General features: G+C 42.2%; 5 protein-coding genes across 5 annotated transcripts; 3 read left to right on the forward strand and 2 right to left on the reverse strand.

Annotated features, from left to right (window-relative positions):
- Positions 1-10,846: 10,846 nt before the first annotated feature.
- On the forward strand, positions 10,847-11,788 carry LOC109257216 (olfactory receptor 10K1). Its single transcript, XM_019433178.2, has one exon. It carries the CDS (start codon positions 10,847-10,849, stop codon positions 11,786-11,788), a length of 942 nt encoding a protein of 313 aa, XP_019288723.2.
- Positions 11,789-18,275: 6,487 nt separating this feature from the next.
- LOC109257186 (olfactory receptor 10R2-like) lies at positions 18,276-19,216 on the forward strand. The gene is given in 2 exon segments (XM_053909504.1): positions 18,276-18,444; positions 18,447-19,216. Coding segments are annotated over 2 exon segments (939 nt in total).
- A 956-nt stretch (positions 19,217-20,172) lies between these two features.
- On the forward strand, positions 20,173-43,816 carry LOC109257187 (olfactory receptor 10R2-like). Its single transcript, XM_053909515.1, is given in 10 exon segments — positions 20,173-20,295; positions 22,073-22,270; positions 36,432-36,521; positions 37,439-37,488; positions 37,490-37,526; positions 37,529-37,913; positions 37,916-38,371; positions 39,547-39,645; positions 40,243-40,344; positions 43,623-43,816. Coding segments are annotated over 10 exon segments (1,734 nt in total).
- A 4,549-nt stretch (positions 43,817-48,365) lies between these two features.
- On the reverse strand, positions 48,366-49,913 carry LOC109257215 (olfactory receptor 6Y1). Its single transcript, XM_019433176.2, has one exon. It carries the CDS (start codon positions 49,911-49,913, stop codon positions 48,936-48,938), a length of 978 nt encoding a protein of 325 aa, XP_019288721.2. The 3' UTR covers positions 48,366-48,935.
- A 9,234-nt stretch (positions 49,914-59,147) lies between these two features.
- Positions 59,148-60,101, reverse strand: LOC109257227 (olfactory receptor 6P1). The gene has a single exon (XM_019433192.2). It carries the CDS (start codon positions 60,099-60,101, stop codon positions 59,148-59,150), a length of 954 nt encoding a protein of 317 aa, XP_019288737.2.
- Between the last annotated feature and the right edge of the window lie 11,988 nt (positions 60,102-72,089).

Genomic DNA, 72,089 nt, shown 5'->3' on the forward strand with positions numbered 1-72,089 from the left:
ATCAAAAATGTGCTATTCCAAAATTAGATAATGTTGATGGTTGCAAAACTCTGATTATATGGACAACTACTGAGCTGTGTACTTTAAAGCTGTAAATAAAATGATTTGCAAATTATAGTTCTTTTTTATATTATTTAAAAATTTTTTTATTGTTTTTTAATTTATTTTTTGAGAGAGAGACAGAGAGAAAACTGGGGGGTGGGGGCAGAGACAGAGAGGGAGACACAGAATCCAAAGCAGGCTCCAGTCTCTGAGCTAGTAGCACAGAGCCCGATGCGGGCCTCGAACTCACGAACTGTGAGATCATGACCTGAGCTGAAGTCAGAGGCTTAACCGATTGAGCCACCCAGGCGCCCCTACAAATTACATTTCATTAAAACTAGTATAACAAAGGCATAATCAATGAAATTAAAAGGTAAACCACAGGAGCGCCTGGGTGGCTCAGTCGGTTAGGCGGCTGACTTCGACTCAGGTCATGATCTCACGGTCCGTGAGTTTGAGCCCCGTGTCAGGCTCTGTGCTGACAGCTCAGAGCCTGGAGCCTGTTTCGGATTCTGTGTCTCCCTCTCTCTGACCCTCCCCGTTCATGCTCTGTCTCTCTCTGTCTCAAAAATAAATAAACATTAAAAAAAAAAATTAAAAAAGGTAGACCACATAGTAAGAGAACATATTTGCAAAATTTATATCTAATAATAGACTCTAATCCAGAATACAAACGTATCTCTTACAGAAGAAAAAATAGAAAGGCAGACCAATTAATGAAAATTCAGTCAAAGCTTTGAACACGTACTTGGTTCACAAGAAATTACAAATAGCCAGAAGCACATGAAAAACTGCCCAGCACACTTAATCTTCAAGTACATGCATAATCAAGGTACCGTGAAATGTCACTACCCTTGTGGGCTGTTGAAAAGATGAACAGTAGAAGAAGCAGACAGGATGTGAGGGCGCTGGAGCCCTCCTGCGTTGCTGGTAGAAATTAGTCACCATATAGCCTTTCTGGAAAACAGTTTGACACTTTATAAATGGTTATATTTACCTCTACCAGCTGGCACAGACATCCCCCTCGTAGATACTTACCAAAGATAAATGAACATAAATGTCTGCATAATGAATTGGAGACTCATTTCATAAGAGTTTTACTCTGATTAGCCTCAAACTGGAAATAAGCCAAATGTCCTCCAACAGTTCAAGAAATGAATAAATTGTGGCGTATTTGTAAATGGAATGCTGTTAAGCAATAAACAGAAAACGGATAAATGCAACAAAATAAGTGAGTCTCAAAAACCTTACGCTCAGTGAAAGATAGAAGACACAAAAATGAACATACTATTTGATTTCATTTTTATGAAATTATGGAAAAGATCAAACCATATCAATAAAAACAAGTTTAGTGTTTTTGTACAGGCGTGGGTTGAGTGGAATTGACCACAAACAGATGGGAAGGAACTTTTGGGGGTTGTAGAAATGTTTTATATCTTGATGGGGTGGTTATTGCTTGGGTATATGCATTTTTCAAAACTCACCAAACTGTACATTTAAATTGGAAACATTTTATGGCATATAAAGGAATCTCTGTAAGGTTAGTTTTCAATGGCAGAAAATATTTTAATAAAAATTTAAAAAACTAGTTGGAACCCTTTTAATTCAAAGTAGAAATGTAATTTGTGAACCACGTAGTCTTACAAATCCATAAAGACCAAAAGCAAAAGAAAAATAAGAAAGTGTTATAAGTAGAAAAATTCCAAAAGTTGAAGGAATACCTGATAAATTTTTGTAAAATGTTTTACCCCTACTAAGATGTAATCAAAGGAATGTAAAAAGAGGCAAATAACATTTTTATCTTTCATCTTGACTAGAACTGAAAGGTTAAAAAAAGCATTATATATATATATATATATATATATATATATATATATATATGTGTGTGTATGTATGTATGTCATGGAGAAATTGACTTGTCCACAGATAATTAGTGAAAATATACATTTATAACATTATTATAAAGCTCCCACATCTGTTGCAAAGATTGATGTCAGATCATACATAGCTGTTTTCTGAGAGCAAATCCACTTGAGGTATTTAAAGTAATGAAAGATTTGATAGAGGACTTAGAGATATATATCTGTTGAAGGCCAAGAGAGGGAATGTCAGGAGGGTTGTTCTTGACTTTCAGCATTTAAAAGGATTATAGGGAGGCCCCACCTATGGTTTTGGCTGATGCAGCCCTAGAGAGTGATTCTCAGGAAATCCAAATGCCAAGGGCAAAAGCCCGTACCTACCATCTGCTGGCATAACATGTTCCCAGAAAACACTGCCTTTCCTTCTCTTCCATTATCTATGCAGCTCTAAATATGTCTCAAATTCTCCTGGCAAGTGAAGGGACTCAAGGCAGTCTCCCCCTTCCCTTCACTCCCCCAGAATGTACCATTTTGGCATGTGAGTTATTTTGAGCTGAAGGCACTTGAGACCTTGTGGGCTCAAAAGAAACTTTTGTCCTTCCTCAACCACACAGAAGAATCTAAACTGGTGGTGATTCCCCCAAATAAAGGTTATTAACAGATAAATTTGATCTGAGTGACCCATCTACCTAGTAGGGCAAACATGTAATTATCAAACATCTGCTCTTTTTATTTCCTTCTGAAGTGCATTCCTTTTTTCTGAAATCCCAGACCCCTACCCCTTCTCCTTAGTTGGGAATGACATTATAGACCTCATTTTGCCTAACTGTCTTTGGAATTTCCATGTCTTTGGGGATTCTCCATATGTACACCTATTAATTTTAATTGATTTTCTGCCGTTAATCTATCTCACGTCAATTCTTTAGTCCAGTTAGAAGGACCTTTGAGGGTATAGGAATTCTTGCTCCTTGACACAAAGAATCTGGACAGACTCCAGGAATTTGAGGATTTCTGTCCTTCTAGAAGAGTACAGTAAAGAGAGCCTTAGAATTATAAGTATGATATGAAGTATCAACAAAATATAACCAGCCCAATTTTTCCTTTTGGATATTCAACATCCATACATAACCTTCTTTTCTTGTTTCCATTTCCAAACAGTAGTAACTAATATGTTGCAAATATACCTCACACAGTATGTCCACATTCATCTTCAAAAAAAGGAGACACGGTGCCACGGGTTAAGTATTCCCTGATGGCCTTGTTTTAAATATTGAATTATGATGTTTATCACCAGCAGCACACCTTATATATACTAGTCTATTAAGAAAAGGGGGAGTATGGTTAACATATACAGATATATACATCATTAGGCAAGAAAGAAAATAAAACACAGCTATTGCAACCCTCATTTCTGGAATTTATCACAAGACTGTCATAGTTATTTATGATTTTTTTCTTTCACCTATTGAATAGTCTTTTGAACTTAGCCAACACCTCAACATTTCCAAACAATCTAGCCCTTGTGACTTTGCCTAATTTAAGTTGTTTCAATCAAAATTTGTATATGAAGTAATAAAAGATGCCCTATCTTCTCTCCTAGATTCCAGACACACTCTTCCCTGACCTAGTAGTGTTCCTTAAAAAACAGTAGCCATAAAGGAAGACAGCGAGCGAGGAAGAAAGGAAGAAAGAAACAAACCACAAAACAATCGGAAGACAATGAACAAAATGGCAAGAGTAAGTCCTTCACTAGTCCCTTTAAATGTCAATGGAGTAAATTCTCCAAATAAGAGACAGAATGACTGAATAAATAAAAACACAAGATCCAACAATGTCTTGCCTACAAATGACTCGCTTTAGCTTTTTAGGACACGTATAGGCTAAAAGTGAGGGATGGAAAAAAGATATTCCATGAAAATGGTAAACAGAAAAAGAAAAGGGGTGGCTCTCTTCATATCAGACAAGATACACTGAAGTCAAAGCTGCTACAAGAGACAAAAAGGTCGTTAATAATGATAAAAGTGCCAATTTAATAGGAAGATATAATAATTATGGATATATATGCATCCTACATCAAAGCACCTAAATATGTAAAACAAATAATGACAGCTCTGAAGGGAGAAACAGATAGCAATCCAATACTAGGAGGAGATTTCAAAGTGTCACCTTCCATAAAAGGATCATTCAGACAGAAAGTTGGTCAAGAAACCGAAGAATGGATCAACAGTATAGAACAAATGGCTCTAACAGACATACACAGAACTCCCCATCCAATTGCAGAAGAATGCACTGCCTTTTCAAGTGCACACAGGACATCCTCCAGGATAGATCACATGCTAGGACACAAAATGAGTCTCAACAAATTCAGAATCAACATCATTCCAAGTAACTTTTCTGACCACAATGGAATGAAATCAGAAATCACTGACAGCAAGAACATGCGAAAATTCACAAATAGATGGAAACTAAACGAGCACACTCTTGATAATCACTGGGGCAAAGAGGAATTTAAAAGAGCATTTAAAGAATATCTTGAGACAAACAAAAAATGAAAATACAACATAGTAGGGTGTACAGGATGCAGCATAAGTAGAATTAAGAGGAAAGTTTGTAGCCATAAATGCCTAAAGAAGTACAGATCTCAAATAAACAAACTGACACTATACTTTTAGGAAGAAGAAAAAAGAGAACAAACTAAGCCCAAAGTTAACAGGAGTGAAATAATAATTCTTAGAGAAGAAACACACCAAAAGGATACTAGAAAGCCAGTATAAAAGAATGATCAACCAAACCAAGTCTACTCTTTTTGAAAACAAAAATAAAAACAAAATTGACAAAACTTTCACCAGACTAATTGAGGTAAAAGACAGAAGACTCAAATAAATGAAATAAAAAATGAAAGAAGAGACATGTACAACGTATGCCTGAGAATCAGAAAGGATCATAGGGGGCTATTATGAACAATCGTACTGCTACAAATTGGATAAATTCCTAAAAACATATAATCCACCAAAATTGTATCAAGAAGAAACAGAAAGCTTGACAAGCCCAATTACAAATAAGGAAATTGATCTGTCATCAAAAATTTCCCAGCAAGGAAAAGCCCAGACCAGATAGTATCACGGGTACTTTCTACCAAACGTGTGACGAAAGATTAACACCAATCCTTTTAATCTCTTCCAAAAAATAGAAGAGGGAACAATTTCAAACTCTTTTCATGAGGGTAATATTACCCTGACGCCAAAGGCAAAGACAGCACAGAAATATCATGGGCCAGTATCTCTGATAAACACAGATGCAGAAGTCCTCAGCAAGATCCTGGGAAACTGAATACAAGGACCATTAAAATTATTACACATTATGATCAAGTGAGACTTACTCTTGAAATGCAGAAAGTTCAAAGTGCACCAATCAATCAGTGTGATAGACCACACTAACAAAAGGAGAGAAAAAACATGATCAAAACAAAAATGCGGAGAAAGCATTTGGCAAAGTACAACATCCATTCATGATTAAAACTCTTAACAAATTGGGTAGAGTAGGAATTTACTAGGACACCATAAAGGCCGTATATGAAAAGCCCACAGCTAAATTATATTATCAATGGATGAATAGGTGAAGAAAACATATGTGTGTGTATATATATACAGATATATATATATATATATATATATGAAGAAAAAATATATATTGTGTATGCTAATCACAAGTGTTCTCACCACACACAGGTTGTAACTATGTGACGTGACTGATATGTTAAGGGGCTTTATTGTGATAACCATTTCACAATGTATACGTATATCAAGGCATCATATTGTATATCTTAAATACGTACAATTTTTTGTGAAGTTGGAAAGTTTCCAAATCAAAAGTGAAAATAGATTAAAAATGTTTTAAAGAGAGAAAAAATACCTATTGTTTCTGTCGTGGGGGAAACAAATGACAGGTAACCTCTGGAACGGATAAGCCTAAACACTGAGGAGTGTATCTTTCAAAAAATCTACATATTCATTGAAATATGTAGCTATGTTCCTCTGCTAAAGGATACTCGCAAAAATCATCTATCTGTAACTTACAGGTAGATAAGCTAAGTTTAAATTCTTAGATTGAGGACACATGTTCTGAAAAATAAAATCGATTCTGTGGCAAGCATAAGGAAATCGGACCAATTGCCCTAGCTAGAGGAATAAACCCCTTTCTGCCTCTAGATCGTTTGTAGACCAAAGCAGACTGAAGCGGCCAAGGACAAGTCTCAATTTCCGTCTCGAGTTTCCTGGTACAGGTAATACTCCTGGGAGAAATCATGGCTCTAAACTACAAAGCCCAACCTTATGGGTGTCGGTCAGGGTGCAAAGGAAGGAACTCTTTCCGTCTCCTCTCACACGGATTCCCAGACTCACTCGTGCTGGCTGCTGGCCCAGGGGCACAGTACGTTGTTTGGGAGTTCGGAGGAGACTCACAACTCCATCCAGGGTGGTCACACTGTTGGTGCTGCTGGTGAGGCTCCAGGAAGCCACTTCTTTGTTCTACCAGGACACCTCCTTTGAGTGGTGGGGTACAGAGAGGGAGCCTGCTTGCCAGTATGATTCACTAAATAATCACCGTTTTCTTACTGACGTGAGAGGTCACTTCTGTCAAAGCCCGAGTTTCAAATATGCACACATTAATTCCTGAGCGGTCCTCTCTGTGTCTCTGTATTATTGGTTTCTTCCTGTTCCCACAGCACGCTCTTTTTATTTCTAAGGCAGCTTACTCCTGGGAAGGGTGAGCCTCCATATTACCCGTCGTTTCTCAACAGTGTCTTATTCTTCCATGGTAAACCTTAGAACTTTGATGGTCAGTCTACCTTCACAATTCGCGCTGGGAGTTTGTCTGGAACTATACTCACTTTGGATTCACTTGGTGGAAAGTGACAACTTTGTTTAGTCACGCCAGTATAAAAACATTTGTAGACAACAGTTTAATGATAGAACTCAAGTACGCTGAAGATACATGCCAAAAACTTAGGTTTTGGCAGAATATCTCAACGTCTCTAATTAGAATATCTATGGACAAGACCCCGAGAAGATGAATTTGTAATTAAGTCCTATTTTGACTCTTATAAACACTGAAGTTGAGAAGCAACTTTATATACTGTTATTCCCGACATAAGATACTCTTTTCCCTGACAGAAATTCAATGAAACCTTTCCACATGGTCCCTGCAATACATGTTTTATTATGGTGGTTTCTCCTTCACAATCTATCACAGATGGACTGAACTTCCGATGAAGACACGGGCTAATTTTGCTCATGGCTCCTTCTCCCCAGGTTCCTCAGCAAAGGGTACCTTTAAGAAATTGGTGACATTAGTTTTCCCAAACAGGCTTGATGTTCTAATTAACCCCAAGACGATGTCTCCAGTAGTAGATACAGCCTCAGGAGTCTAACGATCACAGTACATGTTGCTAATAACCACACTGCCTGCTGGTCACCAGAATGTCTACAGAGAGTGACTTTGGCTGGAGACTGATGGGTGAAAGAGGCTTCCTATATTGATGCAGATAAGAGCTTCTACTTAGGGCAGGTTCACTCTCTCTGCTTTCCTTTCTTCAGATTCTAATCTTTGGCTTAAGATCTAGTTGTCAAGGGTTCCCACATACCGAACAGCTCCTTCTGTCTGAATTGAAAGGAAGAGGGCAATGTAGGTACTTACTGAACAGTGGGGATGTTGACGTAGTCTGGGGCTTTGTGGTGCACGAACCTGAGTGATGAGTGGTGCTTGTGAACATCAACCCCACCCCTGACAAAGGAGATCAAGTGATGGCAGCTCCTGTAAGTGGCAGGCTTGAGAAGGAGAATCAGGGGCTACTTTTAACTCCAAGTCCTAAGAGTGATTCAGTATGATCCATAAAGTTCTCTGAATTTTCTTAATGACCAGATTGGGTCAGTCTTGTTCCTAGCTAGATTTTCTTTTCCTTTCTTTTCGATTGGATGGCTCATGGATTAAAAGAAACAGATACTGAGCCTCCACTTGTCTCTCTGCCGTGTACTCATGGATGACTGTTGTTGGCTATATTGGAAATCTGATGCTTACACTCCGTTTTAATAGGGCAAGTTCAGGTTTTTCATGTGTATCTAAGAAGATAAAATCTTACTTCTTTACTATCTGATGCTGCCTCCATAGTTTCTCTGTTTATTGATTGGGGCTTTTCCTAAAATAAATATTTGAATGTCTCAAAAGTTTTGCATCCAAACTTTATGTAGAATTGTCCTCTTTTTTGAGGTACCCAGTACCCTCATGTGTCGAGTCACTATTTAAATCCAGGTTACCTAATATCCCAAGGAGGCATCTAAGGAGTTAGAAAGATAAGGTGTGCGAGTGTCATATCCTAGAATCATAACCTGAATTCCATCCATAAGTTCTAGAATATAAGGGCACTTTAGGGATCACCATTGAGAGAATCTTGGATTCCTTGAGTGGAAAGGACTCTTAGGGGTCGGTACTCCACTCTCACCTTAAGTCAAAAGTCCTTCTGCAAGACACTGTTCAAGGAATTTCTGCTTAAATACTTTTCCATGCATCCTGACAGTTCATTACAGTGATTGCTTACTCTAGTCCCTTTAATTTTAAAGAGACCAAATATCCAAATGACGTGCCTTGCCCAAAGTTACACAAAGCTAGACCTAACATATAGGTCTTCTCACATCAAATGGAAGGATCTTTTACCTTAATTTTATAGCGTGCTGGTATTGGGCTGGAAAACCTTTTTAAAATTTTTCTGCTCTTATATCTTTCCATCCATAGTATAGATCTAACTCACTGTGGTGGTCTCTGATGTTTTCTTGGGCGGACGAGCACTGCTTTCTCAGATGGACTGTGCCTCTGGGTCCCCAGACACCACAAAAAGGGCATATATACTGATCACACAACTCACTTAGATGGTTATATTCATAGTATATAAGAAAAGTCCATTTGACTGAAATCAGCTGTTCTCATGGGTCTGAGTGACGAATAACCCAAAATATTATTTTGGTGTTGGGTAGATACCAAAAATTATCTCGCTATTTGTAATTAAGTAGATTATTTGGTATTGGGTACTGGGTATTTGGTATTGAATATTTTGGTATTGGGTACTCTTTCACAATCAAGGAAATTCAAGCCTCCAGAATTCTACATATCATATGAGCAGAGTGAGGGTATAGTGGGAATTCAGCATGGATTAGGTGAAAGAAGGTCCAGAAAGATCTTTGAAAGGGGCTGAGACAAGGATAACTAATGAGCATAAATTCAGATTTGCCTCAGTGTCTTGAAATAGATGGAAATCCATTTGTCCTGGTGAGGGTGTCATGTACAGATATAGTCTCATTGTTTTGTTTTTCTTAGTATAGTAAACATACAGCTATTACATACATATGTATATAGTGGGGATAGACGGGGTATATACATATTTCATATTTTAAACAGAAATATCCTTATAATTGCAGAATTAAAAATTCCCATTATTTGTTAAAGAAATTTAAAACCAGCATATGTGAGTATCCTAATACTAACTTCAAATGAATGAATGATTATATCTATTGAAGTTTAGAACCAGTTTCTGTCATGTAAGAAAGAACAAAAATGTATTATCTCTAAATTCTAGGCATAGATACAATGAGTTTCAGACATTTCCCATCACTTACCTTAAAATCTAAGAATCTAAGCTTTGCTCTTGGCTAGAAGAACATAAAAACAAACAATTCTGTTGGCAGATGGAAATAATTCCTCAACATAAAAAGACCTAATAGTATATAAATACACTGAAAGCTGTGTAAATAAAGATTGGATGCAATCTAAATAAAGGCTAGGTGATTTTGCTTCCTGAGAACACTTTCTTCACTCACGAGGCTTAGAAAGTTGGGAAATACACCCAATAAACAATGATCTGATATAAGCGATAAAAATGACTTTGGAAATGCTCCTTTCTAGTAGTTTGCAGACTATGTTTAGTAGCCAAATATTCAAAAGGAATCTTGTTGACAATAATATATAGAAGACATAAAGCCTGTGAGTTATGACGGGACACGGGAACCTGGAAAACAGACCAATTGTTGCATTCTTCTTCATGCTCTGTGACAAGCTCTGCGCCCTTTTGGGGAGAACTTTCTTCTCTGAGTTTCTCTGAGGCATGGAAAATGGGAAAAGGGAGGTGAGCTGCAAATGCCACAAAGGTAGTGAATCTCTTTTCACCACCCTGGTGACTCTTCTCTTCCTAGGAAAGGAGACCTTCTTTAAAGCAGTGTTGTCTTCTGTTCCCCCCTTGGCTCAGGGTTCCAGTGTGGAGCCTCCAGTAATGTCCATAATCGCTGGCTTGTCAGTCTGTCCGAGGTAACGCTAAAGGTGTTTCTTTCCTTATTGTTTGGGGTACTGCCATAAGATTGTTGTAATGAATAATCGACACGGATATATGCAGTGCTTACCACATATCCTAGCATATAATAAGTCATCAACAAACACAATTCCCCTCACACGTTTGCTGGACGTCATCTAATTCTTCCTCTCCCTTCCTATGGTTGGATAAACTGAGGTTCGTACGCTGTGTCCCAACGCCACTCATTCCTTCATTCCACATTCCAAGTTCAGATGGCTGAAGTTAAACTTAGTTTTTCCTTTTGGAGAGCTAGTTTCCTTGGGCTTGGAGTGGGCAAGAGAAACACAATAATCCCTAAGGAAGATGCAAAAGGAAACAGATAGTTCCTTAATCCTTGGCTAGATAGATAACATGGTCTTAGTCTTAGAGAATGCCTCCTAGTTGGCCGTCAGTTCGTTGGTTGTATATTTTGCCTTAATCCTTTTCTTAGCACAGCTTTCCAAGGAGGAATGAAGTTCTTGCTGCCTGCAGACTTTGTGCTGAACTTCCCATACATTTCCCGGATCCTGGCCTCTGTCTCTGTCCATGACTCTCCTTTCTGCAGGTGCTGTCCATGGAGCGGGGCAACGGGACCGTGGTGACAGAGTTCGTCTTCCTCGGCTTCTCTTCTCTGGCCGGGCTGCAGCGGCTGCTCTTTGTTGCCTTCCTGCCCCTCTACCTGTTCACTCTGGGCACCAATGCCATCATCGTTTCCACCATCGTGCTAGACAGAGCCCTTCACGCCCCCATGTACTTCTTCCTCGCTGTCCTCTCCTGCTCTGAGACCTGCTACACCTTCGTCATCGTACCCAAGATGCTGGTTGACCTCCTGGCCCAGAAGAAGACCATCTCCTTCCTGGGCTGTGCCATCCAGATGTTCACCTTCCTCTTCCTCGGCTGCTCTCACTCCTTCCTGCTGGCGGCCATGGGGTATGACCGCTACGTGGCCATCTGTAACCCTCTGCGCTACACGGAGCTCATGGGACACGGGGTGTGTGTGGGACTCGTGGCTGCTGCCTGTGCCTGTGGCTTTACTATTGCACAGATTATCACCTCCATGGTATTCCACCTGCCCTTCCGCACCTCCAACCAGCTCCGTCACTACTTTTGTGACATCGCCCCTGTCCTCACGGTGGCATCGCACCACTCACGCCTCAGCCAGTTGGTCATATTCATGATTGGTGTGTTTGTCTTGGTCGTTCCCCTGCTACTTATCCTGATCTCCTACATTCGTATCATTTCCGCCATTCTGAAGATCCCATCCTCCACCGGCAGGTACAAGGCTTTCTCCACCTGTGCCTCTCATCTCATCGTGGTAACTGTTCATTATGGTTGTGCCTCTTTCATCTACTTAAGGCCCAAGTCCAGCTACTCCTCAAGTCAAGACACCCTCATATCTGTGTCCTACACCATCCTGACTCCGCTGTTCAATCCAATGATTTACAGTCTGAGAAATCAGGAGTTCAAGTCAGCCCTTCGAAGGGTAATGGGCCATACTTCATATCCTATTAACTAAACTATTTCATTAAAATTAAATTTTAGCTGTTCAGTGAATTGTATGCCTTTTGTGCAACTTTTATTTTATAAATGGGATGCCTAGAATCATTTCATACTTTACAGTTCTAGTCATTTTATCCATCAGCTTGTAATAAGTTTGTATTCACATTTTAATTATTTTTGAGGAATTTTTCATTTGTTGGTTCTCTAATATTTTCCATCGTGCTTTTGTTTCAAGGAAATTTTTCATTTTACAGTCAAAGTTTTGGTTACTTGTTACTCTGAGAATCTGTCATTATCTTTAAGCTTAGTTTCCAAGTTTTTCATTCAGTGATAGGTATTGTTTCTAAGCATTTAGCTTTTTGCATTTTACTGACATATCCACAAGATTTTTTAGCATTACGTAAGTTGAAGATTAAAACGGGGTTTTCCCTGTTTCTTAAAGAAGTATTTATTGAATTGTTATCGTATGTTAGCTGAGATCACCTCACGTTTGAACGTTTGTTGAAATTCTGTGAAAGATACAGGTAGAGTGTCTTTTCTGAGGGAAAACGCCATAGTAATATTCCTTGTCAGAAAATTGACCTCTAAGACCATTTTTATTTTGAGCGGGTCACATCTGGAATTCAGTTTTCTACAAAACTATTCATCTCAGCTAGGCTTTGAAAATTATAAAATTTGTGCACAAATGTTCTGACTTTTGAAAATATCTTCGAAATGGTTATTTTCTGTGTCATTTTATACTATGTATATTTGGGTTTAATTTTTTTTCTGGTTCATATAGTAGTTTGTAAGTTTTGTCTATTGTTTTCAAAGAGCTAATGTATGTGTGAATAAATGGATGAATTCTAGGGTTGTTTCTCCCCCCATATCGTTATTTGAAATTTTATTCGTATTATTATTCCTTTGAATTTTCCTGTAAATTGTTGTTTTATTTCTAACTTTCCAATCCTTTCTGTGTACTTTTATTTTTTGATTTATTTTTTATATATAATTAGGCTGTGAAATTTCGTCTTATCACTGCTTTAAACTTAACCCATGTAGGGGCGCCTGGGTGGCTCAGTCGGTTAAATATCTGACTTCAGCTCAGGTCATGATCTTGTGGTCTGTGAGTTCAAGTCCCACATTGGGCTCTGTGCTGACAGCTCAGAGCCCGAAGTCTGCTTTGGATTCTGTGTCCCTCGACCCCCACCCCCCGCCCCTCCCCTGCTTGTGCTCTGTCTCTCTCACTCTCTCTCGAAAATAAGTAAGTAAAATGTTAAAAAAAACATTTAAAGTTAACCCATGTATTCTACTAAACAGTATGTAGTTGGTATTATTTATGGGACCTTATTTCCTTTTGCTTTGTATTTCCCTTTTGACCAATAATTATTTAATAGATTTTTAAATTCTCAGATGGAAGAGCCTTTTAACTTTGTTTTCCATTAATAGTGTATTATGCTGGGATGAAGGAATATTGTTTGTATTCTTACCACTTTATGACCTTCGTTCAAGGTTTTATTGTGGCTTAATACACAGCCAATGTACCTTCTTACTTCACGTGCCTTGAAATGAACATGTGTACTTTTTTATTAGAACATGAAGTACAATAAATGCTCTTCAGATGTACTTCGCTAATTTGCTGCTTAGGCCTTCTAAATTCTTAGCTATATTTTTCTTCCTGACCTGTTTGAGCAGAGAGGTATATGAAAGTTACCCATTATTAGCGTGTGTCCTTGTAAATATTGTATAGTTTCTTTCTTATGAAGTTTGCATCAGTGTTTTTTGGAGAGGACATAAATTCACATCTATTACAATTTCACTGTGAATTGTACTTGCTGGCATTAAAAGTATTTTTGTTTTGTTTTATTACTGTCTTTCGTTGTTAATTTAATACTCCCGGCCTGAACCTTAAATTGTCAAATCTGGAGATACCTCTCTTGCTTGTTTGGTTTGTGAGTGCTGTACATAATTTCCCAACTCTGTATTTTTAGTCTTTCTGAATCACTTTCGTCAGTCTCTCACATGTGCCTTATTTCCAGCCCAAGTGTTTGGACTCACTGGCAGAGGGAATAAATATGCAATCTGAAATTAGGAGGAAGTTTTACCAAAGGAGACGTCTTAACAAAAACCTACCTACACCAGGGCACTACCACATTCTTCTCCGTAATCCAAATTTAACTTATTTATTTATTGAACAAATACTGATCACCTTCACATTGTATTCTAGGAACACGTATGTTTAACAGGTGTCTGAAACACTTATGTTACCTCTTCCATTCCAATATTGTCCTTAATTTGTATCTCTCTTCAACTCTTACAGATGTCAGAAATGAAAATGTAAAATTTACATTTTTATTCCACCTAAGAATGAACATTTAGAGTCATTATAGAAGGAACCTCCATGGAGGCCATTCCATTGATGTTTGTTTTAACAAATGGCTCCCGGAAAACTTCCAGCTTTCAATAAGTCCCCTGAGAATTTCTAAGAGGAAACTGACTAATCCCTACGGGGTATTAGAAAAGACCTTCTCTTTGGCCAACAAACTTTCATAGTGTATTACTATAGTTGCTAATGGGGGAAATTATGGACAAGCATCGGGCACAACATGGTAATTAGCTCCCTGTGGAGGAGAGGATCTTAATTACCACCAAGGCATTGAGGCCAACGTAGAAAGAAAAGACCATCGGTGATACTCATTGAGGCATTAGCTAAACTACCCACAGAGAAGAGACAAAGGTTATATTTTTCTGTGGAGTCAGGTAGAGAGTCTTCTCATGTTGGTCCAGAGAGTTTATGGAAAATGGAAGAAGACCTCTGGCACATTATGACAGAGAAGATAGTTTTGGCAAATTTCACCTAGAAACCTTTATAGACATTTCAAGGAAGTGTCTGAGAATGAAGACACCAGGATGTCACTGGGAAAGAGCCCTCTGACTTGAGGGATTGTAAAATTTTTATCTTTATTTAGAGACCTTGACTTCCTTATTGAAAAGAGCAGTGACACGCTAGTCATTTCTTATATGTAAATATTTAAATCGTAGCATTGTCCCGTGAATCTTTGACCGAGTTTCCCCCATCATCAGTAGTAGGAAATGTGATCAAATGACAGAAAGGATAAGTGGATAGTGGAAACTGAGGATAAAGGTGAAGGTCAACAGGGAAACAATTCATTAATGGACTATTCAATGTATTTATTCGTCAGGCACTTATGTCTCATTTAAATATTGGGTTAAGTTTCAAGGATACAGAAGGAATAAGGCATGGTCCTTATCCCTGAGGGTTTCAAATCTACTGGAGACAAAATCAAGATGAAATAGTTTGGATATAACAGGCTGAGTATTTTGATAAAGACACAGGAAACAAGCTTGAAATATACTAAATGTTAAATATAGTAGAAACAGCAAACTCTCCCTATACATATTAGAGGAAGTTCAGTGACTTGAAAAAATATGAACGATGGGAGGGCCACAGATGAAAGTGAGAGAATATTGGAAGCTGAGATTTCCTTCTTTCTCTCTCTCTCTCCTTCCCTCCCTCTTTGTTTCTATGTCTTGCACACCCACTGTCTCAGCATAAAGTCTTGAAACGCAAACGTGTATATAGAAAACTCTAAGTATGTCAGTTAATTCCTGTGTGATGGAGATTTAGAAAAGGAGGCTGTAAATGGAATTAAGAGTGGAGAATTAGCTGTCTTTTTAACCCGCTCAAGGAACTGGCTTCACCCACACTGATGAAGTCCTTGAACAAAGTAATGAAAAATCAATTCACCTTTTCCACTTGTTAAGAATACAATTGAATTACCCACTTTTTCTTTGTATTTATTCCCACCACCCACACTCCTTATCTCCCCAATGCTCTTCTCTGAATTCATAGCATCCTTCTTTCCAAGCTCAGGGCGCTGTCTTTTATTTATCAAATATTGTATGCTGCATCACCAACCAGGATAAAGAGAAATGAAGTTTTTTATAGTGAATTCATTTTCAAATTTCAGTTCAGGCATAGGTTCCAAGGATGACTCTGAAAAAGCAGATGATGTCTTGTGAGTGCTACAGGGGAGGGTCTTGGCATGGTCACCCAGTAATGTGGCCTTTCGTTCCTTTCAGAACCCCAACCGTCTTCGGCTAACTAGTCACTGCTCTTCCTGGGGATGGTCCCATAAAAGAGAAAGCACTAAAGAATGGAGCCAGGACATTGGAAAAGTGGAGTTGACATTTCACTTTTGACTGGACTTTGTTCCAGTGAAAGCTCCTGATTTTAGTCCCATTTCAAATTTTTGCTACTGTGTCTAAGCAAAAGAGCAAACCATGATGGAAATTTTAGTATTTGAAAAGATCTTCAAGACTAAGTGTTATTTAAATGAAAATCAAAACATTTAGCTAATTGAGATAATGGGAAAAATCACTTGATAAACCAAAAAGCAACAATTTTTAATGGCTCTTTTGTCTCTGCATTTAGAGAATGGCTTCAGAGACATTTTTCATCCCAAAATGTTGACGCAAAAAGGTTAATAATATATGTTAAATTAATATTAAGGGAACAAGTTTGGAAGACACCTGAAATCAAACCTCCTGGGCATTCTGAAATAATTCAGAAGAAAACCTGGGATCATGACTATTTATTTTTTCAGTAAGCTCTCAAGCCCCTGCTGTAAAGTAGACATTGCCGTATGTGTAGAGAAGCAAGTTCTGGTCTCTGGTAAGTTGCAGTTTGTGAAATCAAAGATGACCTCATAATGCTGGTGATAATCAGGTTCTAGGGATAGCTGAAGGGACAAAGAGAAAGTGATAATAAAGCACGACGAGGAAGTTGTAGGGAGAAGTCAATGTGTACATGTTACTTTAACTGAGAATTTCATACAATTAAAAGAAGAAGAAAACAATCCCCACAAACATAAAGCATGGACGATTTCCAGACTTAAAAGGTAGATTGAAAAATGACCTGATTGTTCAAAGTTCCTCAATGCTGGAGTGCATGTGGGGGAATACGGTGGCAGTTACGCGTGGAAAGTTACATTTGGGAAAAGTATGAGAGACAGAACATGATTGTCTTAACTTCATAGATAATTGAGGGTCATCTAATTTTGGTAAGAGGTTAGGATTTGTCCTGTATGAAGACAACTCTGGGGCCACAGTGGAGGATGGCTTAGAGCGGAACAAGATAAAATCCAGAGGGTCGGTTTATCACGTTCTTGGAGCAGTCCAGACAGGTGGTAAGTTCCTAAAGAAAGGAAGAAATGGATCCTAGAAGTCTTGCAGAACAAAAATAGATTGGATGTGGCCGAGGAGAAAAGTTACGTGTTTCAACATGTCTCACAAATCCACAGCGGATGCGATTAGCAGGATTTTGAAACTCATTATTGAGATACAGGATCCAGGTGAAGGACCAGATCTGGGAGAGAGAGGGGAAAGGGCAAGAATATTTTAATGAAAATGTATGTAATCTAGCACCGGTGACAACTAGTTATCAGAAGCCTCGGGGGAAGTATCTAAGCCTCCCTACTAGGAATTCAGGGACATCCGGGGAACGTTGGTCTGTTGAGTCTCCAAGTCTCCCGCTCCAGGTGTAGCAGGGTAAGATGTGCAACCAAATGTGCTGCCAGTGAACGTTGAAGCAAAACTAAATTCTTCCAGCTGCGTATTTTCTGCCAGGGAAATCGGCCCCTACTGTCCTCCAAGAGTGTGTGGAGGAATCAGAAAGCTATTTCTGAGACGGCAACAGTGGTTCTACACCAAATTAACCTAACAATTTTTTTTTTTAATGTTTATGTTTGAAGGAGGGAGAGACAGAGTCACAGAATCGGAAGCAGGCTCCAGGCTCCGAGCCGTCCGCGTAGAGCCTGACGCAGGGCTCGAACCCACGAACTGTTAGACCACGACCTGAGACGAAGTAGGCCGCTTAACCAACTGAGCCACCTAGGTGCCCCCCAATCAAATTAACTTTTAATGAATAACTGCATGGAAAGGGAGTAAGAGGCTACTCATGAAGAGGAACTGTATTCTTCAGAGGCCAACCACACAAAGACAGGCAAGAGTGATTCCTCAGCCGAGGAATGTGTTAGAGGCAGGTGAGAGGTGGACCCTCAGACATTGGTACCATTGCTGGTGGAATCCATGGATTAGTAATATGGATGAAATGACGACCACTTGAAGTCATAACTAGCGTAAAGTTTCTTTGGAATATTAGATTACCAAAAAATCAAGTGGAAACTACATAAGTCTGCAAGAGCAGAGTCGGGGGCGGGGGGCTGTAGGATAGGATTTATTGGAGCAAATGTCTGTGCCTTCATGTGGACACTTGTCCCCAGATTCACTGCCAAAATCACTGGCAGAAAAACAGCACTGTGGGTGCATATCTATTTAGGATAATTTTTGGTTGACTTATAATCCTTTTTTGCTCTTTCTTGCCAGTTGTTTCCCATTCGCCCCAGACTGGTGCTGGTTACGGTATGAAGGGTAAGTCTCCCTGGTTCCTCCATCCCAAGGGTCTCTGGACCTGATTACACTGGCTGTGGCATCTGCTGTCCATGGCCAATTCCTCCCGGGTCACCGAATTCCTGCTGCTGGGTTTCTCCAGCCTTGGCGAATTTCAGCCTGTCCTGTTTGTCCTCTTTCTTGGCCTCTATTTGATCATCCCGAGTGGGAACTGCACCCTCTTCTCCATCATCCGGCTGGACTGCAGCCTCCACACCCCATGTCCTTTTTCTTCTGTGTCCTTTCAACCTCGGAGGTCTTCTACACCATTGTTACTCTGCCCAGGATGCTTATCAACCTGCTCTCTGTCCTCAGGACACTCTCCTTCGTGGGCTGTGCCACCCAGATGTTCTTCTTCCTTGGCTTTGCTGTCACCAACTGCCTGCCTCTGGGAGTTATGGGTTATGACCGCTATGCCGCCATCGGCCAGCCTTTGTGCTACCCGGTTCTCGTGAACTGGAGGGTATGTGCCCAGCGGGCAGGAATCTGTACTGTTAGTGGCTTCCTAGTATCTCTGGTGGGAACAACTTTGGTCCTCAGCCTCCCTCTCTGTGGCTCCAACAAGGTCAACTACTACTTTTGCGACATCTGACCAGTCATCCGACTTGCCTGTGCTGAAACGTACACTAATGAGCTGGTCTTCTTCATCTGTGGCGCCTTGGTGCTAGTTGTACCCTTGCTCTTCTTCCACACCTCTTACGGCTTCGTTGTCCACACCATCCTGAAGATCCCGTCGGCTGACGGCAAGCGGAAAGCCCTCCCCACCTGTGCCTCCCGCCTCACTGTGGTCATCGTCCGCCATGGCTGTGCCTCCTCTGTCTACCTGCGGCCCTCAGCCAAATACTCATCAGGCAAAGACAGACTAGTGACAGCGACCTACACCATCGTCACCCCACTGTTGAACCCTACGGTGTACAGCCTTAGGAATAGAGGTGTGCAGCTGGCCATTCGGGAAATGATCGCAAAGACGGGGTTTTCTCTTAAGACTTTATAATTGGAATGTTTTATACGGTAAGCCCACACTTGGGCCAAACGTGCCACTGAGTCATAAAGTTTCTAGTAATATTCGCCTATATAAGTGTGTGGTTTTGGCCGAGTTGTTTGACGTTGCAGGGCCTATCTGTTCTCTTATGTAAAGCAGGCATGGTAATCTATGCCTCTCAAGGTGGTTGGAAAGATTACTGGAGACAGCACAGTGTGTGTCGCTGGAGGTTAAGTCTCCTCCTCCTGTTCTTTCTTCCAATTTACAGTTCTCAAAGGCTCCTGCAAACCTTTACCTCTTCTCTCTTTGGCTTGTTTGCCCCAGAGCTCTGATTATACTCTTTGTTTAAGGTTACGTCTAGCTTAAAACAAGGTGCTTGGGTTTGAAGGCGGCTTAGATGTGGGGGTGTGACATGATGGGGAAATCATTTACTGTACTAGGAATTATAATGTTTCAGCCTGACACTGGTTAAGTCGCGACTCTAAGAAGGTTGTGATTATTGGGGCGCCCGGGCGGCTCAGTCGCTTGAGCTTCCGACTCTGGCTCAGGTCATGATCTCACAGTTTGTGAGTTCGAGCCTCGCATCGGGCTCTGTGCTGACAGCTCAGAGCCTGGAGCCCGCTTCCAATTCTGTGTCTCCCCCTCTCTCTGCCCCTCCCCTGCTCATGCTCTCTCTCTGTCTCAAAAATAAATAAAAACCTAAAAAAAAAAGAAAGTTATGATTGTTTTCTGAATCTAAATTTTAAAATATGGAAAATAAAGATAATTTTCCTCTTCTACTTCACAGGTTTTTTGACCACCCCTTGGAACCATTTCTTATTTAACATAGAAGTGCTATGTAAATCCGTGGAAAAAACAGTCAACCATCCAGTTCCATGAAGAAGTTGGAGGAGAGGGGTCTACGTGGCCTTGCACGCTGAATCCATTAAGGAGAGGAAGCTACCCAGTGTCAAAGTTGTCATCAGACTATGTACTTCAAGAGAATGACTTGGGTAGCCATCGTGTCCCACGTCTCACCTGTTCAGAGGTCCTTCCTCAGTACCTCCTGGGGAACCCAGTACCTCCTGGGGAACCAAGCCTGCACTGACTGGGTACCTGTTGTTTCCGCATTGTTGTAGTGGATACTCACCTTTCTATGATTTTCACGTTCTCTGTCTCTCGTGTCATACCCCGAGTCCAATCTTGGCTCCCAGATGTTGGAGGTAGTTACAATCGGGCCATTTCCCACTGCCCACCTGAATTTCAGACACCGTGCCTCCTTGGGTGCAGACTTCTGGACACACGGCAGCTTACCAGTATTCTCTTTAAAGCATACCGAATGAAAGCGACGTTCATAGTTCACGTGTGACTGCATTTTCAGGTGAAATGTAACTGTGTTCTCTCTTGTTAAGTTTACTTAGACTTTCGAATTAGAGTGTATAATCATCAATAATTCTATTTCAAAATTACTATCTCTCTCCCTGGTTTTGTCTCCCATTTTTCAGGTTTTGGATTAAGTCTTGTATTATTTTCATTCTTACTAGTTAAATAACCAAGGCCTTTAAAGCACAACATATCCCTAAGTATGGGATGGTCCGTCTCTGTTATTTCATTCCATTCTTTTTTCTTTTCTTCCTAACACATTTGCAACTGTCAATGATTGACCAAATATTAGTTATAAGTGGAATATTTGCTAATTTATTACAGATATGTCCTGGCTAATATTTAAATAATTTCTGTTATTTATTTTTAGCTTTTGTGTGTGTTATGTGAGACCATGTGACTGGTGTTAAGTTCAATGTTTACAATTCATTGTGTTTAGTATTATTTTTTTCTGAATTATTCCCTATGAAGTATTTTTATTTAGGTTGAAATAGCACGCAGAGTATGGGTGTTATCTTAATTTTGTAATTAAACCCTTTTAGTATGCAAAATCATTATTTGCTCTGTGTGTATATGATTTGTCATGGTTTCATTGGGCTGATTTCAAATACTTCCCTATTCTATTTCTAGCGATACTGACTTGGGGATCTTGTTACGGAATCTGTTTTTTGTTTTCATTTTAAATTCACAAAACTTTTGTGAGAGACAGAGTGCAAGCAGGGGATAGGGAGGGAGAATCTTAAGTAGGCCTCACACCCAGCACAGAGCCTGACATGGGGCTTGATCTCACGACCCTGGGATCACGACCTCAACTGAAATCAAGAGTCAGATGCTCCACCTACCAAGCCACCCAGACACCCCTGGAATCTGTGTGTTTCGAATGCTAAGTAAACCTTTTGGAATCCAACGTATATATTCTACTCCAGAACCCACTAAAGTGGTAAACACGAAAGCACTCGTCAAGAAGCAAACAGGAGAGAATAATATACACGAGGGGTAAAAAAGTGACAGAGGCCAAAGAAAAAGCGGTTCTAAGCAGAAAGGTGGTGGGAAACCTGCAGAAGGTGGGAAACCATCGAAGAGCAACCACGTGACAGCACAGACCTGTGTGCGGACTCTCTCCTCGCAATCAGGCCTCCCTGGTGCTGCGGGAAAGAGCAAGATTGGTTCATGTCCCAGGAAGGAGAGCGGCTTCTCAGTCGATGCAGCTCAGAGGATCTGCAGGAAGGACCGGTTTCTTTCCTTGGTCCATATCATCACCAGCTGATACTTCAGTGAACACAATGAAAACAAAGTACTTGAAAAATGAAAGGGAAAACATCCGAGTGTCCCGTTCTGTCTCCCGAAAGGTGTGTCCACTGATGGGATGTCTCAGTGATATCACGTTCTGGAACAGTTGCCCAACCTGTCGCATTTCATACCCGTCTCAACAAAGAGCTCAGGGACTAGACTGCAGACGCTTCACCTGAGAGTGTTGGCCTCTAGTCCTTTCTGTTCCGTGCCAAGTTCAGACGGGAAGGTTTCCCTTCCGGAGCAGGGACACCAGGCCTCACTCGAGGAGCTCCACTTGAAGCCACGGTGAGCGTGAGCCTGAGTGCGATCACAGCACAGGGTGTCGCCGGCCTCTCCCCCCTCAACTCCCAGAAGGTGACAGCTATCCTAAACAAGTCCCTTAAGAAACGGGACGATTTCTTTCCACCCAAGGTGACTGGATGTTATCACTTAGCTAAAAATAAATGAGTGACTCTGCTCTACCTGGCTCTCCTGCTGGGCACCCCCCCCAGTCTTAGTTTCACCCTCGCACGGAGAGCTTCTAGAAGCTTTTTGGGTGCCACAGCCCAGAGTAGATTTAACATCCAAGGCTTGCCAGACATTTGAAGAAGGCTTGAACGTGAAACACAGAGGTCAAAACAGAAGAGCAAAACATTTTCAGAGGAAATCTAAAAGTGCATAGGACCAAAAAATATTAACACTGACACCTCTATATAAAACACATTGCATTCATGAAAGGTCGGTGTATCATGTTCACTTTTTACAGAAACAAAACTCACTAACAGAAAAAACATACAAATCGCGATTGGCATATCAACGCATTTTCAGAGTGAACCTACACAGGTCAAAAATAGACCATCGCAAACATCTGGTTGCTCTGCCTTCTCCATGAGAAACACCTCCTGTGGCTTCTCCTCCCAGCTTCAGGGTTTGCCTGGCTTCACACTTTATAAGGATAGAATTTAGAGGATGCGGTCTCTACAGTTCTTTTCATCCTTTCTCTAGTTTTCCCTCTTTCATACCTGCTTTTCCGGTTATGGCCCCATCCGTCACGCTCATTCACGCGTATGCCCTTTCAAGGTTAGGCCTCATTTATGAAGTGGTTTTTAATTCATTTCTAGCTGCTTCCTAATCTGTCCTTTTGCTTTCCGAGACTTCTCTTCCTCCGGTCACCCGTAATGGAATTCTTTTAAATGCCGATCTTGACTATTATTTTCCACATTCTATTACTTCTTTAATTCTTTCCAGCGTATTCTGAAATATTGGGTGTAAGTCTCCATCCGTTCTGTGGACGTCCAGGCTCTTGCAAGGCGAGTTCCCCAAGAAGCACACTGGGAAAGGGTGCGGCCATGTACGATGCTTATTAGTAAACGCATGGGATTAACACCTGTGGGATGGGACTCTTGGGCTGAGGAAGAGGTCAGGCTGGAGGGACTCCCAGTGACAGCGTCCGCCATCCCTGGGAGTGTGTATGTGTGTGTGAACTCTGTGGTACAATGGCCATGCAAGGAGGGGGGGCTGCATTGGGCCAAGATGGCCAGGACTTTATGAACCCACATCAGTCAGGGTTTGGCTGTGCGTTGCTGCAGGAGACGTTGTTACTTAGGGTGAGGTGTCTAATCTGCTGATGAAATGCCGGGAGAGGCACACAGCTGAAGTCCGCCCACCCACAGCACGGCCCTCACCCGGTGCACCAAGCCTTTGTGGAGGAGAATCTGCATCCGGGTCATCCCTACAAGCCTTTCTGTGGAGGAGAATCTGCATCCGGGTCATCCCTACAAGCTTTTCTGTGGAGGAGAATCTGCATCCGGGTCATCTCTACAAGCCTTTCTATGGAGGAGAATCTGCATCCGGGTCATCCCTACAAGCCTTTCTATGGAGGAGAATCTGCATCCGGGTCATCCCTACAAGCCTTTCTGTGGAGGAGAATCTGCATCCGGGTCATCCCTACAAGCCTTTCTGTGGAGGAGAATCTGCATCCGGGTTGTCACTACACAGGCACTCCGCTAATTCCTCCAGGGATGTTGTTCTGCTGGGTTTTTCTGTGTGATCTTTGAGTTCATTGGTGTGAGACTGGTTTACCTGCCCTCCCAGAGGGGAGGCTGGGCCACCATTATCCTCCTAGTCTTGTAACAAGAGCTCCTTCTGTGCTGCCATCGCAAAGGATCCAACTGAGAACACAGCAATAAGCTTTCCTTGTTTGGTATCATGTTTTCACGTTGGCCAGTTGGTTTTTAGGTTCTTACCATTGGTGGCTGTTTTTTGTTCTTGTTCTCACGATACTAGGACTACCAGAAACAAACAAACAAACAAAAAACAACAACAAAAAAAACCCCACAATCATTCTTTTCCTCTGCTGTTTCAAAAATTTTGATGCTGTATTTTGAGTTTCTTGAGTATATTTTGTGGGTTGAGTTTTTTAAAATGTGGTCATGGGAGTTTTAACGTCCTTTTGCATTCACTTTTCCCTTAACTTACTTTTAAATTGAGGAATAATTTACATAAATAAAATGCAAATATTTTAAGTGTAAGTTATTTATGAGTTTTTGCAAATACATCCACCCACTTAACCACCAGAGCAACCAAGAAATACGACAGATCTGTCACCCTAAACGTTATTCCATGCCGTTTTCCAGCTGGCTTCCTGCCCTGAGACAGCAGAGTAGTGATTTTGTTTTTTCCAGCTTTATTAAGCTGTGTTGACATGCAGCATTGTGTAAGGTAAAGGTATATAATGCAATGATATATACGTGTATATTGAGAAATGCTTACCACCGTCAGATTAGCTAACACCTCCATCACCTCACAAATTACTTTTATTTTTGTGGTGAAAACATTTAAGATCAACTCTCTCAGTGACTTTCAAGTACATAATACAGCGGTGTTAATTAAGGCCATCAAGCTGTACCTTGGACCCTAGAACTTACCCATAACTGCAGGGGTGCGTCCTTTGACCAACAACTCCCTCCTCCCCACCCTCCTGCCCCTGGCTACCACCCTCCTACTCTCTGGCTCTGTTACCTCAGCTTTTTGGGATTCCACATACAAGTGAGGCCATATGGGGCTTATCTTTGTCTGACTTTATTTAGTGTAATGTCCTCAAAGTTCATCCACATTGTTGTAAATGGCAGGATCTCCTTTGTCATTGCTGAAAAAAACTCTCATGGCATTCATTGCTGTTTAGAATTCTCTGGTAAGAATATGCCAAAATAGGCTTATCCATTTATCTGTTGGTAGACATTTAGGTTGTTGCCTCTTCTTGCTATTATGAATAAACCTGCCATGGACATATTTTGTCAAAGTCTTTGGTGGATATTTGCTTTTGTTCCTCTCTCTTATGTCTGGGTAGATACATATTTAATTTTATAAGATGTTGCCCAGTGTTTTTCCAAGTGGGTGTGGCACGTGGTACTCCTACCAGTTGCTTCACATTCTTTCCAACTTTTGGTATTGACAGGCGTTTTGTTTTGCTCTTGTTTTGTTTTTCTAAATATAGGTAGTTTTAGTGGGGCAAGTACTATCTCATTTAGTTTTATTTTGTATCGCCTTGATATCTAATTATGCTGAATGCTTTTTTTTTTTTTCATTTCCTGATTGGCTATTTAGATATCTTTTTAGTACATTGTTCTAGTCTTCTATGTTGATAAGACTGGTTTTTAAATTATTGAGTTCCAGGAGTTATTGACAGACACTGGGTTAAAGGTTTTTTTTTGTAAGATACATGTATTGTGAATATTCTCCACAAGTCTGTAGCCAGCATTTCTATTTTCTCAGTAATGTTTTTAATGCGAGTGAGCTTTTTCATTTTGCTTAAATTTACTCATAAATTTATTCTTTCATTTTTAGTGCTTCTTGGGCCTTGTCTAAAAAACATTTTCCTAAACCAAGGTTGGGGAAAACTCCTCTTGCATTTGCTGGTAGCAAGTTTCTACCATGAGCTTTTATACATGGTGTCGGGTTCGTTTATGTTCCATCTCTTAACCAAAGATATTGAGACATAATTTATGTATAATAAAAGACACCCACTTTAAGTGTATGGTTTTAGGTGTTTTGACAAATATATATACCATGTAACCACCGCCATGATCCATAGGAAGCATTCTGTCACCCCAACATTGTCCCTCGTGCCCCCTCCTGGTCAGTCTCCTAGACACCACCGCATTCACTGATACTAGAATTTCATATGAATGGAATCACATAGTGCGTACTTTTTTGCTTTTTTGGTCTCTTCTATGAAGCACATTTTTTGAAATGTAGCCACACTGTGTGTGACCTAGGAGTTCATTGTTTCTGTTCCTTTGTGTAAATACACTGCAGAGTGTCTGTGCAGGCACCCGATCATGGTGCCCTTCTCAATTTTCACACATTTCCGTAACATATGGGATGTTTTTATTCTGTGGAACAAATATCTAGGCGTGGAATTGCCGAGTCATGTAGCACATATAAATTAGCTTTCTAAAAGATTGCCCAACAATTAGGCAAAGAAGTTTGCCGTCCGACTTTCTCCACAGCAATGTGTGGGAGGTACCAGCTGTCCGTCACACTCAACACAATGGATCGGTCTTAATTTCATCCATCGGGTAGATCCGTAATGGAACTGGCTGTGGCTGAATTTGAATTTCCTTCACGACTAAAGATGCCGAATATCTTTTTGTGTGTCCATCGGCTATTTCTGTGTTTTCTTTAGTTGAGCCTTTTTCTAACATCTTGTACTCATTTCCGAACTGGAATGCGTCTGCCTTTCCAATTTTTGGATTGGATTCCTTGTCTCCTCATTGAATTGTGTGAGTTCTTTCTATTTTCCACGTACTTTGTTCGGTCACATATGTATTATCAAAATATTTCAGTCATGTTGAGGTTTACTTTTCTTTTTTTTTTAATTAAAAAAATTTTTTAGTGTTTATTTATTTCTGAGACAGAGAGAGACAGAGCATGAGTGGGGGAGGGGCAGAGAGAGGGAGACACAGAATCCAAAGCAGGCTCCAGGCTCTGAGCTGTCAGCACAGAGCCCGACGCGGGGCTTGAACTCACCAACCCTGAGATCATGACCTGAGCCGAAATCGGTCACTCAACCTACTGAGCCACCCAGGTACCCCTACTTTTCATTTTTTTTTACCAGGGTCTTTTGAATAACAGAGTTTTGTTTTGATAAAGTCTAATTTATTGATTTTGAATTTTATAGCTCATATGTTTTGAGTCTTATTTAAGAAATGTTTGCAAAACCCAATTTCACTAAGAGTTTTTCCAATGTGATTTTTATTTATAAGTTTTATAATATCAGCTCTTCCAGGCAGGGTATGATTCATTTCCAGTTAAATGTTTATATGGTAAGAGAAGACAGCAAGATTCTTTCTCTACCCAAATGCATCATTGTTGGAAAGATTATTGAACTGAATTCCTGGCAGTCTTGCAGAATATTAATTGCCTACACAAACGTGGATCCATTTCTGGACACTCTATTTGGATCTGTTTGCCTACACTTATCTATTAATACCAAACTGTCTTTTTAGAGGTAGCTTTGGAATCAGTGCAATTCCCTCTGGATCCTGCCCTCCAGGTTTCTCAGGGAAGCCATCCATGGGAAGGGCTACACCTCTGAACCTGCTGGGGAGCCACCGTTGGTGGCACTGCAGAAGCCACTCATGTGAAGTGCCTCGCTATGGAAATTTCTGGGAGAATTGCTGGTGGGGACAGTGCAGCTGAAATGGTGGGAGGGAATACCACTGGGCGTCCCTTGCACTGCAGGCCTCCAAGCGAAAGAGAGCACAGCAGAACCAGGGACAGGGTCCCCATCTAGTGCTGCTGTCCCCTCAGCGTCTTCTACTGACAAAACTTAGTGTCACATTGGCTGACAAGGGAGAAGTGTTCCAGGATCACAATGAGAGCAATTAGAGGAAGTTTTAGAGCTGAAACACAATTCCATCCATAATTTTCACAGCCCACTAGAGTTAATGTTGTGGCTACACTTGAAATGGAGAAGCTTTGGAATTACTTGGATCCATTTATCCCCACCCCATCCCTGATGCTAGTCTATTACTTCTGTGTGCATTAAAAACTCATAGGAAAATGTAGTAATTTTTGCTTTATTCATAAGTATTCTAAAGACATTAAGAAGAAAAAAATCATCTTTTGTGTTTACTCAAATATTTATAATTGTAATATTGATTTCTTTTTGATGATAGATCTTTAATATCTATATTTGTTCATATTATCCTTTAGGAAGTTTTGGAGGGTGAATAGATGATTACTTACAGCAGTAACTGACGAGTTTCCTATTGGCCTAATCCTTCTGGGTTGTGTGATGAGAGCCAGATGTTGACGTACACACACGAAGGTCTGTACTGCATAGGAATAACCCTGAAATTAGGAATCTGGGAGCTTATTTGGAGTGGAACATTTCTTACCCTCCCCACCTAACAGAGGGAGAAGAACATTTGTTCCCTTGTTATTTGCAGTCCTTTGGAAGATGAACACCCGGTTCCAAGGTCTTAGGTTTCCTCCACTTTTGAATGGAAACACTTACTTCCGAGAAGGTCAATCTGTCACTAATTATTTAGCATATTCTAGATTTCAAGCCTTGTCCTTCAAGCTAGGTGCCAGGTTTATTTACTGAGGGAAAATTCACATATGTACTTTCTAACACCCCGCTACTCAAGTTTCTGTCTTGTACAATTTCCCTTTAGCTTGAAAACCTTCCTTCTGTATTTAAGCTAGCCCAACCCAAGCCTATTGGGACAAATTCTCTTAGTTTCCCATTATGTAAACATGTCTTTATTTTACCTCCAATCCTAAAGAGTATTTTCAGTGGAAATATAATCCCAAACTAGCAGTTTTATTAGTTTTTTTCTCTTACCATTTTTACGTTTCTGTTCCACTGTTTTCTGGCCCTAATTTTTTTTGGGTGGGAGGAGGGATCGACTTTCAAGATATGCTTCCCCCGCTCTCCGCTGCCACAGTTTGGCTCTGATGCACCAAGGTATGGATTTCTTCATATTTATCCTGCTTGAGATTTGTTGGGATTCTTGAATCTGTAAATTCGTGTCTTGAAAAATATTTGTGGAATTTCTGGCCTTTATTTTTTTCAAATAATTTTTCTGCCTTATTCTCTAGCTCATTCTTTTCTAGAGTGCCAATTACACATGAGTCAGACTGATCTGTGTGGTTCCCCATATGCTTGGGGTTCTGTGTGTCTGTTTTCATTGTTTTCTTGTCTTGTTCACACTGAGTCATTTTTTTTTTTTTCATTTATTTTGAGAGAGAGTATGAGCAGGGGAGCAGAGAGAGAGAAGGAGACAGAGAATGCCAAGCAGGTTCTGTGATGTCAGTGAGGAGCCTAACCTGGGGCTTGAACTCAAGAACTGTGAGATCATGACCGGAGCCAAAGTTGGACGCTTAACCAACTGAGCCCCCCAGGCGCCCCCATCAAGTCACACTTTAAATCCAAAATTACTTTCCATATACAAGACCAGAAAAATATGGCCATTCTTGAGAAAGAAAACAATCAATATAGACCTACTGAGATGTAACTCAATGTTGAAATTAGTAGGCCAGGATGTTAAATCAGCTATGATAACTATGTCCAGTAACGTACATAAAATGTTCTTGTGATGTTGAGCATCCAACAAGTCTCAGAGGAGAAACAGAAACTACAAAAAAAGACCCCCCCCCAAAAAAAGGTAGAACAGAAAATACATTATCTGAAAAAAACTAAAAAAAACTTCAAAGGATGAAACTAACATCAGAATGGAGGTAACAGAGGAAGGAAGCAGTGAACATTACTACTGAGCGATAGAAATAACTCTGTGATTGGATGCTTGCATGGCTCAGTCGGTTAAGTGTCTGACTCTTGATTTCAGCTCAGGTCATGATCTCACAGTCCTTGCGTTCAAGCCCCGCGTCAGCTCTGTGCTGACAGCTCAGAGCCTGGAGCCTGCTTCAGTTTCTGTGTCTCTCTTTCTGCCTCTTCCCCGCTCATGCTCTGTCTCTCTCCCTTTCAAAAACAAATAAATATTAATTTTTTTATGAAGTGTGACCTGATGAATATTATGTTGTAGAGACTCGGCTAAAATAGTTTGACAGTTGCTGATGTTTTTAGTTTTAGGAGGCAAGTAACTTGGTTGGACTAAAACTCAACACTTGTTCTCTGGGGTGGTGGTTCAAATCTCTGTTTAAATCTTTCAGACTCTGGGCTGCTTTGAGTCTTTCCCACATATATGGACTTCAGGGATCAGCTAGACATTTGGGCAGAACATATATGTGGAAGGAAGCTCTCTCTCTGGTTCTCCCATTTCCAGGATTTTGTCTTCACCTCCCAGCATTCTGGTTACCCCAAACGCTATCCCCTGGTTCTTTGTGCTAGGAAACCTGTTGGTTTCCTTTTTGAGTCTTAATCTTTTCACAAACAGTGCTGACTGTGGCCTTCATTAAAACTGAAAACTTACCCTGTGTACTTACCTACTTCCAAGTGTTGACTACACTCTAGATCTGCCTGCTGTTATCCTATCTTTAGTGCCTTCAGGTAGTTGCCCTTTGTGTTTTTTCCAGATTTTGTAGTAATTGTCTTCAGGAGAGTTGATCGTGTAGGGACTTACTCAGTGAGACCAGAAGCAGAATTGCTGCTTGCCTTTACTTTTAAGAAAGTTTGAACCTCATAATAGAAATGAAATATTTGTATGTAATAAAATTATTCCCTAATTACTACTTAATCAGTGATTCAGTTGGAAATTAATGCAGGAAATGGGAAATTATGTAAGTATTGTTAGAAGAAAATTTAATTAAAAAACTATAAATGATCGGAATGTTTGAAAAGGTCAAGAGTCTGTCACTGGCATCATTGATTCAAGGACACAGGACAATAGCTGAAATCTGTAGCCAAGGAAATGTTGCTGCTGTCACTATTTAACTGCTTTCTCTGAGTACAACACTTGGGAGCAGAAACTGAATCTAATTCCTACAATATACTCAGATTCTTACTATTTTGCTTCCCTGTACAAGCAATATTAAAGAAAGATGACCTCAGTTTTGCCTCCCGTTTTCAGTATAATGAGGAAAACCCCAGGGAGGGTGAAGTTGAAGTAGAGAAAAAAGGAGAGCTAGGAAAACAGACTGAGTTCTGATGACTTCACGGTCTGATGACATCATGGCCTGTGACTCACAGTTTGCCTGAGCTAATCTCCTGATGCGCTGATGTATGTTCAGATATGGGTGTGATGGATGGTTCTTCTTTTTTATGTAGTGAATCCAATTTAAATTGGATTTTAGTTTTCACTTTTTTCAGTACAACAAAACAATTTATCTAGGAACCATTTCAAGAGTTCCTGTTGAGACAAACCCTACCCCCTCCATTCCTCAGCATAGGGATGGTTAAAAAGGTCCATAAAGTCTATCACACAGTGTCCCACCTTCTCTTCTATAGAGGAAGAACATTGATTAAATTCCATATATAGCTGTGTAGACTGAATCTCTCAGTCTTTTGAATTGCATCACTAAAAATGGAGGTTTAAGACTTTTGTGTCCATTTTTATCCTGTTATTTGGAAAAAGCCAGCTCATGGAGTAAGAAATCTAGCACAAAGGGGCACCTGGGTGGCTCAGTCAGTTAAGCATCTGACTCTTGATTTGACTTGGGTCAAGATGTCACGGTTTGTGAGTTTGAGCCCAATATCAGGCTCTGTGCTGCTTGGGATTCTTTCTCTCCCTCTCTCTACGCCCTTCCCCAGCTCTCTCTGCCCCTCCCTAGCTCTCTCTCTCTCTCAAAATAAATTAAACATTAATTTTTTTTAAAAAAATCTAGCACAAGGAGTAAAGCTAGGTCAAGTGAAAGAGAGAACAGGAAAAAGATTTATTCAATCAAAATGCATTCACTCAACAAATACTTATTGAATGTCTATTGTGTATCAGGCAATATCTTAGATATGGAGTTTAAACATTTAGTAGACCAGAGGGAAAGATCCCCACAGGGTTGGAAAAGAGAGATATAATCACAGACATTATATTGTCTATTTAATAGACAATGATCATAAATTGTGGGACGCGCTAAAGAGAAGTAAATTATGTCTAAAGATATTTCTCTGAGGTTGGCCTCTGAGTCAAGACTCAGAATAACCCATAATGCAAGTTCCTGAATTGAGCCATATCTGATCAGGTTTGTCATGAACTTCCCCATTGTTTAAGCTAACAGATTCCCTTTCCTTATGCTAAATCATGTTCTATTTCTTTCTCTTGAAAGCCAAAGGCACTAACATAACACAGTCTTCTTTTTATAGTGTAATTTGAAAGATTTTTTTCTTTTTTCTTTCTATTTTTATTTCTATGATTTATGTGCATAGCCTGTTTTGTGTATTGGTCTGGATTCTCCAGAGGAACAGAATCAGTAGAATATCCATATATCTTATGTAGATAGATCATCTAGATGCATCAAATAGATGAATACGTAGGTATTTATTATAAGGATTTGGCTGATGCAATTATGGAGGCTGAGAATTCCCAAGATCTTCAGTCAGCAGATTGGAAAGCCAAGAGAACCAATGGTATAATTCCAGTACAAGTCTGAACATCTGAGAACCAGGAAAGCCAGTGGTGTAAATTCCAGTCCATGTGCAGATGCTAAGGCTGGAGACTAATGTCCTAGCTCTATGGTAGCCGGGCTCAGAGAAAGAAACCTCTTCTACTCAGCCTTTTTGTTCAATTCAGACGTTCACCTGACTAGACGAGGCCCACCCACGTAGGGGAGTGCAATCTGTTTTTCTCAGTCTACTGATTCAAATGTTATTCTCATCCAGAAAAAACTCACAGACCCACCCAGAATAATATACAACTAAATATCTGGGTACCACGTGGCCCAGTCAAATTTACATAGAAAAAAGTAACCATCATATCTTGTTAGTTTTTATATTACATAGTAATTTTAAAGTTTAACAGCTTTGGGGAACCTGAATGGCTCAGCCAGTTAGGCATCCCACTTCAGCTCAGGTCATGCCCTCATTATTCATGAGTTCAAGCCCCACATCAACATCAGGCTCTGTGCTGATGGCTCAGAGCCTGGAGCCTGCTTTGTATTCTGTGTCTCTTCTCTCTCTGCCCCTCCCCCGCTCATGCGTGTTCACGTGCTCTCTCTCTCAAATAAATAAACATTAAAAAAGTAAACATTAAAAAAAAGTTTAACAGCTTTTTCTAACAGCTGCTTTTATTATATAAAACACAGATGTCTTTCTTAGTTCAAAACTGTTTACAACTTTATGTATTAGAAATTCTCATTTTACTTTTTCTTCTTTGAGATCCCATATTTTAAAAAGATTTTAAATCGTACCTTTGTTACACTTAGTATCTTTTTCTTCACTTAGTATCTTTTTCTTTTTAGTATCTTCACTTAGTATCTTTTCTTCACTTAGTATCTTTTCTTTTTCTTCACTTAGTATCTTTTTCTTCACTTAGTATCTTTTCCCTTTACTTTAATACAAGGCAAGGTGCAGAGAGAGAAGCAACAGAAATGCAGATTCTTGAGAGCTTTCGTCTCACAGAATCCTAAAGAAGGTAAATATAAAAATTAGAAGTGATTTCTTACAGCAGTTGCTGGAAAATGTAACTGAAACCTATGCTTCCTATGTTCACATTGTTCAAACTTGGGATTGGTGCCTGATAACAGTGTTTCCATGGCCACGAAAGCCACCATTGTAGTCGCGAGGATCTAGAGCCTTGGAGATGAAGTCAGTGGGGGTGATACACAGCATTTGCAAACAAAACTTTCCTCAAGACGAAGTGTCTCCATTTGAATTTAGTTTATAATCTTTTCTGTGAATGTGCAATTAGCCTGTCCAGGGCTATGGCTTTGATTGCATGCATGGACCATACTGAAATATTTGAGATGGAGTATGTTTCCTCTACGTTTACTGGAAACCCGAGTTTAAACTCTAAAAAAAAAATAACAGCTAATTTTAACTTCCTGAAAAAGTATCTTCCAGTGCCTGAGGGAGGGACTAAATCCATAACTGTGTCCAAAAGTGACCCCAGAAATGTGACTAACTGTGGTATTTTTCAGATTTCTTCCTGCTTGGAAACCTTGGAGGTCTTTGAACAGGTGTTGTGCCGCAGCGAGGCCCCCGTCCCTGTGCAGAAACGTTTATTCAGGAAGAGGCGCTGAGCGGACCAGATGTCCCAGGAACCCCGGGATTCAGCAGCTCTTGCCAGGGGCTCATGTGCACATTTGACAATTACGGGAAGCAGCAGTAGCTGTTGTCAGATCTCAGCTGGTAGCCTCTGAAAATGATCTAACTGGAAAGACGAGGAGTCTGAGTCAGGAATGAGCTCACTTAGGAATTTCTGCTGCTCTGCAGGCTGGGACCTGCCAATAGGAACATCTCTGCCCAGGGCCACTCCCCAACCTGCAGCAACACTCCCTGTCAAGTGCACTCAGTGCTCTCAGACATCCCTGTGTGACTCAGTCATGATTCATGAGGGAAGGTACAGACGGTGGGATTTTTATATTATGTCACTGAAGAGGAAGAATAATGATTCCCAAGGAACTTGTCTGTCTTGGGTCAGGCTATCAGAGAATCGCAGGGAAGATGGGGTGCCTGGGTGGGCTTAGTCCGTTAAGCGTCGACTCTTGATTTCTGGTCATTCGGCTCAGGTCGCGATCTCACCGTTGGTGAGTTCAAGCCCCACGTTGGGCTCTGTGCTGATGGTGTGGACCCTGCTTGGATTCTCTGTCTCCCTTTCTCTCTGCCTCTCTCTCTCTCTCTCTCAAAATAAATAAATACATTTTTTAAAAAACAGAGAGAATTACAGGGAAGAATGAAGACCATTGGGCTCCCCAAGCCCTGGAAGGTATTACCCACAGGTTTTGGTCCTATTCCCTACCCTTGGGGCTGACACTGATTGGAGACCTTGTCATCTCCAGGAAGCTAGGAAAAGTGTGGTGTCACATATGTGACCTGCGTGTAAACACCCCACCCCTTCCCTCAGTCCTCAAATCTACTCCTCACTGCTGCTCGCGGAGGTCTCAGTTCTGCCAGCTAAGACACCACGCCGTGCTCCCACACCCTCTCCTTGGTGCAGAAACATAATTTGAGAGGTTCAGAGGAACCTTGACTGACAGAGAGAGCTTTGTTTCTTCTTTTGCAATGCCAGAACAAGACTTGATTTGTCCTGGGGATGTCCAAGGAAGGGGCTTCTCCCTCACGTGAAAGACCCCGGAAGAGACAGCCCTGTGTTGCCTCCTACCATATGGGTTTTCACACGCACATCTCTGTCCTTCACCTGCCACGGTTTTCAGCTCCTAATGAGCTACGAGGCAACCTGGGACTAATTGCCAACTAATTGCCAACGTCAGGGTTTGTTTCCTGTTCTCTTTTTATCCAACTGGCCCTGTGAGATTTGAGTCCACGGGGTTGCCTGCATCCTCTTTCCTCATTGTAAGGATTGGAACCGTGCCAAAAATAAAGTTGTAATAATGGCTCCCCGGAGCTTGGGAAAGTATAAATATAAACCAGCATGTCGGAACCACAGCTAATGAGAGACAAAAGAAAAGTTCTTCTATGATGCTTCAGGGGATACTTCCCAGAATTCTCAGTAGAGGAAGTAGGAGTACACAGTTTGGCGCATGGAGATGTCCGTAGAAAGGAAGAGAATAAAGCCATTTCAGGATAGAAACGATTATAGCAACATTAATTTTTTTAGTCTCCTTTGATGAGATTTCTGGGTGTCACTGGATTCTACTCACTGTGTGCTCAGGGAGCAAAGGGAAATAACCCCCGTTGGGTTACTTTACGTGGGGAATCAAGTGAAGATTGTGTTTGGGTCCAGTAAATAGACAAGTGCCAGGCACCAACGATAATTTTAGAAAAGTCCTAATGATCCCATGAGCTTCAGTCTGTCTGTCTCGTTAGTGAGGGTTACAAAGAGCATGTGAGGAGAGTAAGGGACGCACATGTATGGTAGCTGGGAAAAATGGAGGACAGTATAGGGCTTTGGGGAGAGAAAATAAAATAGGGCATCACTCAACATTTAGTTCATTCAGCTTCCATTCTCAAATGTCTCATGAAACTATTCTCTAGCGACAGTGGTATACCAGAAAAGTCTCATGGGTGACCAAAGAGTGAAAGAAGCAAGTGTCTGAGATGTCTTTCCTTACAGACCTTCTGCTGTCTTTAGACCTCGCCACCCAAACGTTGTGTGGACAAAGCATCTAAGCCTCAGAGATGGGAACTGAGGAGGTAAATGAATTACGTTCCTCAGGGAAGACCCTGGTGGTGACCTTTTGTTAGCCATCAAGTGATGCATAAAGGGTTTTGAAGAGCCAGAATCATAGGTGGAAAAATCTATGGAAAAAAAATCTATGGAAAAAAAAGCAGACACTTGCACTTCCAGTGCTCTCGTGAAAGCGAGGGAACCCGACACGAATGCACTCAGAGCTGACGTGGATGAAGACACGATCCCCCAGAGGTGTGGGATCAGCAGTCAGCCGGGCTCTGGAATTGAGCTACATTAGCTAAAGAATTTCGTTTTGCAATCTATTCTGTGCTTTTATTGTTTTCAATTATTTGGTTGGTCTGGATGTTTCTTTATTACTTTATTAAATTCATACTTGCTTTCAGTTGAATGGAGGGGAAAGGATCTGTCCATCCTTTAGCAAGGAGAAATTACAGGAGCTGAACCCCTCGAGGACAGGTGTGCCCAACGCAGAGGTGAGCTCTGTTGGAAATCCAAGGAAAACGTGCAGAAATATAATGGTTCAGATCGAGGAGAGGTCTGATGGGTTGGATGGATTTCTGTTTGAAGCTTAAAATTACTTATAGGAGAACTCTAAATCAGTTTGCTCTTCCTGGCAAAGTGGTAAGCAGGGGGTAAGACCAATGCCCCGCGTGACCGTAAGAACCTGAAATGGTCTTAGAGCTATTTCAGTGCACAAAGCCTCCTTCCTTCACCCCTCTCTCCAGCGGGTCAAACAGGTTGCGGGATTCGGTCCAAAGATACACTAATGTCAACGCATTATTATCATCACTAAAAATATGCACAAATAGGAGTTGGGTTTGAATGTTGGCTCAGTAGTTTTTTTTTTTTTTAAATAAAACAGGGTAAAAAACACACAAAACAGGTGGAGATACACTTAAAGCACATCCAAAAGGAAACTTAAGAAGGGCTAGGAACCATTTCCTGAAGATTAAACAACATATGTAGCAGAGGCTGGCATTTACTAACAGTTTACAATGTGCATGTGCTGCGCAAAGTGCTTTCACTTCCATAAGAGCCCTGGGAGAGAGGGGCCGTTAACATCTTTACGTTACAGATGGGAAGACAGGCACAGACGAAAAATGACAGAGTTGGGATTGTCACACAGGAACTCTTCAGACGCCTCCGTTTGAACTAGGCAGTGTGAAAACATTACCTAGACTTAAGCACTATAAGAGATGCCAAAATGTCCCTGGAAACAGGTGTAATTCTACATTTTTTGAAATAGTTCTATAAACTGACATGATCGTTTGGGCATTTCCTGCCTGCCTTCGCCTTCCTCCTTCTGTTTGTGGTTACTCCATCATAGTGGGACAAGCCGCCCGCCTCTTTCAGAGTAGACAATCTGCTTCTTCATTCCTGTTCTCTGTAGGTCAATCTTGGGGACCAAGTCAACCAAGCTAATTTCTCCTCCGTCACAGAGGTTGCTGCTGGGCTTCTCCAACCTCGGAGAAATCCAAAGCTCATCCTCTTTGCTGTATTTCTGTGCCTGTATCTGATCATTCTCAGTGGGAACATCACCATTGTCACTGTCGTATGCCTGGCTCGCGGCCTCCACGTACCTATGTGCTTCTTCCTGGGGATCCTTCCCATCTCTGAGACATGCTACACTCTGGTCATCCTGCCCAAGATGCTCATAAATCTGTTGTCCCTGCTCAGAGCAACCTCATTTGTCGACTGTGCCACTCGGATGCTTTCCTTCTTTGGTTTTGCTGTTACTAATTGCATGCGGCTGGGGGTCATGGGTTATGCCCGCTATGCTGCCATCAGTCATCCACGTCGGTACCCTATCCTCATGAGCTGGCAGATATGCAGACAGCCGGCAGCCACTTGTGCTGTGATTGGCTTTTGTTCTCACTGATAGGCTCCCTCTTAGTCTTTGAACTCCCTTTCTGTGGCCTCAATAAGATCAACCACTGCTTCTGCGACATCTTGTCAGTTATCCAACTTGCATGTACTGAAACCTACATCCATGAACTGATCGTCTTCATCGGTGGGGTTCCAACATTCATGATCCCCCTGACTTTCTTCTGCATCTCTTATGGCTTCATTGTCCACACCATCCTGAAGATCCCATCCACTGACGGCAAGCGGAAAGCCCTCCCCACCTGTGCCTCCCACCTCACTGTGGTCATTGTCCACCATGGCCGTGCCTCCTCTGTCTACCTGCGGCCCTCAGCCAAGTTCTCATCCAGCAAAGACAGGCTTGTGACAGTGGCCTACACAGTTGTGACTCCGCTGTTGAACCCCGTGGTGTATAGCCTCAGAAACAAGGCTGTCGAGATGGCCGTTTGGAAAGTGATTGGCAGAAGAGAATTTTATCCTAAAGCTTTGATTTTTAAAAAAAAAATTTTTTTTTTACATTTATTTATTTTTGAGACACAGAGAGAGACGGAGCACAAGTCAGGGAGGAGCAGAGAGAGAGAGGGAGACACAGAATCCGAAGCAGGCCCCAGGCCCTGAGCCTTCAGCAAAGAGCCCGACGTGGGGCTCGAACTCACAAACTGTGAGATCATGACGTGAGCCCAAGTCAGACACTGAACCGACTGAGCCACCCAGGCGCCCCGATCCTAAAGCGTTGTGATGACAACACTTCATGTCTGTGCAACCACCATTTCTGAGGACACGGCTATAATTATAAAGCTGATGGCACTGTCATCTTCCATTTACACAGCATGGTGTAACCTCACGGTACAAGCTTCCCCAGGGTATTATTTTGGTAGGCATTGTGGAGTACAGCCATAAACCTGGGCTGATTGTTAGTCAGATACAAGCCTCAAATACTTTTTTTTTAAGTCTTATTTATTTATTTTGAGGGAGACAGAGTGCGAGTGGGGGAGAGGCCAAAAGAGAGGGAGAGAGAGAACCCCAAGCAGGCCCCGTGCCCAGCATGGAACCTGCTTGGGGTTGCATCCCACAAACTATGCAATCGTGCACGAACCTGAGCCAGAATCAAGAGTTGGACACTCAACCGGCTGAGCCCCCCAAGCACCCCTCAAACACTCTCACACTTGCACAAGTAAGTATTGTGTTTTTTCAGAATATTTAATTGGGACTGATTTTATTCCATTCCAGGAAAGATAGGTAACTTGGGTTAGGAGGTTCGACCATCAGAGCTTCTCAGTGATTTAAGAAAATCTCAGTAGGACCCTTCACAAAAATCGTGGGTGAAGAGGATACATGTAACGGAGAAGCATTACTACAGCCATGAGCCACCGGTGTTGGAAAGGATCCAAGGCTGTCGCTTCCACTGCCCTGTCATTCCGGAGTCCCACCTGCAGTATCCTGGCTCTGCCTGACTGCTAAACAGGGGCCAGACGCTGTCCAACATCCCTAAGTGTTATCAAGTCCCACCTTTGTGTATCTTCCTCCTTCCGGTCCTAGTTAGTACCTCTGGAGATGCGTATCTTGTACCTAATATCTCACGTACACAGCAGCAACTCAGATATTTGAAGACGATAGCACGTGTTCCCTTTGCAGCACCTTTAACTCAGCGGGTGACTCTTTTGACCTTCATGGCAAATCACAGGTTACGGACCCCTCAAAATCCTGGTCATCGTTCTCTGGGTTATTCTCAAGGTATTTCCCATTTTGTCAACAGTATTCTTCAAATGGGTCACCAGGAAATGGGTGCACCATTCCAGGTGGCAGTATGGTCATCTGCCTTGTTCTGGAAGTCAATTTTATATTAATACAGTGTAGATTTTTTCCCCCTCTCATTTCCTGGTAATTTCTGTCACATATGTGCTCTTCCTGGACTCATGTGTCCTTTAGATTAAGGGGTTTTATGTTGTATTATCCCCAGTCCTATCCTTGCAAAGCCTATCTTGGTTAGTTTCGTTTAGTTGTATTATTCTTTAAGGCAAGCTCATAGTTCATATTTTTCCCCTTAAATCTCTGCCTTTGTCTTTAGGCCAGAATATCCAGTTCTTTTCATACTTTATAACATCAAGCCGACTGGTTATCTCTCTTAGAACTCCGTTCTGTTCCTTCTTCTGGATTTGAAGGCTAAAGAGTATATGTATTGTGTAGAAACACAATTAACAGTGGCTGCATGGATTCCAAGACCGATTTATGCCCAATGCATCTATGACTAGATACTAATGGCGGCCAAGTGCCCGCCATGATGGTTCACATGCTCACATGTTTCCCATCTTCGTCCCGGGTGCTCCACAGAACAGAATCATTTGCTTGATCTCCAGAAGTCCCATGTAGGAGCCCTCACACTTGACTTCTGCTCCACGGGGATCACGGAATACATGCTCTCCTCCAACATCTGTGAGTCCTAAAAAGGAATCGTTCTTCCCTTTCTCAAAGTACACTCTGGGAAAGAATGCCAGATTAGTGGGCAGGCAGGCGAGATGATTTGGGAAGCGGTACAAGTTTCCTCTGTTGCAACAGAGCTTGGGCAATCTTATAAAGTCAGCTGGTAGAAGCAGAAGCCTGAGGGAAATTGGACATGACTTTCTGAAGTGAGATTAGGAAGTCTTTTGGGGTTCTTGAAAAGTCCCCTCTATGGTCACAGAGACAGGTGGTCACAGTTTTGTTCCCTGTCCGGTCTCTCATATCCCCACCACATCCCTCTTACAAGTCACTGTCATGGTAACGATGCCCCAATAACATTGATGCTATTTATAACTGCCCTTAAGCTTGTGGTGTTTGCTTTATCCTCAGGACTTCCCTTTCTTATCAATTTTAACAAAACCCGACTAGGATTTATAGTAATTCAGCATAGATTTTTTTTTTTTTTTTAGATTGAGAGGGCATAAAAGGTGCAGAGTGTAGTTTCTAGATCCAGAGATGATGCGGAAGACCGGCTCTTCCCTACAAGACTCTCCGTGCTCATCAGACTTTTTTTCCTAATTCTACAGTCAGAACTTCAAGCGATCTCACCTGATTATTCTCAGAGTTTCACTATAGACACTTGTTTTTAAATGTTAGTTTATATAATAAAAGAGGAGAGGAATATCTTAAAAATCTAGCTATTTAACTGACTTCATCATCATTACATTTGCAGTTAAATGTTGCTGGAGAAAATTGTGTAATAAATCAGATTATTACAATAAAGTGATAATCGACATCTTCAAATGAATGCCCAAAACTACTTGGTAAAATTTTTACATTTTTTAATGAAAAAAAAGTCAACCTAGTCTCCGCAGAAGCTGTTGTACATATGCTCACTTCTAATTAAAACATCCATTAACTGCTCTCCTCCGCAGCCCTCTCTCTCAGTCCTGCCAAACATCTTGCTGCCCCAGGACATTGCATCACACTTTAGGAAAAACACCAGGTAGCAGATTGAATCTCTCTGTTCCTCTTGTCACCGGCTTTACACATGTCCTTGCCCCACAATTATTCCAATACCTTTTTTCATTCCTGTTACAGCACAAGGCACCCCCTTCAGTGTTCTCAAACATACTTCCTTTTCATATTCCCTGTGTTCTCTTTGTTCCCTATTTGGTGCTCCAGTATCCCTGTCTATGTCATCAGGGCTTCCCCCCGCCCACGTTGGACAACAGGGATCGAGGAACTGACATGATGTGAATAGACACAAAATAAGACTGTGTTGAAGTTTTTGCAGATTGGATGCTTTCAGCGTCGTTATGCCAAAGCACACACGCCCTTCAAAACGTGGAGAAAACTGGAGCAGTTTGGAAGGAACTCAGACAGCTGATCCCAGAAAAGACCTGTTCCCTTCCCCTCGATTTGTGAAGTTTTAGGCAGGAAAAGTGGCCTTAGGAAAGATCTTGGAAAATGAGGGAAGGAGTCCATTGAGTGATATCAATGCAGTAAATTAACACACCAGCTTTCAGACTCCATCCATGATTTACTCTTTTTTTTTTTTTAAGTCTATTTATTTATTTTGAGAGAGACAGAGAGAGCAGGGGAGGGGCAGACAGAGAGGGACAGTCCGAAGCAGGCTCCACAGTGTCGCACAGAGCCTGACCCGGGGCTGGATCCCATGAACTGCGAGATCACCACCTGAGCCGAAATCAAGAGTCAGACGCTTAACCCCCTGAACCACCCAGGCGCCCTGGTGACGTACTCTTTCCTCACCTACTTACTAAGCACCTGCTACGTGGGGAAAGATACAGAGGTGAAAGGAACATCATTCCTTCTTTCCAAATGTTAAATCTGCACTTACTGCCCCAAACTCTTCACGTAGAGAAGGGGCGATCCCCTTCCTACACACTTATAAATGAAAATATCATGTGTATATATACCTACACACACACACACACATATATATATATATTCATTAAGTTACTCAACATCATATCTATCTATCTATATCTACATATATATCTACATATATATACATGTAGATATAGATAGATAGATAGATATGATGTTGAGTAACTTAATGAATGTCAACAAGGGAAATAAGTCTTGCTCCTACCAAGAGGGGTTAACATAAAGCGGCTTGGACCCCACCATAACAAACTAAACACTGGGAAAAACACGTTGAACTGCAGTTTTCAGACATCGGGCAACAGGCAGTGTAACGTCCCCCGAGAGTGGAGGAGTGAACGATTTCGCCTCCGTGTGACCGGACACAGTGTCCAGAGTGTGAAACGCAGAACCCGGACCCCAATCACAGGCCCCCAAGGGAAAGCCTAATTTGGTTTTTAAAAATGCCGCACGTGGGGAGCAAAGCAGGATCTCTGACCCACCTGCCCTGGGCGCCGTGTCATTCTCACATCTAGGTTTGGGGGTTAAGCAGTTGAGGTTAAATAATTTTACAGAACGCTCACGGTGGACGTTACTCCGCGATCATGATGAAAGTGAGACAAAAATACGCTTTGAAATCTTAAGTACTAGAAGTGAGAGGTTCTGTTACTAAACCTTTCAAACGAGAGAAACCGCAGAGGGCCCTCCGATGCCTTGGGGTTCAGGAGGCACGACCGGGGCCCCAAGACCGTGAGGCCGTTTCCCAGACACCGAGGACAGGGTTGGGCACAGAGGGCTCTGCCGTGCACGAAGGGACCCCAGCAAGCCTGTGGCACAGAGCTGACTTGTGCACCTACGAGAGAAAATTCGGGAAACACGCCGGGAGTGAGCGATAAGCCAGGTCCCCGGGCGCCCCCTCGGGGCGCGCGTCCCGCGGCAGGTGCTGGCACCTGGCACGCTTGCGCTCAGGGCGATGCGGTCACCCAGCGGGGGGATGAAAGCTCCTTTCCGCACCCTAAGACACTTGAAACCCGGCGTGAGGGCATCGAACTGATTTGGAAGCGAGTGCAGTAAGAGACCGCAAATACCACGTGGCGAGGTGGCCGTCACTAGACTAAAACTAGACAAAAACCGGAGAAGGATCCTTGAATGGGAAGCCCAGTCTCACCAGGTAGGAATGGAAAAGGGAAAAGACAAGGAAGAAACCATGGAGAAGATGCAGGAATGAAGTGATCTTATACATGACTTCAAATAAAAACTGTGAAGATGAGAAAAATAAATAAAGGAAACACCATCGCAGCAAAAAGGGATACAGTCACACCTAATGCAACAAAATCTAGCAGCAGAAATCGTAAAACCTAGAGTTTCTGACATCCGGTTCAAAGGTACTGGGCATTCAGAGACGCAGGAGAAAAACTGTCCAGTAGACACAGATGCAGAACTGTCAGAGATGAGAGAATTTGCAGGTAAGGACATTGAAATGGTCATTATAAATGTATTCTATATGATCGAGAAGGTAGAGGAAAATAATGAGCATGATGAGGACCTGCATGGAACACGTAAAACAGACAAATTATAAATTACAATGATGAAAATACATACTGTCTAGAGTGAAAAAAATACAGTGCAAAAAATACAGTGCATAGCATGAACTGCAGACCGTTTGGAAGAAAAATCAGTCACCTTGACCACAAAGCAATAGGAGCTATCCCTCACACAGCACACGCAGAAGTAAAACAAGACAACAACCCAGGGACTCGGTGATGATGTGTGGGAAACTCTCGGGCTGTCAAACACGCATGCAGCTGAGGTCCCAGGAGGAGGAGAGAGAAGGGTGTCAGAATAATATTTGATGAAGTAAAGGCTGGGACTTTTCTAACTCGGGTAACACTATAAACTCATAGACCCAAGCTCAACACCTCTCGAGCAGAATGAAAAAGAAAATCACACCAAAGTATATAGGAATCCAGTTGTTGAAAATCAACGATAAAACCTGTAAAAATAGTGAGGAAAAAAAGGAACATTACCTACAGAGCAACCCGGTTAAGAACAGATGACTTACTGGAAATTCTGGAAATTAGACCATAATGGAACACGTGGAAAATCTGTCAGCTCAGACTCTTCACCCAGGGGAACGATCTTCAGAAACGAAGGTGAAGAAAGCCTTGTCCAGACTGTCAAAGCTATGAAAATGTATCATTAGCATACCTGCACCATAAATAAATATTAAAGATACAGCTTCAGGCATAAAAAAAAAAAGGTTACCAGATAAAAATTTGGATCCTCACAAAATTTAGATAGGAAAATAAAATGCTAAGTATATGGGTAAAGTTTATTTTCCTTTACTTTTTAGTCTCCCTGAAATATAGTTGCTTAAAGCAAAAAAGTAATATCAGTGAATTGTAGGTTTTAGAATAAGAGAGGTAAGATATATGGTAATGTAGTACAAAGAATGGATTAAGAAGCTTTTCGGTATACATGCAATCATATAATATTATTAGAATAATGACACTGATAAGTTAGAGATGTATATTGTGTGCCTGGAGCTGTGCTATCAATAAGACAGCTTTTAGGGGCGCCTGGGTGGTTCAGTCGGTTAAGCGTCTGACTTCAGCTCAGGTCATGATCTCACACTCTGTGAGTTCGAGCCGGGGGTCGGGCTCTGTGCGGACAGCTCAGAGCCTGGAGCCTGTTTCGGATTCTGTGTCTCCCTCTCTCTCTCTGCCCCTCCCCTGCTCAGGCTCTGTCTCTCTCTGTCTCTCAAAAATAAATAAAAAACATTAAAATAAGACAGCTTTTAGCTCCATGTGGATATTGAATTTTTAATTCGATTAAGATTCAATACAATTAAAAGTTCTATTTTCCTGCCCCAGTGGTCACATCGTAATGTTTGATAACCTCATGTTCTTGTGTCCACTGTTTTGGGCAGCACAGATATAACATTTCCATTTTCACAGAAACCTGCCCCGAAACAAACACTTGTAAGCCAAAGTGAGACAAAATGGAACTGTTAGAATGTACTCAATTAATTTAAAAAGGCAGTAAAAATGGGATAAGAATTTAAGACCAGGGATTATCCCACTGGATAAAATATATCTACTTATACACAGTCTGTAAAGTACTTACTTTAATTATGAGCCACAGGTAGTTTGAAGGTAAAAAGACAGGAAAAATATATACCAGGACACCCAAATGAAATAAAAGCTATAGTGACCCTATTAATATCAGCTGCAGTTAGTTTTAGAACAAGGAACATTCCTTGAGATAAAGGGTGACATTTCAGAATAGTTAAGTGTTCAACTTAGAAAAAAAACCCATAAAAATCCCAAATGTATATGCATATAATTACAAAAATAGAAAATTTATTAAGTAAAACACTGATGAAAATTAACGAGAAATAGATGAATCCACTGTGATAGTTGAGGTGTTCAATACTTTAGTCTTGGTAACTGGAAGAACAAGAGGACCTAAAATAAAGATATAGAAGGATAGGGATGTGCCATATCTATATCCACAAAATGTATAATATAAGGACAAAATTAAAATGTGGAAGACTTTAACGATACTTTTAACCAATATGATCTAACTGATAGGTGTTGGAAATCGTATGCCCGAACAGACGACATACTCTTTTCAAGTGTGCAAGATAGACCATGTGCGTGACCATAAACAAGTCTCAGAATATTTTGTAAGATTTAATTAATATGTAAGGATGTTCATTGATTATAATTAAGTTAAACAAGAAAACAAGGACGAAGAGATATCTAGAACAGACCAGATGATTAACACTTAAAATTACACACTTCTAAATAGCTGATAGGCCAAAGGTGGGGTGGGGAATCAAAAAGGAAATTAGAGTTAGTTTAAACTGAATAAAGTGACAACATGATGTATCAAAATTATTTGGGGGATACAGCTAGATCAGTACTCAAGGGAACATTTATAGCATTAAATGCTTACAGTACAAAAGAGACTCGAATCTGTAGGCTCAACTTTTGTCTTAAGAAACAAGAGAAAGAACAGATTACAATAAGTCAAATGTAAGCAGAAGAAAGGATATTATATATTTTCCTCACACAATAAAATAGTAAGGAGAAAAGGAACCCAAGACCAATAGACTCCAGCAATTGTACTGATTTTTAAAAAATAAAATTGATAAATCTCTAGGGAGACGGAACGGGTTAAAAGAAAGAAGACACAAGTTACCCAAATATTAAACAATAAATAAGTACCTCCTTACATATACCGTGGACATTTCAGGGAATACCATGAACAACGTTATGCTAACAAATTTGACAAATCAAATGGCGTGTTACTTGAAAGACATCCTTTCAAAGCTCACTCGAGAATAAGCCAATAAAAAAAGAGAATAAACCAATAACCTCATTGTTCCTATATCTATTAAAAAACATAGGATGTACAGTTAATAACTTCCCACAAATAAACCTCCCTAGTCCCGATTAGTTCATTGGTGGATTTTATCAAATGTTTAAGGGGAAAGTGATGTCAATTCTACATACTCTTTCTTATAGACTCAATGTTTCTGGTCCCTCAAACTCACGTTGGAGTCTCACCCCCTGAGGTGGCTGTATCTGGAGACCGGACCTTTATGCAGGTCATTAAGGCTGAAGGTGGTTGTGCGCTCTCTCTCTCTCTCTCTCTCTCAACATAAATAGATAAAACTTAAAAAAAAAAAGGCTTAAAACAAAGAGTGCACTTATCATGATGAGCACTGAGTAATGCATAGAATTGTTGAGTCTCTCTACTGCACACTTGAAACTGATTTAAAAGCCTAAGAGACTCTTAAAAACTGAGAACAAACTGAGGGTTGATGGGGGTGGGAGGAAGGGGAGGGTGGGTGATGGGCACTTAGGAGGGCACCTTTTGGGATGAGCACTGGGTGTTGTATGGAGACCAATTTGACAATAATTTTCATATTTAAAAAAAATAAAAGCAATATAATGGAAAAAAAGAAACTGATTTAAAACTGTATGTTAATTATACTTCAATGAAAAAAATTTTTGAGAAACTTAAAGGCATTATGATAAGTGAGTCTGACACAAAAGACCACAGATTGTATGATTCTATTTATGTGAATTTCTAGAAAAGGCAAAGCAAAAGTGACAAAAAATTTACCACTCCCCAGTAGCTAGGTCTGGGGGTATGAGCAGGAGATTTAATGAAAAAAGGCGCAAGGGAACTTTGGGGGATGACAGAAATGTTCTATCTAGTGATTGTTGTTGTTTGACAACTTGCCCACTTTTCCAAAATTCAGTACGATTTAAAAAGGTGAAATTGAGGGGTGCCTAATTTAGGAGTGACTCAGTCAGTTAAGTGTCTGACACTTGGTTTTGGCTCAGGTCATGATCTCAGGTCACTTGGTTTTGGCTCAGGTCATGATCTCAGGTCATGAGATCTCATTATCTCATACACGATCTCAGGTTCGAGGGTTCAAGCCCTGCATCAGGCTCTGTGTTGATGGTGTGGAGCCTGCTTGGGATTTTCTCTCTCTCCCTCTCTCTCTGTATCCCTCCTGCATTCTCTCTCTCTCTCTCTCTCTCTCTCCCTCCCTCTCTCTATTGGATAAACTTTAAGAAAAAATAAAAAATAAAAATAAGGTGAAATTTATTGAATAGAATTATACTTTACAAAGCTGATTTTATTTTATTATTTTATTTTTTTAATGTTTATTTATTTCTGAGGCAGAGAGAGACAGAGCATGAGTGGGGGAAGGGGAGAGAGACAGGGAGACACAGAATCCGAAGCAGGCTCCAGGCTCCGAGCTGTCGGCACAGAGCCCGATGCGGGGCTTGAGCTCACCAACCCTGAGATCATGACCTGAGCCGAAGCCGGTCGCTCAACCGACTGAGCCACCCAGGTGCCCCACAAAGCTGATTCTAAAAAAGCTAACCGTAAAATAAGAAGTGAAAAGTAATTGCTACTAAAATCCGTGCTCCGGAAATACAGAAAAGCTTTTGGTTTTTAATGCTTAACATCTTGAAAACGCAAGGTATGCCTCCTAAAGTTTTGCTGAGGTCTTCACAAAGCTTGGGCCACTCATTGGCTTTGTGCTCTTGAATCAGCAAACGAGTCAGGTAAGATGAGGTGGTGACTTTATTTGGGTGAACGCATGCCAGCGTCTCTGTGGAAAAATAGGGGGTGGGGAGAGGGAGCGAGGAGGGAAGGAGGACGGGAAGGAGGAGGGCAGAGAGCGAGCACATCTATGAGTCTGTAAGAGGAAAGGCAGAACAGAGAGGAGCGAGGAAGAAAAAGAAATGCCAATGACCAGGTGGAACAGAGGCCATCAACCCGTATTCACAATTGCCCTCTTCGTCTTCAGTGTTTTCACTCAATGTACTTATTCAGCGACCCTTGCAACAGCATGTAGTAAGCACCTACTGTGTGACAGACACATCTGTCGTCTCGTGGGGTTTGTATCTTAGTGGGAGAGAAAAATCCGCCCTCGTTTCAAGGAGGTTTGGGGAAATGTCTAAAACCGGTCTGCTGAGCTAGAGGTAGAGGCTGCCGCTTGCGAATATGGTTCTTTAGCCACGTTTGCGTCTACACACGCACACACGCACACACAGGGGAGCAGGGCTAAGGTACTGGATATGGATAGATAAGCAAGGGCCAGAGTGTGGGGTGTGGATGTGGAACCATCGCCTCCTGACTCAGGCCTGAAGGGAGTCTATAAGCGTTTAATTGCTCAAAGCCACATCCCCTCTGGAACGACTTCCTTTGCACAGTACGGTCTTCTTGAGGGCTGCCTTTACTTCCCGGTTCCTCAGACAGTAGATGATGGGGTTGAGGAGGGGGACGATGACCGTGTAGAGCACGGATACCACTTTGTTGGAACTGTAGGTGTACATGAGTTTGGGGCGGGCATAGGTGAAAAGGGTTGTGGAATAGAAGAGAATGACAACAGTCAGGTGAGAGGCACAGGTGGAAAACGCCTTTTGGCGGCCGTGTGAAGAAGGGATCCTGAGGATGGCACTGAGAATGGTGGCATAAGACGCCACGACCACACAAAGGGGGATGGCAATAACCACGAGGGCCAGAAAGAAGTCTACTCGCTCTGCCTGCGAGGGGTCTTCGCAGGGGATGCTGAGGAGCGGAGAAATATCGCAGAAATAATGGTTGATGTGAGGTTTGCCACAATAGTGGAGTCGGGCTATGAAAACCATCTTAATCGTGGCAGTTGTGAGTCCACAGAGCCAGCATCCCCCCGCCAGGGTACCACAGAGCTGGTTGGTCATGATAACTGGGTAGCGTAGTGGCTTACAAATGGCTACGTGGCGGTCAAAGGCCATAACAGCGAGGAGGAGGTACTCTGCGCAGACAAAGGTCACAAAGAAGTAAAGTTGAGTCATGCAGCCATTGAAGGAAATGGTCTTGTCATGGCTGAGGAAGTCCACCAGCATCTTGGGGCTGATGACGGTGACATACCACATCTCCAGGAAGGAGAGGTGGCTCAGAAAGAAGTACATGGGCTTGTGCAGTTGTCTGTCACCGCGAATGGCCAGGATGATGAGAGCGTTCTCCAGCAGAGTCAGTAGGTAGGTTGCCAGGAACACGAAGAACAGGAAAAGCTGGAAGGCTGGCCGTGTTGGAAATCCCAGAAGAATGAAATGTATGGTTGCTGTGTGGTTACCTGCTTCCAGAACTTTGGTGATCATAACTGGCTGTGGGCACAGACAGAATCAGATTTTTCCACTTCCTGAGCACGAGCCAACCACCAATGATAGACCCCCCAGCAGCAAAGTCATCACAAGAGAAGTTCTCCTGCCTTTATACCTTACTTTGTCCTAAATTATGATCAGAACCAGAACTTTTGAGCCATCATGTATTTTGGGGAGCTTATATTTTAATTTTTGTCAACTTAAGCCAAGAGAGATAACTCATCCAAGGTACACACAAGTGAAATTGGAAACTTCTGACTCCAAATTACTTCTGTGCCTTTCCAGTATTTCCCTGTTGGTCATAGGAGGATGGCCTTCCTATCACCCCTTCACCATAAGCAAGAAATCCCATCTGCTATGTATGTAAAGAAGCCAGAAACTCAAGTATTCACCGCGGGCTGCCCCCCCCCCCCCGCCCCAGGCATAATTGGCATAACTTCCAGAGAAGTCTTCTGACTCCACTTATCTGTACGGAAAGAATTCTTCTGTTTGTGTGTTTGTTTCCTATTTAACAAGGTTGTAAATCTTGAATGAAGCAATATTTGAGCAAACACACAGGGTTAATAGCAAACCTGATATGAATGTTTGCCAGCTTCTTGGAGAACAAAATCGAATGGGTAATCTAAAAGATAATGTTTTCTTTGATCCGATCCATTGTATGGAGTGCTGGATTAGGAGTTTAGGAAAAGGACATCACATCCCACTTTCGTCTAACTCCACGTAAGTGAGCTTACTACTTAATGTTCAGAATGTTAGTTCTTTTGTTTCTAAGGTGGATATAATATAATTTCACCACATCTGTAAACATCTAATGAACTTTAGATTTTAAATTAAATTCCTATGGACATTTGCTGTGACCTTTCCAGGATACACTGCTAAATTCTCCCAAAACCCTGCCAACAAAGTCAACACAGATCTACATGGTGGAAACAACAGCCATTGTGTATTATTATTATTATTATTATTATTAAATATTATTATTATTATTTTAGAGAGAAAGAGAGAGCACAAGCATGAGCAGGGAGAGGGGAAGAGGGACAGAGAATCTCAAGCAGACTCCACACCCAGTAAAGAGCTCAATGTGGGACTCGATTCCATGACCTTGGGACCATAACCTAAGCTGAAATCTAGAGTCGGACACTCAGCCAACTGAGCCACCCAGGCACCCTTAAACAACAGCCATTGTTAATGAGAAAGGAGGGGACTGTAGGACCTTTCCAGGGGTATTAGAGTAAAGGAGGCACAAGTTGCTTGAAAATAATACCAGAAAAAATGGAGGACCCAGATGCCTTCTGCCATCACTGAGCCTTCTGCATTCCCGCCCAGGGTACAGTCTCCAACCAGCCGTCTGAGAATCACTCTGAACCTCCCATGCTGAGTGCCTTACCCTTCCCAGACTTTCTCTGTGACCTACAGCTTGATTCCTCCCTTTTGCATCTCTCCAGAGCCTGTCCCCCCTACTCTCCTTTTCTCAACAACCTTGCCCATGCGTAGGACATAGGGGTGCAGCCAGGGGAGGCTCTCTGCTTTTCCTGAGGAAATGGTCCTAGGGTGACAGCTGGAAAATGGCCACCCACCCCATCCACTTCCCTCTTGCTGCTCAGACTTCGCTTTAGGACCCTAAAGGAAGGCAGAACAGCCACCTCTTAGATATCCATGTTAGAGAAGAACACAGACGCAGATAAACAAAAAAAAACAAATAAGGTCTAATAGTGCCAATTCGACAATTTTGTTTGTTTGTTGGAACTCAGCCTTTAAGCTACACACACACACACACACACACACACACACACACACCCAATGCAAGGTCCCTGTGTGCTGTGGCCTAAGATTCAGGAGGCAGTGGGGGGTTGGTGGAACTTGAAAAAAAGGCAAGGTCTGTGAGCCCCAAGCTCCCTCAGCAGCTTTCCTCTCTTCTCTGAGTCTGAAAGTCCAACCAACCTGAAACCCATTAATGAACAGCTTAGACACCCCCTCCAGCCGGGCTTTTCCTCAGCACCTCTGTCCCTGCCAATGGACACATGACATCGACATGTCTTCAGCTACTGGAGGAGGGGGGGTAGCATTTCCATTTGGGAGGCACTTCCTTCACAATAACAAGACACCAGTCTCCACAGCTGTGTGCTTGGGTTCATTCCCTCGTGCGTTTTTATATTCCAGAAATATGTAAGGAGGGAATCACACCCAGAAGTCCTTTCTTCCTGGAACATGTCCCCCTCCTCCTCAGTGCCCCCCAGCACTGCGACAATGCAATATATTTTCAGGATTTCAGCAACAGACACTGTCCTTCTCAGAAGGCATGCCTCAGACCTGAAGCTGGAAATCAATGTGGCCCATGGAATTTAAGACTAAGAATTAGGAGGGCGCCTGGGTGGCTCAGTAAGTTAAGTGTTTGACTTCAGCTCAGGCCACCATCTCACGGTTTGTGGGTCCCAGTGTCACATCAGGCTCTGCACTGACAGCATGGAGCCTGCTTGGGGTTCTTCCTCTCCCTCTTTCTCTTCCCCTCCCCTGCTTCTCTCTCTCTCTCTCTCTCTCTCTCTCTCTCAAAAAGAAATATTTTGGAGTGAAATTAATCTATATATGTCCTAAGTTCACTCCCCAACTATGCCCTGTAGCTACACTTCCCATAGTAAGCTCAAAGAAGACAAACTATTTTAAAATATCAATAAAATGAAAGCTCCCAAGAATCAGTGATTTAAATGAAAATGATGTTCAACCATCCCCTGGAAATACCTGAGAGTCTTTTCAACCCACCATTGTCTCAGTGACGTAACTTATGGCTCTTCTCCCAGCCTTGTCAGGCATGGCCACCTTGAACCGAGGAAAGAGGAGAGGTCATGTAGACCAAGAGGAGGAAGGCGGTGTCCTTAAGCTCGAAGAGGTGTTGGGCCAGCCTGGGTGTGTCTCTGCTCAGCTTGAAGATGGGCACAGAATGAGCTATTTGTTCTCTGCCTGTCTCCAAGCTACTGGAGGGGCAGGTACCAACTCCCACCCACAGGGGACCTCCCCACAGATACTGCCCTCAGGAATGTATTTGGCCTTTCCAGGGCCCAAGGGGACCCCAGGGGAATACTAAGGGAAGAGCTGGCAAGGTAAATGACACAAGAGGGACCTTAGGCTTGGAGCACACTGCTTTCCTCCCTGCCAGACTCTGGGGCAGAGGAAGGTGAGGGAAAAATGTGTGTGTGCGGGCTCTTCTCTTTCTGAGGAATGGTCTCACAAATAATAAGATCCTCTGGGGGAAGAGAGCGCTATAACCAAAGCCATTCAGCAGAAAATCAGAATGGCATTTGCCCGCTCTTATTCGGGGACCCAAGCATGTGCTCACACCCGTATACAAACCCCAAACACCCTTAGATGTTGTGCACACAAGTGTCAGCTCTACACATCTACACGACTCTCATGTGTCAGTAACTCAGTAGATACAAAAGATACATGTATTTCAAAGAGATATATACCCTCGTGTTCATGACAGCATTATTCACAGGAGTCAAGACACAAAAGCAGCCCGAATGCCCATCAATGGATGAGCAGGTAAGAGAGAGGTGGTGGGTATACACAGCGGGAGTCAGCTGTGAGAAAGGAGGGAATCCCGCCATTTGAGAAAACGTGGATGGACCTTGAGTACCTTATGCTAAGTGAGAGGAGGCAGAGAAAGACGAGCACTTATATGTGGAATCTTAAAAAAAAAGTCCAAGTCATAAAAGGCAGATTACAAAATGGTTGTTACCAAGGAGTGGAGAATGAAGAAATAGAACTGAGGGTGTTTAAGGATATACACTTGGAACAGAAAACAAAAAAGCCATAGTTTTCAATGCACTGTATGATGAATATAGACAGCAATATGGTTCTGTATGTATGTAATGTGCTCGACACAGCTACAAAGACAATTATATTGCCATGCATAAACGTGTCAAAGTAACACATTGTACACCATAAATCGGATAAATAAATTGCTATCAATTTGACAATGTTATATGTCAAATATATTCAAGAAAAAAAAAAAGAAAAACATGAGTTTTTATTGTTCCTGGGTAGCTCTGTGAGGCAAATAAACTCCCAAGTCTCTCTAAGTACTGTACTCCTCATCTTTAAAAGGCGATGGTAACATTACCTTTGGTATGATGGTAACCCAGAAGTTAGTAAAACAAAATGCCATCTTTTTTTGGTGATAACTGTTTACAATCATTCCTTGGTACAAAGGAAAAAAGCGGTAGTTAAAACGCTGAGCACTTAAAGCAAAAATGGAATTCTAAGTTCACTCTTGACTCTTTCTTGTCACGGAAGAAAAGAACACAGTTAATTTAAGGACCTTATTGAACAAACGGGCAGAGACTACAGCTCTGAGCTGAGTGAGAAAGAGGGCAGAGCTTACAAATTGTAATATGTCTGAGTCTGGAAAAATATTCCGGATCAATACGCACTTAGCTTGGGTAAGGAGAGATAGAGTAATTTTTAAATGTAGAAGTTAAAGTTACCGGGGAAACTCACATTTTTCTTTGTATTTATTTATTTATTTTTTTAATTTTTTTAACTTTTTTTAAATTTATTTTTGAGACGGAGAGAGACAGAGCATGAACGGGGGAGGGGCAGAGAGAGAGAGAGAGACACAGAATCGGAAGCAGGCTCCAGGCCCTGAGCCATCAGCCCAGAGCCCGACGCGGGGCTCGAACTCACGGACCGCGAGATCGTGACCTGAGCTGAAGTCGGCCGCTTAACCGACTGAGCCACCCAGGCGCCCCTTTTCTTTGTGTTTATAATTATTTCTGAAAATTGTGTGTTTCCCATTTCCTCTCAAGTTATTTAAAAATTTGAGGCAGATAATCACATTTTGTGCTTTCTATGTGGCGTTTTATGAATAAAAAATCACATAATTTATGTTTCCTTTTTAAATGCAAGGACCTTCTTAGTTAATCGTGACGAATGGTACCCCTGTTTTAAAATGAATTAATTGTATTTAAAGAATCATAATTGACTTGAACACATGCTCCTTCCTTACTTCCCTTCTGTTATGCCTCTCTGGTGAAAAGTGGGCTCCACTGAGTACATGTTCATAACCTAAAAAAAAATAAATAAATGAAACAAAATAAAGTATGACAAAATAAGAGAATACAAGACTGACTTGCAGGAGGTTTTTGAATTGCAGGTGTAGCGTCTGAGAAATAACCAGCCTCTCTCTGGCTAACCTGTGAATTACAGCTTTAAAGGGATAGTGACTCTTCCGTTTCCCGGAATGGCAAAATAGGAGCTTTGGCAGGAGGCGGTGGGTGGGTCCTGATCTTTCTCTGGCAACGTACAAAAATAGATTTCATTTGACAAACTTAAGAGACCCTAAAACCAAAAACCGTCTGAAAATTCTAAAACGATGCAAGGCAAAAGTTAGGTAAACGTATTACAGCAAGCATATTAGGTTGAAAATAAGAAGGAAGCACAGATTACAGGGCCTCCAACAAATGGGAATTAATTTTTATCATTCGATAAAAAATAAACATGGGTGTAGGTATTTGCTCGTGTTGGTTCAACTTCTCAAGCATGCTATCGAAGACCCACGATTTTTATGCATTTCTGCGCCTCCAGCCTCAGTGCTGAACTTCCCTCCTCATGTCTGTTACCTCATGGACGGCTGCTGGAGCTCCGGGCATCAAAGCCAAGTTCAACAGAAGGAAAGCGGAAACACCAGTGCCAGCTACATCTTTCTCTGAAAAGGAGATCCTCTCCAGCAGACTTCTACTTCCGTTTATTGGACAAAAACGAGATATACGACCACTCCCAGCCAGATACAAGAAAAGCTGACGAATCAAACATGTGACGCAGAGATGTGGATTTATGGCCGGGGCTGGGCATATTTTCAGCTTGAAAAAGATGGGTTGTCACAGCGAAGAAAAGTGAGCTATCTACACCAATGAACACACTGCGGGAACCTCTCACATGAGGGGAAAAACAAATTAGGAGGGCTACTGCCCCCGCTGGGAATGAGTGTGATATGACAAGGGCCCTAATGGTGGCATTTGTACCAGCTGACATTCTCTAGCTCCTCCCTCGGTACTATGTAGATACCCAGAGGGTCAGGATCAAGCCCAAAATCCAAGACTAAAATCCCAGGAGGACATTTATGTTCTATGTTAACATCCAAAAAAAGAGTTAAGATACATTCTGATCATTTAAAAACATTTTAATGTTTATTTTTTATTTATTTTGAGAGAGAGAAAGAGGAGAGAGAGAGAGATACAGAGACAGAGACAGAAACAGAGAGAGAGACAGAGAGAGAATGAATTCCAAGCAGGGTCTGTGCTGTCAGCCCAGAACCCGACATGGGGCTTGAACTCACAATGAGATCATGATCTGACCCCAAATCAAGAGTCAGTCGGTCAACCGACTAAGCCACCCAGATGCCCCCATCCTGATCATGTTTAAAAGGAGCGTGAACCTCACTGAGTCTACTCAATGGCACGCTGGCGTGCTGTAATAGTTTTAGGTCGGATCAGTGGAAACGCTAGACTTTCTGGTTAACATAGCACCTTCTCCACATGATTACGAAGGATGATCAGAGCCCAGCTTTCCACGTACGTTCTAGGGACCCCAGTCAGTCCTCCAATCTCAATTTGCATAAGAGTGAGTTTGAGGCGTGGTTAGTAGAACAGCACATTGGTTAGAAGCCCATAGTCATATTATTTTTGACAAAATGATAATAAAGACGGGGCTTCGCATTTATTGACTATTTACGTGATTAGCTATTATATGCCCAAAGATCTTAGGAATCACCAAATAATCCAACCCACACCCCCCCAAAGGACGCACTTGGCATCAGTTTCCCCTAGAGAAATATAGGACAGAGACACAACATCCCAGCACGGCAGCTTCGGGAATTTCTCGTCTGTGGAAGGGGTGCTGAAAACAGACAAGGAGCTGGTCTCTGGGATTCAAAGTCACAGGGCAGGAGGGAGGACATGAGATTCACACACAAGGGCACAAGGTCCCCCTCGACTTGGGCCCCTGAAGTCCCCAAAGAGCCATCATCTCTTCTAACAGGTCCCTGGCATCCTTGGCTTCCAGGGCTCCCAGCAAAAGGCGTGCCAAGTCACAGAAGTAGCCTGAAGCTGTGACTTCTCCCCAGATACTTAGAATACTCGCATTATTCTCCGGTCCAGAGGACTTTTACTCATCAGGGGCCGTTTGTACCCCAAGCAGTGTTGCCTAATAGCATTTATCAGGCTTCCAAGAGTCCGGAGCTGGAGAGTTAAGCAAAGGTGAACGCTTTCACAGTGTATGTTCACATGCGTCTCAGATCGTCACGTGGTACACTTTACGTACCTTAGAGTTTTATCCATCTGTTCTACTTCGATAAAGCTGGGGAGGAAAAAGGAAGTGAATCCACAGCAAAATTTATCTTTCAAGAGAAAAGATTTTAACACTTTACTCACACATACATTGTTTATGTAATGTTCACAGCAAGCACATGAGGTAGGTGACAGTGTTTTCATTACAACAGGGACTCACTGGAGTGAAACTAGTGACATTTCTTGGCTCGGGGAGCAGAATTCTTACAGTAAAAGGCCATGCTTTCCATAACTCCAGGAAAGGAAAAGGGAATACACTGAGGGGAGGGTACACAGAGACAGTCTCAGAGACGGTTCTTTAAAAGACTATTTAGAAATTTTATAAACATCAAGCAACTTATACTTTTAAAAGCGTCAAATGCCTTGGCTCTTTTTGTTGTCGCTGTTGTTTCCTTTTACACCCTGGAAAACCTAAAATGATTATTGACCCCATAGTTTTCTTTAATACAAAATCATTTTTGTTTCTTCCCCAAAGCCTAGTTCAGAATAAGCTAATGCGTCCGTCGTGACAATTTGTGTTTCTGACTATTTGCTCAACAGCACTTTCTTGATTATGTTTCTACAAAATCCTACAACTAAAGAAACACAGAACACGGTTCAAAGGTGCAGAAAGTAGCCTTAAGTTGGGCTGCGAAAATCTCCCTAAGCAATTCAAGCAAGTTCCCAGAACTCAGAGGAACTTGGAAGAATGTTTATAATTCAGCCTTTGAATCTGAGACATCTCACTCATTCTAGAGACACCTGCATCCCACCTCTCATTCTTTTATTTTGTCTCCAAAAACAGAGAGGAAGGCAAACCGTAAGAGACTCTTAAATACAGAGAACAGACTGAGGGTTGCCGGAGGGGAGGTGGGTGGGGGGCATGGGCTAAATGGGTGACGGGCATTAAGGAGGGCACTTGATGGGATGAGCACGGGGTGTTGTATGTAAGTGATGAGTCATTAAATTCTACTCCTGAAACCAATACGACAGTGTATGTTAACTAACATGGGTTTAAGGAAAAAAAGGCATTTTCTGTTCTTGCATCATTTGCCCCAGAAACAAAACTTAAAATATTTCACAACTGGTATAACCCAGGCACCAACTAATTAAAACAGAAGCTGCCCATAGTGCTGGAGAAGATTCTGGGACCAATCTATATAAACGCTTTCTAAGGCATTTCACTTACTACTGAATCAACCCTCATTAGGTCAACCAGCTTGGTAACCCACTGGAGTCAAAGAAGGGAGATTCAGATGAATATTTGGCCATGTTCTTTGGTGCACACATAGGTGAATACCAGCACTACGTTTTCCTCTTCCTTGACTTGCAGTGGGTGGAAGACTGGGAGAGGCACAGAATATTGTTTAGGTAGGTGACATGACTTTCAGTTCTTGGGGTATCATGGTACTTTGGTGATTTCTTATTGGGAGCAGGGTTGGAGAATTTTGATCTCTGACATTGCTGCAATACAGCCCCCATCACTTTGACATATCCACCAGTAAATCCCCTTTCTTCTACTTTCTCAGTTATAAAATAAAAGGCTTTGATCTAGGGTTGGGAACTTCAAACTGGCTATGAAACAAGAGTTCCCAGGAAGTTGAAAGTGATGCATGGCCGAGTTGCAACCTAGAAATGCCCTGTCGGACCCTCTACAGATTTTCTTTTTGGGGAATTTGCATTTTAACAGCCCCCAGGAGACTCTTCTGCAGCCAATCCAAACTTAGTATGGAAACCCCGTACAAGATCAATGGTTCACAAATTTTTGTTTATATCGGGAGATTCCCAGACACTATTTAGCCAAACTGTGTACTAATTGATATTTATGTTCCCTTTGAGCCTATTTCTATGATTCTTTCAGGTGGTATCATTGCCACCTTGTTTCTTCTTGCCTCCTAGGTTCTGCTGCACATCAATCTGGGACATCCCTCGGATAGTGGCATCTGCCCAGGACCGACTTCCTGAGAGCATCCTTCACCTCCTTGTTCCTCAGGCAGTAGATGGCTGGATTGAGGAACGGTACAATGACTGTATAGAGCACAGAGATGACCTTGTTGTGGTTGAAGGTGGACATGGCCTGGGGCCGTGCATAGGTGAAGAGGGTGGAAGAGTAGTAGATAACAACCACTGCCAGGTGAGAGGCACAGGTGGAGAAGGCTTTGCGACGTCCCTGGGCAGTAGGAATCCTGAGGAGGGCAGCCATTATGGCAGCATATGATGAAACCACGGCCAACAGAGGGAGCAGAATCATCACCAGGGCCAAGAGGAAGTCTACTAGTTCTGCGTGCTCTTTGTCAGAGCAGGTGAGGTTGAGTAGTGGGGAGATATCGCAGAAAAAGTGGTTGATGACGTTGGGTCCACAGTAGGACAGCCGGGAAATGAAAAGAAGCTTCATCATGGAGCTCAAGAAGCCACTACCCCAAGAGGAAGCAGCGAGGCGAATGGCCAGGCTGGATGGCATGAGACTAGGATAACGGAGGGGCTCACAGATGGCCAGGTAGCGGTCATAGGCCATGACGGCCAGCAGGACACATTCGGTGCAGGCTAGGGCAATAAAGAAGTAGAGCTGAGTCATGCAGCCTACGTAGGAGACTCTACGCTCCTGGGTAAGAAATGCTCCCAAAAGCCGGGGAACTGTGACATTGACGTACCACAGCTCCAGGAAGGAGAGATGGCCAAGGAAAAAGTACATCGGGCGGTGAAGGCTTGGCGTGAGCCAGACTGTGGAAACGATGAGTGCGTTCTCCAACAATGTCAACAGGTAAATTGCCAGGAAGAGGACAAAGAGGAGGCACTGGAGGGGCGGAGAGGTAGGGAAGCCCACCAACACAAACTCCACTATGTGGCCTCTGCTCCAATTTCCCATGGTCTCTGTCCACGTGACCACCTGAAAAAAGAACAGGAAGAACGAGAAAGCCATTCCCAACCACAAAAAAAAAAAACCCAAAATGAAATAAAATGAAATAAATAAAATAAAATAATAAAATAAAATAAATAAAATGAAATAAATAAAATAATAAAATAAAATAAATTAAAAAATAAAATAAAATAAAATAAATAAAATAATAAAATAAAATAAATAAAACAAAATAAAATGAAATACAATGGAATAAATAAAATAATAAAATTAATGAAATAAAATTAATAAAATAAAATTAATAATAAAATAAAATAAACAAAATAATAAAATAAATAAAATAAAATAATAAAATAAATAAAATAAAATAAATAAAATAAAATAACAATACATTAGCTTGCATAGTGTAAACTTGACATGTACTTTTGGTCATGCATTTAAATAGTTGCCTGGAATCTAATTTTCACTGCGTGTGAGTACTGACGTTTTAAATGAGATTCCTATGTCACTCTTTTATATGTTCAGTGAAATCTAAATATTGGTGCTATGATACCCACCAATACCTGTTTCAAAAATTATATAAGCACATGTGTCTTTAAACTATGGACATTTTACATTGTCTCACTGAACTCATAATTCAAAGTATTGTAATATATTTTTATAATTACAAGCCTTTTATTGATTTCTCTGTATCTATCTGCATGTTTTGGGGTTTCCTGTACTTTTGAGGCTGTGTTTTGAAAAGACTTTCTATTAGATTTTATTTGGTAATCAGCATACATTTCACCAAAGCAATAAAAAAATACAAGACAAATTTTACAATGTTGTTTTTTTTGCGTATGGTTTTATAACACGTACTGCCCTTGTTCTCAATTCTTGTGTGCATCCGTGAAGACTACTTATCATCAGAATGAGAGTGGTTTCAGCATCCACTGTTTCTTATTTTTATTTGGGAGAGATAAACACTGAGGAAGCTAGTTCCCAGAAATAAATGGCATTGACACACCGCAGCTCGGGGAATGGAAGCTGCTTTGTTGTAGCAATAACGCTAAATTATGTGCACTTTCTATTAGTTATGTGCCAGAAATTGCACAGTCATCTCTCATCGAAATGATTTTTATTGATCTATTAGCTAACAACTGAGTCAGCATCCATTTAGTTGTGCTGAAAGGAACAGGCTGGAAACGGCAGACTTTGAAAAGGCCGTGTGGCCCAGGACAGGTCGCTCCGTCTCCCCGCGGGGACGCTGGCACCTGCACTAACTTCCCCGTGCGACACTTTGGCACAGTGAGTGGGCCTTGCCTCGCCTTGCACAGAGGGTTTGAAAAGGAGAGTGGGAAAGGAGAAAAAAGTACTTTGACTAGTGGACTAATTCTAAAAAGATCTGATAAGACAGTTGAGGACCAGGGTCTGATCCCTTTAGAACGAACGATTCCTACCTGGATCTTGGAAAGCCTTTTTGTACCCTCCCGGACATAAACCTGGGTTTGGGAAGCGGACTTCATGCGTCAGAGACTTTTCTGAGAGCAAGTTTGCAGAGGACTGGCAGCAAGTAGGGGGGAGGGGAGGGGAGCAGGACAGGAAGGAAGGGCAGCAGCCCTGGGGCTAAATGTAATAGAGGATGGGGAAAACTCAAACGGGGTGGCTGGAAATGCCCGAGAGCCAAGTCAAGGGCATTAGATGCTGCCCTAGACTGAGCAATGACAGAGAGTCTGAAAAGGAAACTGTCCTCACCCTCTCTTCTCAGTAGACAGGGCGGTGCCTAGAACCCTAAAATATCAGTGGACTGAGTTCCAGCCTTGGTCTGTATGACCTTGAATCATCTACTCCGTTTGGATATGTATTTTGTAACGTACACACACTGAATACAAACTAGAGTTCTTTCTAGCTGCAGCACCTGAGGGTCCGGGGAAAGAAGCGGTTAGAAATGGGGTGCAGAGCGGGGGGCAGGCTGAAAAATACACTGGTTTCAAGTATGTTTGAGGCCAGACTTGCTCTGCAGCCCTGAGCTGTCTGCTGGTTCCAACGCAAGCCCGCAAGTTGTGCCTCTTGCCCCCAGAGGTGCCCAGACCCTAGCTCCTGCCCACTCCTCAATATCACTTCCATCATCCTGGTTTCCAGGATGGAAACAAAATGCTCTTTGCTCCGCAGACCGGCCTGCTGTTGCCAAGGACTTTCTCCTGCAGCCAGAGCAACTCTGGCCCCTCATCCCTGCAGGACCCCACCTTTCTGTTCCCTGCTCCAAACCTGCCTTCCCGTTCCGAGGAGGCTGTTCTACATCGACGGCTTCTGACTCTGGACACTCAGCTTTCTCAGGTAGCTCTGAGTTACCTGTGTGCTGTGTGCACTGATCTCCTGTGTTGTTTGTTCCCTTACCTGCCCACCCCTTTTCCTCTAACTTCTGGGCTATGTCTTGTCCCTGTGGTGAGTCTTGGAACAACTGTCCTCCTCTGCTGCTATCTCCATGTTTTCATGAGGTCAGGGCAGCATTCTACCATGAAGACAGAACGGGACAGATGAGCCCGAAATTTCAACGTTCACAACGATAAGTTCTTTAAACACGCCCTTCTCACTTGAGAGCAGAGCTTCCAGAAAATAACTAATGAGGAAGATCTCTAGGAGGATTCCATTGCATTTCCCCTTAGAACCAAGATTAGCTCGTTACCCATCGATCTTCTCAGAACTGGGTGACGTTGTACATTCATCTTCCCTTTGCTCCTCTGATCCCTTCTACGTCCCCTCCCTCATCCAGCACCTGTCACCCCCTCCAGGTAAGCCAGAGCCCTTTAAGACACCTGTGTGCTCTACCTCTGGTCTTGTGCACATGAGTAGACACCATTCACATCAGTTATTCTGTGAAGACTTTGTCCAGGAGTCCCTCACTTCTCCTATTGAGACTATGAGAGACTAAGAGAAAAATTACCAGGTGTACTCACAACTGCAAAGAAAAGACCCCCCCCCCCCCCCCCCCGATTCCCAAAACCAGCCAGGGCATGCCTGGTTGTGGTTTGAAATAAAGGCGGGAACCAATCAAGTTCTGCTGAGCGTTCAAATTTAAATGTCAACCAATAACAGCTCTGTAACCTCAAAAACATCCCTAACTTGTTTGTGCCTGTCTATAAAAGAAGCTGTAAGATCCTTGCTCGGGGCCTCTTAGCGTCACCGGCAACGATGCGCGGAGGACCGGGTTCGAACCTGCAATAAACGACCCTTGCCGCTTGGCTTTGACTCTGGACTCTGGTGGTTTGTTTTCGGGGGTCTCTCGAATCAGGGCATATCAACTACAAATCTATGATCAGATCTACTAACAGATTGGGCTCGTTTTGCATTTACCTGGATTCTCCTTCCTCAAGAGCAGAAACTCTCACTGGTTTCTCTACCCTCATTAAGTCCAGTACTTGGCACATAAAAGATACAAATAAATCTCTATCGAATGAGTTAGTAGATAAATAAAGTAATAGTTTAGGAGCTTGGGAAATTGATGCTTCTCTGTTTCGGAGGTAGAAGGCTCAACCTGCTTTCTGATCTTTCCAACAGGGATGCTGGTATCTCCTGCTGGTGATATCGGCCATCCTGACTCTGCTAGGCTGTGTGACAATCAAAGACATGATCTGTGGGGCGCCTGGGTGGCGCAGTCGGTTAAGCGTCCGACTTCAGCCAGGTCACGATCTCGCGGTCCGTGAGTTTGAGCCCCGCGTCAGGCTCTGGGCTGATGGCTCGGAGCCTAGAGCCTGTTTCCGATTCTGTGCCTCCCTCTCTCTCTGCCCCTCCCCCCTTCATGCTCTGTCTCTCTCTGTCCCAAAAATAAATAAAAAACGTTGAGAAAAAAAAAAAAAAAAAAAAAAAAGACATGATCTGTGTGAGAAGGATCTGCCCACAGTGTGAAACATACTTATTATTTTAAAACACATTGGTGATCCCAGAGGTTTGTGGGCTTAAAACCATGCAAACATCACTGGGACAGCCCCACTGGCTATTTATACCAGCATCACTGTCTGGACTCCTGGCTACCCCCCACCCCCCCACCACCTCCTCGGTGCTATATACGTGGAGCCACACTGGCACCTGCCTGGTCCCCAGTGGCCCCCCTAGGGAGCCACACAAACCATCGGCCAGGGCCCTGCACACAGCCATCTCCCATTTTTAGAGAAAATTCTTTCTTCTGTTTTCCTTGAAATCCACTGGATTATCACAGATTGAATAACCATAACTCACTTAGTAAAGAATTTGGTGAATCAAAAGCTGAGTTCCGTCTGGAATCGTAATTACTGTCTCAGTCTGTGTCCACATGACTCGTAGACAAGAGATAACAAAACTGATAGGATGTGCAAGGCATTGAGAACTTTCCGTGTGCTGGCTGAGACCCCCCAACAGTCCCAGTGAGTGCAAGCATCTTTGTCCCCATTGATAGATGGCACAGAGAGATGAGAGATTGTTTTTTTTCCTTCAAGATCACAGATCTAGGAAATTGTGGAGCTGGGACAGGATATACCCAGAAAATCTGGCCACGGAGATACGGCAGCAGACTGAGTCACCGTCCCGCACACGCCCCCTGGGTCTAAGTGACTGTCCACTGGTGCAGCCAGAGGGACTCAATTGGGCAAACACAGAGGTTTGTGTTGGCTCATCTGTGCTCGAGCAGTCAAATTCAAACAATAGTTTCTAAGCATCATTTGAACTTGGGCTGGGAAGCTCTGGACGGAATATGGTAGCTACAGATTTGGTCCTGCTGTAGGGTAAGGAGAGGACTACTCTCCAAACATTCGAGACAGGTCCCCCACCTGTCCTCCCGTCAGCCTCTGCTCTCAGGATTCCCCGTTTCCAGACACAGTTTCCTGTCCTTTCCAACACATCCACAGAGCCCTAGCATGTCACTTTAATGGAACTGAGTAACATTCCTTATACTTGTGAACATTTTAAATGACCTTCTCGGGCATCAACTCCATAACCATAAACATTTGGGTATGATTCAAACAGCAGTGGACTCAATATGAGATGTTTGCGTGGCTACACTTCTTTTTTTCAGATGGTAAGCCAATGGAACAACTGGAGAAAATGCAGAGATTTTCAGGATTGTGAGTGATCTGGAAGCCATAGGAAATGAATGGAGGATCCCGCACCTCTAACCTGGATGAGGCAAAAATTTCTCACGGAGGTTTGCCTAGCTCCTTGCTTGCCTGACCTCTGCATCCATTCATCTGCTCTTTCTTTGGATGTTTGTCGGGCTGGTTACCTGTTGCTTCCGGACAGGTGCAGTCAGCCCCAGAGTCAGTAAAGCTGGTCCCTGCGTCTTCTGTGGTGTGACAGGACAGAGGCTTGGCAGGTGAGCCCTGAAGCAGATGGGGGCAGCCGTAACCAGCCCTTATCCACCTCATCATTGGGGACATAGCCCCTTAGGACACATTGTCATGGCGACCTGAGTCTCCCCAACAAGACTGGGTCCAAATCAGTCAGAGGCCATACATGATACAGTGAAAGAGGGACGTCTGGAGACAAGAGCCCTGGAGGCAAGCAGAATAAAGTTCTTGCGTTCACCCACGTACTGCCCCTATTCTCAGGGGAGTTAAGGAGGCTGTCTGTCTAAACAGCGGATACAATGATAATTCAAGTTTAAAATTCCGTGGAGGAAATAGAACAATAAAGTAAGAAAGCTACAGACAAATGAATTGACTCTTTTTTGGAGGCTATTTTTTTTTTTTTTTTTTTTGGAGAATTTGTCAAACTCTGACAACCTCTACCTCAGTATCACTTGTCTGTTAATGTGCGAGGAAGAGACGCTTCGTCTCTGGTCCGTAAATCCGTAGGCTCCAATGGGGGAAGCAACTTTCCCCGCTCGTCCCTTTTTATGCCCCTTTGTGAATAGCAGTGGGCTAGAAGAGGGCACAGGGGAGACCGCCAGACGGTGGGACTAAGGCCGTGCAGGGGAGTCATCTCAGATGCTGGATTCCGGGCTCAAATCCGTATCTGCTTCTAAAAATGAGGGGTTTTCCTTGTCCCACAACTCTGGGTTCCAGCCTGCCTTTCATGCCCAGGCAGCTCCTGAGCCTCTCTGCCTACTGGAGCTGTCACAAAGGGACAGGTTACCTCACTGGAAATGTTCCAGCAGAGGTCAAGGGGCCTTCTGTTCAGGATGCGATATTGGGAAGGGAGCACACTGCAGTATTTCCCACTTTTCCCTGCAAATCAATAGGGTTACAAACAACAGTACTTTGCAAAAGAGTAGATGATGCTGGGGGCACCTGGGGGGGTGGGGGGCTCAGTCGGTTGGGTGTCCCACTTCGGCTCAGGGCATGATCTCCCGGTCTGTGGGTTCGAGCCCCACGTGGGTCTCTGTGCTGACAGCTCAGAGCCTGGAGCCTGCTTCAGATTCTGTGTCTCCCTCTCTCTCTGCCCCTCCCCTGCTCACACTGTCTCTGTCTCTCAAAAATGAATGAATGTTAAAAAAAAAAATTAAATAGCAGATGATGCTGTAAGTAACGAGGGAGCAGAAGGTGAGCTGACATCTGCAAACACCAGCACTCCAGGTGGGATATACGTGACATTTCTCAGACACTCCCAGTGTCCAAGAACAAAGGAAAGGAAAGAAAACAAGTGGCTAACTGATAGAGATCACAGTCATGAGGGATAGGAGTCTCCATCAGCTTGCAAATGTCTTTGTAAGTTACAAGGAAAAGGCAATCTTATCAACAGTGGAATCTCCAGAAACCTACAGACTCAGTTTCCTGGAGCCCCAACATCACCCTCCCTTCCATAGTGTTGTGGGGAACAAAGGCAAGAAGGAAATGGCAGGTAAAATTAAATTTCTTTAGGACCTGCATGCAGCCCATTGACAAATACTTGAGGCAAATACAGAGTATAACATTTCTCCAGGACCCCCCCTCTGGTCTTAATGTTAATGCCTCCCTAGAGGGAAAACAACCTTAGCTTGACAATTGCAAGCCCCCTGGCATCTTACGAGTCCTCTTTAGCATATGAAAGGAGGTCTCTCTTTCTAAAAGGCTGGTATATGCGGCAATATTAGAAATAGTGTCTTTAGACAGAAATGCTGTCTTTACATCTGTCTTTAGAGTATAAACCTGGAACTAATAAAAGGCAGTCATAAATATGATAGAAATACATTTGATAGATTTAACCAGAGGAACAGAATCTAGAGAAAGAAAGGAAGATGAACAGAAATGCTTGAGGAATGGCCGCTGGCAGACCAAAGAAGGAAAGAGGCCAAAAACCGGGCCAAGAAAGGAATCACAGGCAGACAGTTCTGGAGGGCAAGAGGCCAGACAGTTTCAGAAAGGGGAGGGGTGAGGAAAAACCAGAGAACGTACTTTTCGTAGTGAAAAGAAACAGAATGAGATGCTCTCACACTTTTTCCTATGGATCAGGGAAAAAATACCCAGTTGCCATGTAGAGAGCACTTACTATATAGTGGGCACTTCGTTAGGCATTTTGTCAAAGCTCAATTATATTAACGATATCATGTGGCTACAGTTTCGACTACCGAAAGCTCCAAATTAAAATGGCTTAAATAAGATAGAATTTTATTTCTCTCTCATATAACAGCACAGTGACCGGCAGCTGTGATCAGCAGGGTTGGCTGGGCAGTTCGGCTTCACAAGGTTGTACGAGCCGCGGTGGGGGGATTGGCTCCGCCATCCTCAAAATACGGCTTCTGTTGCGGGGTCCAAGTCACCCCGTTTTCTTACTTTGTCCTTTTCCTGACCTCGCCCAGCTTTCAGGCTCCCGATTGCTCTACTGTTTTCAAGCTGCCTGGAAACAAACAAGGCTCCACAGAATTGTAACAAATACGGGCTCCTTTGAAGGGACTGCTCCTGAGGCCAGTGTCGGAGATTTGTTCTGACCCCCAGGACTCCTCCTGCCTGGCTCTTTCCCATGTTTCTCAGGGGCTTCTTCCGTGATGCGGGGACATTGAGGCAGAGAGGTCTTGTCTGGGAACAATGGCCCACAATATGGCTGACACCATCTAGTTAGTCATCTTGTGTGATGTGTGTACTTGGTGCTCCCACAGATCTCCGTGAAAACTCAAATCCACATCATATCATAGCTGCCTGGCCTTTCCACAAGAAGAATGCGAGTTTAGCGACGGGAGAAAGAAAAAGCACATTTCCTTTGTGTTTTTGTTTTCTGCATAGCCAAGTGCAGTGCCTTGAACAGAGGAAATTCGTAAAATGTATAGAAGAAACAAATGGACACTTTTCACGTTCAGGTTGAGAACGGAAGCCACCAATCTCTTATTTTAGTTCTTCATTGATTGATTATATTATAATATTGTTCTATTTCTTATTGACAAGAGAGAACATCTTAATGCTTTCTATCAAGGGACTTCCGTAGTACAAAAATTTCACAAAAGCTAATGAGAAATTAGGCCAGAGACAAAAGCCTTGGGTGGTGACCTGTTTTAGATCGTCAAAGAAAGATACAGTCTCAAGGAAAAGGAGTATGCATATTTCAGGTACACGGAACCATGTGGCTATAGTTATTTGCTTTAATGCAATTTATCACTGCAGGCTAATACTTTGTATGGATATACGTACTATAATTTGTCTATATTGGTGAATATTTGAATAATTCCCACCTTTAGTCTATTGTTTTCTTTGCTACCTGAGACTAGAACAGTAGATGGAGTTCTCCAAAGTATATGGATTTCTCCAAAGTAAGTCTGTAATACCAGACTGTTCTCTGAAGTGACTGAGCCCATGGATACCCTTACCGGGAATGTGTAAGAGTTCCTGTGGGTCCAATGACGTCATCAACACTTGTTACCCTGGCCTTCCAACGCTCAGTCACTCAAGTGGCTGCGTTGTGGCAGCTCACTGGGATTTTAATGTCCATAATCATGCTTACCAAGGAGAATAAACATCTTTCCACATATTTATTGGCTATTTTGATATTTTCTTTTTTGAAGGATCCATTCAGTAGCTTTTGACCATTTTTGCTATTGATTGAATTGTTCTATTTTCTTCAGTTTTTGGTAGGGATTTTACATATACTGTGTAAGAGCCTTTTGTCGATTGTATGTGTTGTTTATATTTACTCTCATTCTATGGAATTCACTGTTTAGTCTTTATATTTTAAAATAAAACATAGATGCAGAAAGTCATCCAAACAAATAGAGAGCTTACTCAACTTTTTTTTTTAATCAGTTTTTTATTTTAACTTTTTTTGACCAGATGAAGGAAGAGAACTTGGCCAGCAAAAGAGTCCCTCTGTGTGTCCCTCCTTATCCCAGCCTCCTGCCTCCAAAAGTAATCACTATCTTAAATTGTACGTTAATCTTCTCCTTCAGTTTCTTTTCAGTTTTATGTGACTTGTCTGTCCATTTGCTGGCCAATTCTTCATTAACGAATTTCTGAATTCCAATTCAATTGATCATCTCATTTTTAGTTAAGATTTTAACGTCCAGTTTAAACAATCTCTCATGTCCCAAGGACGTTGTGAAGACAATTATTTTCATATCAACATTTAGAAGGTTTATCATCTGTCTTTCACAGTCAGGTTTTGATACTCAGAAACTGATTTTGCCGCTGTTGTTGTTTCGGGAGACAGGTTTCCTTTTGCCTCTACGGATACGCAACTTTGCAAGCGTGAGTTTTTGAAAAGTCTATTGTTTTCCAACCGCTCTGCAAAGCCAGATTTATCATAAATATGCCCCAGTGCCCACGTGTGCGTGGGTCTTTGGGGCTCTCTTCTCCATGTTGGTGTCTTTGAAACGTGGACCACTTTCACACTGTGGCTGCATGATGAGACTTGATATCCGGTAAAACAAATCATGTCACGGTATTCTTCAAGAGAGTCGTGGCTATTTGTAAATCCATATTAATTTTAAATCCCCTTATAGTTTTCACACGCAAGAAAGGACACTGTTGGGATTGTCCCTGGGACTTCTTTGAAACCTAAGTTAGCATGGGGAGAATGGGCATCTGCACCGCACGGAGTCTTCTAATCCGTGACAAAGAGCACCTCATCATTTGCATAGGTCTTTAGGGTTATTTTAATAATGCTTGCAGTTTTCCACAGAGAGGCCTTGCTTGTGTTTTGTTATATTTATTCCTAGGCTTTGATATTTTTGAAGCTTCAAAATGTGATATGTTTTTTATTTTTATTTTTATTTTTTTTTGTTTTCAGTGTTTATTTTTGAGAGAGAGAAAGGGGTAGAGAGAGAGAGAGAAACACAGAATGAAGCAGGCTTCAGGCTCTGAGCTGTCAGCACAGAGCTCCACACGGGGCTTGAACCCACAAACCTCAAGATCATGTCCTGAGCTGAAGTCGGTCGCTTAACCGACTGGGCCACCCAGGTGCCCCTGTGATATGCTTTTTTTAAAACCATGTTCCCATTGTTGCTAATTTATGGGGATGCAGTTTATTTGCTTATGTACCAAGTCCTTAACCTTATATTGAAGGTTAATTGTAACGATTTATCTGCAGATTAGTTTTGGATTTTCTAACCTAGAAAACTATAATTCATGAGAAATGACTATTTTTCTTCTTGTGTAATCCTTCTGTCTTTTGCTTCTTTTTCATTGAACTGACTGGAATAAGATGGCAAAGACACAATGGGAGAAGCTGTTCTTGTTTGGTTGCTGAGCGAGCAGGGATGCATTTAAATGTTTCACAACTGAGAAGTTTGAAGTTTCACAATGAAGTGAGAAGTTTGATTGTTGAATCCCCTGTGCATCTGAAACCAATGTAACATTCTGTGTCAACTATACTCAGATACAAAAAGAAGTTTGATAGCCTCATTAGTTCAATGAAATTTCTTTTTCTATGTTTATTTATTTATTTTGGAAGAGAATGACAGTAAGTGGGGGAGGTACAGAGAGAGCATGTGAGAGAGAATCCCAACTCAGGTCTCAAACCCACGAACCATGAGATCATGACCTGAGCTGAAATCAAGAGTCAGATGCTTAACTGACTGAGCCACCCAAGTGCCCCAGGAATTTTTTTTTGATGCCTATTATGCTAAAAGGTTTTATTCATTCCCTGAATGAATATTAAATTTTATCCAAAAATTTTTCTTCATCAATTAAAAAATTCCATGATTAGTATCCTTTATTTTGATAACGTGATAAATTCTGTTGATAGATTTCACATGTGCCTACCTTGAATTTCTGGACTAAATCCAACCTGAGTCTCACAAGTTCTGCATCTATGCTCCTGTGTGGGATTTCAAGATCCAGTTTCTAGACCCCAATTTTCATTCCCATCATTGTTTAGTGATATTTCCTCTCTTAATTTCTTCATCAGTCTCACCAGGGAACAACAATACAATTGATTGTTATTTTCAACAATCCACCTTTGACTTTTTTGAACCACTATATTGTATACTATTATTTAATTAATCTCTGTTATTACCTATTCATTTTATTCTTTACAGTAGTGTGGTGTTCATTCTTGATTCCTTTCCCAGATTCTTGAGAGGAATGCTTAGGTTATTAACCTTCAGTCTGTAAACTTCTGTCATATGCATTTTGGAGGCCGTGTATTTCCGTGTAAACACTGAAAAGCTATATCCCACCAGCTTTGACCTGTAGTGTTTTCATTTTCTCCAATTCAAAATATTTTTCTAGGATTTGCAAGAATTTTTATTTGATTCATGACTTACTTAGAAAGTGTGTTCCTTGACTTCTACACATATAGGTATTTTCCAGCTCTCCTTCAGGTACTTATTCCTATCTCAACAGTGAATATTAATTAGGCAACTAACAATGCCTCCACAATCACCATATCATGTAGATGCAAGTTAATTGGTCCAAATTCAAGTTCAGGAATGTTAGCCTATACTTCATCATATTCTCTATGACCACCACGAGTGGGTAAATTGTTGGCATCCATTTACAAGGCTTTATGGCTTCCCTAGATTGGATAGTCACTTCTCAGGGGTGGAACCAAAGTTCAAGAAACATTGTCATGGAGTCAGGGAGCACAGACTGAAGAAGGGACATATTCTGCCTGTATGTGAGGCACAAGATGGTCCCAGAGAGG

The sequence above is a fragment of the Panthera pardus genome, unplaced genomic scaffold, assembly GCF_024362965.1.
Source record: "Panthera pardus isolate Hobbes unplaced genomic scaffold, ASM2436296v1 HiC_scaffold_21, whole genome shotgun sequence".
NCBI classification, from domain to species: domain Eukaryota; kingdom Metazoa; phylum Chordata; class Mammalia; order Carnivora; family Felidae; genus Panthera; species Panthera pardus.

Bases quoted from the DNA above. Each gene is read 5' to 3' on its own strand.
- LOC109257215 (XM_019433176.2), bottom strand. From the start codon at position 49,913: ATGATCACCAAAGTTCTGGAAGCAGGTAACCACACAGCAACCATACAT.
- LOC109257216 (XM_019433178.2), top strand. From the start codon at position 10,847: ATGGAGCGGGGCAACGGGACCGTGGTGACAGAGTTCGTCTTCCTCGGC.
- LOC109257227 (XM_019433192.2), bottom strand. From the start codon at position 60,101: ATGGGAAATTGGAGCAGAGGCCACATAGTGGAGTTTGTGTTGGTGGGC.